The sequence below is a fragment of the Spea bombifrons genome, chromosome 5 (genome assembly GCF_027358695.1).
Source record: "Spea bombifrons isolate aSpeBom1 chromosome 5, aSpeBom1.2.pri, whole genome shotgun sequence".
NCBI classification, from domain to species: Eukaryota; Metazoa; Chordata; class Amphibia; order Anura; family Pelobatidae; genus Spea; species Spea bombifrons.
The window spans coordinates 70,878,007-70,946,342 of record NC_071091.1 but is presented as its reverse complement, the minus strand read 5'-3'; the positions used below and the strand labels follow the sequence as shown (position 1 = coordinate 70,946,342).

The 68,336-nt window shown below is 40.8% G+C and overlaps 1 protein-coding gene across 1 annotated transcript; it reads left to right on the top strand.

Annotated features, from left to right (window-relative positions):
- The first annotated feature begins 11,148 nt into the window (after window positions 1-11,148).
- LOC128497691 (1,25-dihydroxyvitamin D(3) 24-hydroxylase, mitochondrial-like) lies at window positions 11,149-30,239 on the top strand. Its single transcript, XM_053467852.1, has 11 exons — window positions 11,149-11,367; window positions 11,589-11,779; window positions 18,557-18,650; window positions 19,747-19,843; window positions 19,924-20,015; window positions 21,024-21,135; window positions 21,812-21,957; window positions 26,134-26,300; window positions 26,402-26,480; window positions 28,452-28,649; window positions 30,109-30,239. The coding sequence occupies exons 1-11, from the start codon at window positions 11,149-11,151 to the stop codon at window positions 30,217-30,219; spliced, it is 1,506 nt and encodes a 501-aa protein (XP_053323827.1). The 3' UTR covers window positions 30,220-30,239.
- The last annotated feature ends 38,097 nt before the right edge of the window (window positions 30,240-68,336 follow it).

Sequence of the window (68,336 nt, the reverse complement as noted above, 5' to 3'; positions counted from 1 at the left end):
CCATCAGACGCTTTTTCTTTAGATTAGCAAAAGATGCCTTAGACCTGGAAATGTGATTACAATCATATAATGTTACAATTTTTAGTGGATTTTGCAGAGTTCTCACACAAATATATCTCCCTGCAAAATTAGATACGTTTATTAAACAATTTAAAGGTAAATATCCGCTCATATCTAGCAAATTACCTTTTATTACATTTCTGCATATATTACAAAATTCCACCGTTGGACCAACACATTTACACTGCACATATCTCACACAGACACCCCTATATAATATGTTACAATATGGTGCATTTTTAATGTGGAAATTTAAAGATATAGCACCCCAAATACATGGGGTTAAAAAAAAATCCCCCATTGGACCAATACAGTTACACTGCAGATATCTCAAAGACATGCCCCTCTATTGTTTCTGAGAATATGGTGCATTTTTACTGTGGAAATTTAAAGCTATAGCGCCCCAAATATTAGCCCAATACATAGCAAATGGGATTTTTCTAAAATCTACAGGGGTTAAAAAAAATTCCTCCATTGGACCAATTCAGTTACACTGCAGGTATCTAAAACACATGCCCCTCTATTGTTTCTGAGAATATAGTGCATTTTTACTGTGGAAATTTAAAGATACAGTGCCCCAATTATCAGCCCAATATATAGCAAATGGGATTTTTCAACATTCTACAGGGGGTTAAAAAACATTCCCCCATTGGACCAATACAGTTATACTGCAGATATCTCAAACACATGCCCCTCTATTGTTTCTGAGAATATGGTGCATGTTTACTAGACTTGTGCATTCGTCTTCAGGCGAACATGAAAACGAATATGAAGACTGCGTTTTCGTGTTCGTTCCGAAGACACGCCGAAGAGAAGACAAACCAATTGTTTGATGCCAGAGGAAGACCCTGCAGGTGACCAATAGGCTCATCCCACTGGTCTCCCTCCCTGTTCAATTAGTTAAATGTCCGTACGAGCGACCAATAAAGTCGCTCGTACAGACATTTAACTAATTGAACAGGGAGGGAGACCAGTGGCATCTGCAGGGTAAGTTGCAGCATTGGGGTTTTAAAACCCCAATGCTGCAACTTACCCTGCAGATGCCACTGGTCTTTAACTAATTGAACAGGGAGGGAGACCAGTGGCATCTGCAGGGTAAGTTGCAGCATTGGGGTTTTAAAACCTCAATGCTGCAACTTACCCGGCACATCCCACTGGTCTCCCTCCCTGTTCAATTAGTTAGTCTGTGCCGGGTTAAATGTCCGTACGAGCGACCAATAAAGTCGCTCGTACGGACATTTAACTAATTGAACAGGGAGGGAGACCAGTGGCATCTGCAGGGTAAGTTGCAGCATTGGGGTTAAAGTTGCTCGTATGGACATTTAACTAATTGAACAGGGAGGGAGACCAGTGGGATGTGCCGGGTAAGTTGCAGCATTGAGGTTTTAAAAGCTTTCACAACCACAAGGGATTCTGGGTCACCACTCATGGACAGCTGTTTCGTCCTTCATGGGACTTGGTGTCTGTAGATGAGTGTTTAATAATACTTCTACTACCCCTTAAATTTAAGTGGAAGGGTTTCCATCACCTTTTACCCACCATAACTTATGTAATGGTATTTCTTAGCTACCCCAAGCCTCAACTATTAAGCCAGTATCACAACCTCATGCTGATGAGTCCCATGAAGGACGAAACAGCTGTCCATGAGTGGTGATCTGGCTATTGTACCTCTTCCCGAGTTTTGTATAAAGGCTGTCTTGTACAGCGGGCAATTACTTTCAAGGGATCCATGTATAAAGTGGATATAGAGGCAAAGGTGATAATTGTTAACTTTATTTGCATGCGCCTACCCAGAATCCCTTGTGGTTGTGAAAGCACCATGAGCTTTCTGAGGGAAAAACAAGCCTTCTGGCTTGTCTGGTGTCTGTAGATGAGTGTTTAATAATAGTTCTACTACCCCTTAGATATCTGCAGTGTAACTGTATTGGTCCAATGGAGGATTTTTTTTTAACCCTCTGTCGATTTTAGAAAAATCCTATTTGCTATGTATTGGGCTAATATTTGGGGCGCTATAGCTTTAAATTTCCACAGTAAAAATGCACCATATTCTGAGAAACAATAGAGGGGCATGTGTTTGAGATATCTGCAGTGTAACTGTATTGGTCCAATGGGGGAATTTGTTTTAACCCCATGTAGAATGTTGAAAAATCCCATTAGCTGTCCACTGGGCTGATATTTGGGGCGCCATAGCTTTAAATTTCCACTGTAAAAATGCACTATATTCTCAGAAATAATAGAGGATGGTTTGTTTGAGATATTTGCAGTGTAACTGTATTGGTCCAATGGGGGAATTTTTTTTAACCCCATGTAGAATGTTGAAAAATCCCATTTGCTATTTATTGGGCTGATATTTGGGGCACTGTATCTTTAAATTTCCACAGTAAAAATGCACTATATTCTCAGAAACAATAGAGGGGCATGTGTTTGAGATATCTGCAGTGTAACTGTATTGGTCCAATGGGGGAATTTTTTTCAACCCCCTGTAGAATGTTGAAAAATGGCAGTTGCTGTCTACCGGGATGATATTTGGGGCACTATAGCTTTAAATTTCCACTGTAAAAATGCACCATATTCTCAGAAATAATAGAGGGGGTTGTGTTTGAGATATGTGCAGTGTAACTGTATTGGTCCAATGGGGGAATTTTTTTTAACCCCACGTAGAATGTTGAAATATGACATTTATCAAGTACTGCACTGCTATTTGGGGTGCTATATCTTTAAATTTCCACAGTAAAAATGCACCATATTGTAACATATTATATAGGGGTGTGTGTGTGTGAGATATGTGCAGTGTAAATGTGTTGGTCCAACGGTGGAATTTTGTCATATATGCAGAAATGTAATAAAAGCGATATTTACCTTTAAATTGTTTAATAAACGTATCTAATTTTGCAGGGAGATAAACGTATCTAATTTTGCAGGGAGATATAAATCCACTAAATATTGTAACATTATATGATTATAATCACATTTCCAGGTCTAATGCACCTTTTGCTAATCTAAAGAAAAAGCGTCTGATGGCATGACCACTGATTTGAAAGTGTCTGATAGCTTGACTCCAGTTATAGCCTATAGGGAGGATGCTGACCCCCAGCCCTTTCCATATGGCAATGTAACAGAGGCTTCCTTTACAAGGTCAATTTATTATTAGAAACCATTGCTCTTGTGTTCCAATAGCAGGTTGTGTTAGCTAATCTAAGTTTATAATTTTAGAAGGTTTATTTTTTTGCAATTATGTTAGCGCAGCTAGAAATTCCTTGTTTTCCATGCAAATAGCTAAGTGGTCCCATACTTTTCAATGGAAGTGTAAATATCCCAAATTGGGATGATTGTCATTCAGTTTTAGATTGCAGATTATATATTATACTCTTTAATGTTCTAAAAATGAAAATAGGATTCAAATGTTAAAAATATGAATTACTGTATGAAATGCAGAACACAGACTAGTAAAAGTGTGTATAGACACTTATTTTATTTATTAAATGAAATACCTATCTGTAACTGCCCATTGTTTTTCTCGTCAAATTGATTTATTTTTAGGAACCTCTTAAAACTTTAAATAACAAGCCAATCATTCCTCATCTTACAGCAGTGTTGTAGGCCATTTTTAGAGTTTATAAACTGTGCTTATTTGTGAGAACTGAACTTGTTGGCTCCCCTGAGAATTAATTTCAGTTGTCTAAATTTAGAACTAATGAATATGTTGTTGTTACTGCATGTATAGAGTAGTTAGCATGTATTGAAACATCCTCTAGAGATTTTGAAGAAAAGAATACTTGAATAAGCACTTGTGAAGTCTTTTTCCCATGTCCTTTCATTACATCTGGGTTACACCAGCACAGTACTAGAGATCCAAAAATCCTTTTAGATTGTAGAACAATAAACAAAGAAACAAAAAAGGCCAATGGGTTTGGTAGTTTTAGGTTTCTAGTTGGGTTGTGGTTAACTCCTTGGGTACCATGTGTATTATATCTGCATGTTCCTAGTCCTCTGCTTCCTTCAGGTGCCCTTTTACCTGAGTATGTGACAGAATAAAAAAGATAGATATCCTCAGTGCCTCTTGTCGATAGATGGATGCCCTGGCATGACCAATTGGTAGTGACTTTTAGTGTGTCCATTTATATATAAAGCCTTTTAAATATTCCACGTTTTAGTGGCCATGTGCCAATATGATGGTGGAAACCATAATATTAGGGCTATACAGGGACAATATTTAAGAATACTCACTTTCCATTTTAAAGTATATATATATATATATATATATGTCAGATTACTATTAATAAGAATATAATTATATTATTACTTTTCATCAACAATATTACATAAGCTTAAATATAAGTATTTTTCTATCTATTTAACCTATTTATTTTGTAGTTGCATTTTTTTTAAAATATCATGATTATTTTACACACACAAGTTCTAAAAGGTAGTTGTTTTTTTCTCCCTCTTTGTATTAAATTGAATAATGTATTTCCAGTGGACATACAGCTGCTTTTAATTTGGCGTAATTTCAGCTATTTAGGGATTGCACAGGAGTTTCTTTTATTTCTGATTTAACACGTACACACTCCAGTATTTATGTTGCATGTGCAGGTCATTGAGTTTGTGTTCGCTTTCACATCACATTTCTGAGCATAAAGATGCCTAAAATTAGTATGCTGCAACAACATTCCCGTAGGATAAGGTTCTTATTGGTAAAAAGGTGCAGAGGCAATTTAGGTACATATCCAAAAAAAACCGAAAAACATTAAAACCACCATTCTATGGCCACTACCATTGGAATAATATTCAACCCTGTAGAGCTATTAAAGTAAGTTAACTAAAATGGAAGTGTAGCAAGCTTGTATGAGTGGAAGTAAAATCCAACCTGTGTATTCCCCACTGCCAAATCACATTTGCACCATTAAATTAATTTGTGTACTCTTGACGGCAAGATATTCGTGTTGATGCACGTTGAAAAAAACAACAAATCACAGATTAATTATGCCATATTCCTAGTGAATGCCCTCACTGAGATGGCCTGGGATAATAGGTATTTGAGGGTGTAGGGGACAGCTCACGCATGGGGCGGCAATGACAGTTTCACACAGGTTTCCAAAGTAAAAGCGCGTTTATTTAGATGTTGTAGTCACAGAGCACCTTGTAAACAAAACAAACTATAAGCCTGTCCGGCTCTAACTAAACAGCAGGATACCTCTCTAGCAGCCTAAGGTCTGACGCAAAGCAAAGTAACCAGTTTTGTATGGGGTAAAGCTTCATACCTGGTGGGCTGCAGCGCTGGCTGTAGCTGCTCCTTCATTCAGGTTCTCCCTTTCCCTGCAAACCTAACAGCCCTCTCTTATAAGGCTTCCTCCCCAGTAACGAGCTTAGGAAGCCTCACCTGAGAGCACCTGGGTTTGCTACCATGCCTGGCTGAGGTAACCAGGTGAGATATATATCCCATCAACCACACTCCCATACACTTTACCACATATCCCCCCCGTCGACTCCAGACCAGAGGTCTGGACAGCATCAGCAACCATACAGTACACCCTGGACAACGCATCCGCATTCCCATGTAACTTCCCTGGTCTATGCTCCACTGTAAATCTAAAATTTTGCAAGGAGAGAAACCATCTGGTCACTCTTGCATTCCTCTCCTTATTCTGTTTCATCCATGCCAGAGGAGCATGGTCAGTCACCAACACGAATTCCCTGCCCAGGAGATAATATCTCAGGGACTCCAACGCCCACTTGATGGCGAGACACTCCCTTTCCACTATGGCATAATTTTCCTCGGCTGGGGTCAGTTTCCTACTCAAGTACAGCACTGGGTGTTCTTCCCCATTAACCACTTGTGACAAAACTGCCCCCAAACCTCTAGCAGACGCGTCTGTCTGAACCAGAAACGGTTTCCTAAAATCAGGGGAAACGAGCACTGGCTGGTCACACAGGGCAGACTTCAGACTCTGAAAAGCCCTTTCTGCCTCGGGGTTCCACTTTACCATCACTGACTTACCACCCTTTGTTAAGTCTGTCAATGGTGTGGCCATGGAGGCAAAATTGGGCACAAACCGACGGTAGTACCCGGTTATGCCAAGGAAAGCCCTCACTTGTTTCTTTGTTACTGGCCTAGGCCAGTTCTGTATCGCCTCAATCTTATTGATCTGGGGTTTAACCAGCCCCCTACCAATGATATAACCCAGGTATCTTGCTTCCTCCAGACCCACTGCACATTTTTCAGGGTTTATGGTTAGGCCTGCATCACTAATGGAGTCTAACACGCCCTGTACCTTACCGAGGTGACTTTTCCAGTCAGACGAAAAAATTACCACATCGTCCAGGTAAGCAGCGGCATAATCACGATGTGGTCTCAAAATCAGATCCATCAGCCTCTGAAAGGTAGCAGGGGCCCCATGTAACCCAAATGGCATCACAACATACTGGAACAGGCCCTCTGGAGTGGAAAAGGCAGTCTTCTCTTTAGCCTCCTCAGTTAACGGTATCTGCCAATAGCCCTTTGTAAGGTCAAGTGTTGTAATGTACCTTGCCTTCCCAAGCCTCTCAACCAGTTCATCCACTCGGGGCATGGGGTACGCATCAAACTTTGAGACCTCATTTAATCTCCTGAAGTCATTACAGAACCTCCACGTCCCGTTGGGCTTTGGGATTAGCACTATGGGGCTTGACCATTCACTAGTAGATTCCTCAATAACACCTAATTCACGCATGCGCCTGACCTCCGTGGATACCGCCTCTCTACGGGCTTCTGGTATCCTGTATGGCTTCAGGTTCACTTTACTGTGAGGCTCAGTTTTAATATGGTGTTTTATGAGGTGGGTACGGCCAGGTTGGTCCGAAAACTTGCGTCTGTTTTCCTGCAGGAACTCCCTCACCTCCTGCTTCTGGGGCACTGACAGTGCCTCTCCTATTGTTACTGGGGGAACTGGTTGCCCCACTTCTTTGACCCCTGCCTGGGTCGCCCCCAAAGACTCCCGCTCTTTCCACGGCTTGATCAGGTTTACGTGGTAAACCTGGAAGGGTTTTCTCCTGCCCGGTTGATGGACCTTGTAGTTCACCTCACTCATCTTCTCTACAACCTCATAGGGACCCTGCCACTTGGCTAAAAACTTACTTTCGACGGTGGGCACTAAAACCAAGACCCTGTCCCCAGGATTAAAGGCCCTCAACCTGGCAGATCTGTTATAAATTCTGCTCTGGGCCTCCTGCGCTCTTTGCAGATGCGTTTTAACTATAGGCATCACCGTCGCTATTCGCTCCTGCATCTGAGCCACATGTTCAATAACACTCTTATATGGGGTGGCCTCGGTCTCCCAAGTTTCTTTGGCAATATCTAACAAACCCCGTGGATGTCGGCCATAGACTAACTCAAAGGGGGAAAACCCTGTAGACGCTTGGGGCACCTCCCGGATAGAGAACATGAGGTAGGGTAATAGACAGTCCCAATCCCGACCATCCCTTTCTACCACCTTTTTTAGCATATGCTTTAGGGTTTTGTTAAACCTCTCCACTAACCCGTCTGTTTGAGGGTGGTACACTGAGGTACGGAGGTGAGTGATTTTAAACAACTTACACAGGTCTTTCATGACCCGTGACATAAAGGGCGTACCCTGGTCAGTAAGAATTTCTTTAGGGATCCCCGTGCGAGAGAACATGTAAAACAACTCCCTAGCAATATTTTTGGAGGCCATGTTTCTTAAGGGTACCGCCTCTGGGTACCGGGTAGCATAATCCAAGACAACCAAAATGTATTGGTGTCCCCTAGCAGATTTGACAATGGGCCCTACCAAATCCATGGCAACTCTCTCAAATGGTACTTCAATGATGGGAAGTGGCACCAAGGGGCTACGGAAGTGTGGTGTTGGGGCACTCTTCTGGCATGTGGGGCATGACTCACAATACCTTTTTACTTCTTCATATACCCCAGGCCAATAAAACCTTTGGAGGACCCTCTCTTGTGTTTTATTAGTCCCCAAGTGCCCCCCAAACACATGGTTATGGGCTATGTCCAGCACCAGGTGTCGGTATGGTTTTGGCACCAGAAGCTGTTCCACAATTTCCTTGTTAACTTTGGTGACCCGGTAAACTAGATCCCCATTCATGGCAAAATGCGGAAATTTCTGGTCAGCTTCGGGTTCCTGTGGTACCCCATTTACTACCGTGACATTTGCCCGTGCAGTTCCCAGAGTGGGGTCTCTCACTTGCTCGGTCCCGAAGTTACCCCGAGACATTTCTAAATCTAAGACCTGTTGGCCGGGTAGGGAAGTTTCTTCTTCTTCCTCCCCAGCTAACACCTGCAAGGGGAAATAATCTTCACTATACATTTCAGGTGGGCCTAGATCCTTTTCATCATGCCCCTTACTGGTATCATTGTTCCCAATGGCCGTCTCACCTGACCCATTATTTACAGGGAGGGTTACAGACTCTGCCGGAGTTTGTTCCCCAGCTGCAGAAACGTTCCCCCTTCTCCACAACTCCCAGAACAAGGGGAAATCGCGGCCTAAAATAACCGCATGCATAAGTCTTTTTACAACTCCGACTTCGTAGGTCACAGTTCCAGATGGGGTCACCAACTTAATGGGGGCCACAGGGTAAGCTACAATATCCCCGTGGATGCATAGCACTCTTATGTGCTTGTTCGGCACGTAGTCCATAGTCACAAGGCCAGCCCGAACCAAAGTCACCAGGCTACCCGAGTCCAAAAGTGCCTTCACGGAGCAGTCACCTATCTTCACCATACAAAAATGCGGCTCAGTCTCTGATTCTGGAATGGCTGCACAAACAGGTTCTGCAAACAGGGACTGACGCCGACTAGCGTCACACACCATGGGCTCTGAGTTAAGAGGGCAATAGGCGGCTATGTGTCCCCACTCATGGCACCTCCAGCACTGGGGGGTCCCTGGCCTCCTTAGTAGGGAGCCCTTTCTAGGATTGTGGGGTCCCAGGGGTTCAGGATCAGTCTTTTGCCCTTGCCCAAACTCTAGAGCCCTGCTCTCTCTCACATTTTTCCATACACCTCCAGCTGGAACTCTCTTACCCAAAGATGTCGCAGGTCTGACAGTCTTGGAAGGTGTTGGTGCCGCAGGGACCTCACGGAGGAAGTCCTCGGTTGCTATGAACCTTTCCACCATGTTGACAAGCTGCTCAGCAGTTCTGGGGTCTCCATGCCCAACCCACCGTTGTAGCTCCGCCGGGAGGGCGCGGAGGTAGTGGTCCACTACCACCTTTTCCACAATCTGGGCTGGTGTAGTGGATTCTGGTTCCAGCCACTTGCGTACAAGATGAATCAGATCATACATCTGGGACCTGGCAGGCTTGTCCATGGTGTATTTCCAACAGTGGACTCTCTTGGCCCGAACAGCGGGCGTAACACCCAGGCGAGCAAGGATCTCCATTTTTAGTTTTGTAAAGTCCCGGACATCCTGCTCCCCGAGGTCATAGTAGGCCTTTTGCGGTTCACCAGTCAGGAAGGGTGCAATCACTTCTGCCCACTCTGCAACTGGCAGTCTCTCTCTCTCCGCCACTCTCTCAAATACGGTGAGGTATGCCTCAACGTCGTCGTCGGGTGTCATTTTTTGTAAGCCCCGCTGAACGGCCCTCCTCACGTTAACAGTCTCAAGGGGGCTTGCCTCCACTTGTTGGGACTGAGCCACAACAGTCTCTCTGAGCGCAGCAATCTGCTCCATTAACAGGCGATTCGTTTCCTGTTGTTGGGCCATAGTCTGCTGTTGCGCATGTTGCTGGGCGTGAAAAGCCTCTGCATGAAACTTCCGTTGCTGTTCCAAGGCCTGCTCATGTCTCAGGTTAGCCTGTATCAGCTGCTTTATCACTTCCTCCATTGTGCCGGATGGGCCTTACAGTGCTGCAGCCTTCACTCAGGACATATGCTTCCGGCCCTTTAAATGTCCACAAAATTCAGATGCTGTGTTTTGTCCTGCCGTTGCTCCTAGCACCACTGTGCCCGCATTCTCCACCAATTGTAGGGGACAGCTCACGCATGGGGCGGCAATGACAGTTTCACACAGGTTTCCAAAGTAAAAGCGCGTTTATTTAGATGTTGTAGTCACAGAGCACCTTGTAAACAAAACAAACTATAAGCCTGTCCGGCTCTAACTAAACAGCAGGATACCTCTCTAGCAGCCTAAGGTCTGACGCAAAGCAAAGTAACCAGTTTTGTATGGGGTAAAGCTTCATACCTGGTGGGCTGCAGCGCTGGCTGTAGCTGCTCCTTCATTCAGGTTCTCCCTTTCCCTGCAAACCTAACAGCCCTCTCTTATAAGGCTTCCTCCCCAGTAACGAGCTTAGGAAGCCTCACCTGAGAGCACCTGGGTTTGCTACCATGCCTGGCTGAGGTAACCAGGTGAGATATATATCCCATCAACCACACTCCCATACACTTTACCACAAGGGGTATAGAAAGTATAGTGTATAGAACCCACATTTTTCCCTCTAAACCCTATCTCTGGGTAAGGCTAATTTAATACATCATGTGGCAACCAAATGGCAGCTCCCACAAACAGTATAATGTAAATAACTAAGACTTTTTTTGCATATGTTTTGTACACTGTAATGTAACAAAAATAAGAAATATGTTTAAACAATAAATATGTATTATCCATTAACATGTTATACAAGAGCTGTTTTATAACAGTTGTGTTTCCCTATTACATGCTTAACAGCAGTTTGCTTTCTATAACTGGAGCTCAGAATACTGTAAAGGAGTGTACTTGAAAGAGAGTCTGTTGAATCAGTTCATCTTCCTAATTAGGAAACCTTACACCAATCCTCTATTGTGATGATATAAATAAGCAATCTTTGATTAGCATTTTGATTGTACGGTCACAGTCCCACCCATGTTCTCTCCACTAAACGTTTAGCCAATGATATTGAAGTATATGTTCTATTATGAAAATATTATATATATAAAGGACCAATCAATTTGAGAGATCTTGGTCAATCTTTTTGCAATGCTAGAATACCTACCCTAATTCTACAAACATAAATATTTGTACTAAGAAAATAGAGACTGACAGAACATAACATCTTGATTTGCATTTAGCAGTATCATAAATATAAGCAATATCTGCGATGAAGATTCCATCATCACCATTATTGCGCAGCATTTCAAATTTAAGAAATATTGTTTTAAATTGTGCCGGAAGTTATCACACTTCAACAGATTGCTTACCTTTACCAAGAAGACCTCTGCCTTTTTCCTCTCTACCAGGTCCTCTTGATTGTCCTGGAATAGGAAGTCTCTTAAGTGTTCTTTGGAATGGAGGGTTAAAAAATCAACATGAAATCATGGTAAGTTACTAGGTCCCACACAAAATGTCTTTCTATAGAAAAAAATATTAGACCAAGGTAAATTATATATATGCATAATAATATATATACACATTGTGCATATGTAAAGCTGTATTTTATGTTAAACCTGTGTATATGTAAAGTTTTATTTTTTATGTTAAAATGTGTATAATTGCATTATTTTATTGTTTGACTTAATAAAGTAATATGTTTATGTTTAGTACAAATACCATCAAAAATATGGAAGAATATTTAAGATGAATCTTGGAATTTTTAAGTCAGTACAAATTGGAGATCCGATTCTTTTGGAAACTTTTCACAGAACAGAAAATGTTTACCCTAAAAGAATGGAGATTAAACCCTGGAAGCTGTACAGAGATTACACAGGAGAAGCTTGTGGTTTGCTTACACTGTAAGTAAATGCATTGTTTACAAGAATATGGAAAGTCTACAGTTACAAAATGTTTTGACTGTGTGCAGAATTTTCATTAATATGTAGAATTATGATTTACATTAACATGATTTGTTATTATACAGCGCTCTTAAATGTTTTACAAAAAGTCCAATATGTTATAAGAAAATAGAAACAAGATAAAATCATAATTTCATATTAAAAGTAATTTTTTAAACGTTAAGCCACTATATAATTTGTTTATTTTATTTTCTATTGTAAAAGGTTGAATATAAAACATTATGCATGCCACATTGCATTATACGTGCAAATAAAACTCAGCTAATCTTCTTCCTAAAACAGTGAAACTTGGTTTACATAAAAGTTCATACATGTATCTGTTCCCATACTGCCTGCCTATAGAAATATTGTTATTATATCATGTCTAGATGTAATTATAATGAACTTAGTTATTGTGTCATAACATAGACCTGTTTATGGTGTCCAGATAAGTGTATCATATATATACCCTCATTACATCATAATCCATCTCTTTCTCATAAACATTAAGAATGATATGACTATTTGTTAATTAACAAAGTGTTTAATCTGAGATTACTATTAGTTTGAATTAAGGACACTATGCATGGCATAGCTTTACATCTTCTAGGAATTATTTTCTCTAAGCAACACCATACATCTAGCTTGCAACCTTCTGGTTCACCTACGTTATTTTTTTATAATTTCTCTCAAAGGCTAACTTTAGACCCCTTATGACATAATTTCCTTGTTATAAATCTTGGCAACCTTAATGTTTCTCTTTTTGCCATACATACTGTCATCTACCTCCATAATACAGGACATAATATATTTTCAGTCATATGAGTTCTTTAATGATGAAGTAGCCTGACCCTTTCATATTTTTCTCTCTTTTTTTCCTCTCACTGATAATGGCCATTATTGTCTTAGTACATCTGTCCCCAACTTTAAAAAACTAAAACGTTTTTGCCGCTTCTATCCATACAACTCTATAGTTCCAAAACTCTTGAATTTATAGTTGTATGAGGTGTACAGGACCTAATAATGCAGTTGCACCCATTGCAAACACAAAATACCATCAATCATCCACTTGGGACAGGGGTTGTTCCTGAAAGCTTCACCATTTTGCAGAAGTTCACCCAGAGGTAATTTTCTTGTCTTGCTGTCCATGGAGAAGTAGTGGATGAAGAAGTAAGAAATAAAACAGAAGATAGATAAACAAGAAGATGCAAGATAAGAAGTGGCGCTGTGCAGTATTGAGGCAGGGACAAGGAAGCTGTCAGGTTCGGGATGTGGAACCCGGTATGCAGGATACCTCACAGCAGGTGAGGGCAGATAGCAAAACACAGAAATAAATAGCCAAGGGGTCCAAATTGGAGAAAACAGCGTAAACGGTATTTAAAAGTCAAGGGTTCGGGATCAGAGAAATCAGCGTAAACAGTATTCAATAGCCAGGTTACAGCAACACAATAGAGCTCCGTTAGGCACAATAACTGAGCACTGAGTGATACTCAGTGCTGATTTTTAAAGCTACCACCAGGGGTCGCCGCATTCCCCACCTTCTCCAATCAGGAATCTACAAAGAGAGGTGTGGGCGTGCGCGCTCCTAAACACAGACTGCGAAGCAGCTGATGCAGCAGAAACGAGGACCGCGGCAGCGTGTGAGCTGGTACCCACCATTGGCGGCTACTCTGGTGAGTCGCTTAGTTGGGGTCTTTGCTGGGGACCCTGACAGAAGCGGAGAAGGCAATGATACATTCAAAAGGAATGTGAGAGAGTGTGAATGAGATTGTGAGAAAACGTGAAGGAGCATGAGAGAGTGAATGAGGGTGAAGGACAGCACATTTTGTTTTCAAATGTAGGATGAATAAAACTAGTTGAGGAGCAGCCAAACTCAGCAACAAGACACAAGGTATTAGACCTACTTTGCGGATCAACAAAAACAATTCAAATTATTAATTTTGTTTTTTGTCCATTCATGTTTGGTTCATTTGCACGTGTCTAGTGCAACCTCACCTTGTTAGAAAGTTTGGCTGTTCCTCTTCCAGTTTTATTCATACTGCACAGTTTGTTTTTCCTTCATTTAATGAAATATCTGCAGTCAGAGCAGTGATTGTGTTGTTGGTAGCCGCCAAACGAGCAAATAGTGAAATGTGATGTTATCACGTTATGACAGTATGTGTTCCATCGAGGAAACCATGCACTCTAACACGTGTGTGCGATAGTGATACTGATTAAATTAATGGCTTAACAGAAACTATGTGCTTATCACAACGTATCAGCACTTGTTTTGAAACAATAAAGTGGCAAGGATACCATTAAGGTTGTATTACAGAATAACAGTACAGCATTATTACCGTATTTGCTCCATAAAAGACAAAGGTTTTTAGAGCAAATGCTCTGAAAAATAACCCTCGTCTTATATTCGAGGTTGTCTTCTAATCAGACCTCAAATAGAGGTCTGACTATAAGACTAAGATCTAGATCCCCTCCAGCTCTGCAGGGGACCTGGATCTTCTCTGGTAACCTCTGCTGCTGCCAACACTTCTATGACTGAACGCCGGCGTGACCTGACCTTCCAGTGCTCCATCATAGAAGCCCCGTAGTGCTGGCAGCAGGGGAGGTTGTCCAGCTGCCAGAGAGGAGGATCCCTCGCAGCGCTGCAGTAGACCTGGAGACTCCTCTCTGGCAGCCAGTGAACGTCTGCGCGATGCGCACAGACAACCTCCGCTGGTGCCGGCACTTCGACAGGGGGTTCTATGACTGAGCATGGGCGTGACACGATATTCCGGTGTTCAGTCATAGAAGCCCTAGCGGAACTAACTGGCAGCAGAGGTTGTCTATGTGCATTGCACAGATGTCCACCAGGGAGGGACAGAGTGGCATATGGGAGTCTGAAGTACAGGGGACGAGTCTGGGGAGGCACTGGTAAGTCGGGGGGGGCAGAGTGGCATATGGGGGTTATAAGGCATTCTGTAGACAGAGTGGCATATAGGGGGTTAAAAGACATATCTGGGAGGCAGAGTGGCACATAAGGGGTATAAGGCGTATCTGGGGGCAGAGTGGCATATAGGCAGGTATAATGGTGATCAAAATTGCTTTAGATAAAATTTGTATTTGTTTTTTCCGGGCAACACATATTGGTTACCGACTGTTTGGCTAGGCAAAATTTGCGGGGCCTTTTTTTATTCAGAGCAGCATTTGGGATGGGGGGTTCTTTCCAACTGGGGGAGGTACCTGACACCAGATGAAATGGGGGGTAGGGAGAGGGTAGATAGTGAGAAGGGGGTAGGGAGAGGGTAGATAGTGAGAAGGGGGTAGGGAGAAGGTAGATAGTGAGAAGGGGTAGGGAGAGGGTAGATAGTGAGGAGGGGGATAGGGAAGATATCAAGAAATGGGTAGAGAGGGTAGATAGCGAGAAGGGGGGTATGGAGAGGGTAGATAGTGAGAAGGGGGTAGGGAGAGGGTAGATAGTGAGAAGGGGTAGGGAGAGGATAGATAGTGAGAAGGGGGTAGGGAGAGGGTAGATAGCGAGAAGGGGGGTAAGGAGAGGGTAGATAGTGAGAAGGGGGTAGGGAGAGGGTAGATAGTGAGAAGGGGTAGGGAGAGGATAGATAGTGAGAAGTGGGTAGGGAGAGGGTAGATAGCGAGAAGGGGGTAGGGAGAGGGTAGATATCAAGAAAGGGGTAGAGAGGGTAGATATCAAGAAAGGGGTAGAGAGGGTAGATAGCGAGAAGGGGGTAAGGAGAGGGTAGATAGTGAGAAGGGGGATAGGAAGAGGATAGATAGTGAGAAGGGGGGTAGGGAGAGGGTAGATAGTGAGAAGGGATAGGGAGAGGATAGATAGTGAGAAGGGGGTAGGGAGAGGGTAGATATTGAGAAGGGGGTAGGGAGAGGGTAGATATTGAGAAGTGGGGTAGGGAGAGGGTAGATATTGAAAAGTGGGATTAGGGAGAGGATAGATAGTGAGAAGGGGTAGGGAGAGGGTAGATAGCGAGAAGGGGGTAGGGAGAGGGTAGATAATGAGAAGGGGGTAGAGAGAGGGTAGATAGTGAGAAGGAGGTAGCGAGAGGATAGATAGTGAGAAAGGGGGTAGGGAGAGGGTAGATATTGAGAAGGGGGTTGGGAGAGGGTAGATAGTGAGAAGGGGGTCAGGGAGAGGATACATAGTGAGAATGGGGGTAGGGAGAGGATAGATAGCGAGGAGGGGGTAGGGAGAGGGTAGATATTGAGAAGGGGTAGGGAGAGAATAGATATTGAGAAGGGGGATAGGGAGAGGGTAGATAGTGAGAAGGGGGTAGGGAGATGATAGATAGTGAGAAGGGGTAGGGAGAGGGTAGATATTGAGAAGTGGGGTAGGGAGAGGGTAGATATTGAAAAGTGGGGTTAGGGAGAGGGTAGATAGTGAGAAGGGGGTAGGGAGAGGGTAGATAGTGAGAAGGGGGATAGGGAGAGGGTAGATAGTGAGAAGGAGGTAGGGAGAGGATTGATAGTGAGAAAGGGGGTAGGGAGAGGGTAGATATTGAGAAGGGGGTAGGGAGACGGTAGATAGTGAGAAGGGGGTCAGGGAGAGGGTACATAGTGAGAAGGGGGATAGGGAGAGGGTAGATAGCGAGAAGGGGGTAGGGAGAGGGTAGATATTGAGAAGGGGGTAGGGAGAGGATAGATATTGAGAAGGGGGATAGGGAGAGGGTAGATAGTAAGAAGGGGGGGTCAGGGAGAGGGTACATAGTGAGAAGGGGGTAGGGAGAGGGTAGATAGCGAGAAGGGGGTAGGGAGAGGGTAGATATTGAGAAGGGGTAGGGAGAGGATAGATATTGAGAAGGGGGATAGGGAGAGGGTAGATAATGAGAAGGGGGGTAGGGAGAGGGTAGATAGTGAGAAGCGGGGTAGGGAGAGGGTAGATAGTGAGAAGGGGTAGGGAGAGGGTAGATAGTGAGAAGGGGGATATTGGGATGGGGGGCCCTTAACAGATTCTCACACGGGTCCCTGAGGCTTCTAGTTACGTCCCTGGTTGCCTCAGAAGTAATAGAGCACTGGGTCTGGGCTGGCAGATTTCTGCAGGACTGAATTTCTGCAATATTAAAACATGTTTTAAGAAAAAGGATCCCCCAGTGTAAAGACGGTCAAAGAGGTGCAGCAGCAGTAGTAGTAGGACAATATATTATATTTACAGTATATCATACAAATTATATTGTCATCAATATTTAGTCACCAATATTTTTTTATCAATGAAGAATATTAGATAATGATAGAAAGATTATTAAAAAGTTACTTGTCCACAAATGACATGTTTGGCCAGTAGGATAAATTGTCTTAATCAACTAAACACCACAAAATATCTATCGCTGTCCCTGTAATACACTACAGTAGTATGATACAGCTTCTCCAATCCACCCTACACCCTACATTTTCTACACCAAAGTAAAATATTAAGTAATTTACAATGAGCATCAATCTCAGCCTCTGCGAAGCTAACTGTCACTGTCTCACAATCCAACTCTCATCAGTCTGTAAATGCTGCTAACGACAAGTTAAAATGGCGTCACACTTATATGTATAATGCCTGTCCCTTCCCCTTGTAAGTGCTGATTGGCCAGAGTGGAAAAAAAGTAAGGGAATACTCCCACAGGTTGTTAGACTCAATTTACCATCAATAAAAGCACTCCCCATTTGTTTTGGTTACTTCTACGTATCAGTCATTGATATGTTACCTCGTATACAAAGTCCCTCCCACTTTACCTCATCAACGAGTGCCAAAACAGCTTGCAATGGCAGCGGCTACACGTAGCAAAGAATGGATGAATCATGATGCATTTAAGGCACTTTTAAAGTAAATTTTTTTAAAGCTAATTCAAGTATGATATAATGTCATTAGCACTTAGAGTGAAAGGGACATGTTATTGCAGTTTGGTTTTATGAAGCACCAAAGTATATAAAGTTATTACTAGACATTTGGATTCAGAGAAGTTAAAATTTTAATGGAATTTGCCAATTTCATCAATTCATATGAATGTTAAAAAATGAGGAGGGAGCCCAACAAAACAAATGAAAATAAAGCAGAGACATCCAAATTTTTGTTTGCATTTTGTTGGCTTTTTCACACTCTCTCAAGGTATCCCTACCTTCTCCGGTGACATTTTCCGTGTCCCTGTCTCCTTTCTTGCAGCATCACTTCTTCTCTTGCCTCTTCTAGTTCTTCAGTTTTCTTTCTTAGTTTGTTTCTCCTCGTGACTTTTTTCGTCTGCTTCTCCATGAACCTGACTCCAGGGGCACTTCCAGAAAATGGCGGAGCCTCCAGGCGCACCCTCTCCCCTGATTGGATTGGAGTTGTTAAGAAGTGCTTCTCTTTCTCCATGTGTTCGTCTTCATTATTCTGGCCTCTCAGAGTACTTCCACAACAGGGGCAGAGCCATGGAGATAACCTAACCTCTGTTACTTCACTGGGGAGAGAGGATGTGCCTGGAAGCTCTGCTCTTGTGAAAGAACGCACAGGGAGAAGCGGGTGAAGAAAGAAGACAGAAGAACAATAGAGGTATGTAAGCTGATCATTGTATATCACAAGTCAAGCCAGATGAACTTGAAGGATATAAAAAGTCAAGGACTGGAATCCCAGGGTGGAGTTTGAGCCAACTTGGCTCAAGCTTCTATTAGCTTTCTTCAAAAGTTAGAGCTCAGCTAGGCATTGAGCTCAACTCTGGCCCAACCAGTTATATATGTGCATCACTTTTGTTTTATTTCTATATTTTCTTTGCACAGTGATGGACAAGAATGGCTTGCAATGAGACAAGCAGTTCAAGCAAAACTTCTGAAACCGAAAGAAATATTCAAAATGGATTTGAAAATCAATGAGGTTAGTTTGAAGTTATTCTGATATTTTTATGTTTGTCTATTGCTGGTGCTTCTCTTCTCTTATATAGTAAGAAACAATAAATCAATATCAAGAGCCATTAGTCCTACTTAGTCTATCCTGTGTTTCTACCAGCTGTAATTTTAAAATAAAAAATTACTTGGCTTTGTCCTTAACTTTAGTTTTACGATAGCCCAATGCTTTTTCTTGCATGCTTAAATTCCCTCACTATAATCCCCTTTTTATATAATTTTTTTCTAAAATTCCATATTAGAATACAGATCACAAAAAACAAAACTTTGTATAAACAGAATCCTATAACTAAAATAGAATTGGCCTGGAGGGGACATACAAAGAGGGCCAACATGACAGGGTTGGCCATCAGTGACCCAATGTATCACTTTGTCTGTGGTGTAAGCCTAATGGAGGACCTTAGTGGGGGCTGTATGCTAATGTTGATGTCACCCATCCCCGGGGTAAGTATTTCTGCACAGAGTAGATCCCCCTCACTTTACACTTTACTCTACAGAAGTTCCTGCCCTCCCTTGGTTTTGGCTTTTGGTATGGCAGGGGGTCCCTTGGGGTCTGGTGTCAGTGCGGCAGTTGGCTGTCTGAGGTATGGCAACCCGGCAAGCATAAGCCCAATGGCTACATGCAGCACTCCCCACGGAATGGCCCTGGGGAGTAAGTATTGGCTTCGCTATCTTGCAGGACGGTAAGAGGTCTTATTATCGACTACGCCTGCGTCAGCATTCCTGGGGGACTCCTAGTAAGCTAGGACGTTCAGTGTTGGTTGGTATTAGCTAATGCTAATTGGAGGTCTATGCAAAGCTTGAATGGATGTTTACATGTTTCAATTTATGTTTACAATTATGTATGTTACACGTATTTAATAAATCTGTGAACTTTAACCCCTTAATGACAAAGCCCGTACATGTACGGGCACAAAATGCATTGTGTTCAATGGGTTTTGGGACCGCCCATTGTCCTTAAGGGGTTAAAATGACACAGGTCTCTCGTGTGTTTTCTGTGTGATTAATAATCGGCCATGCCCCTGTCATATACTTTATTAATTCCTTTGTTATTATATTTTTCATAGGTCTTGGCTGAGTTTATGGTATACCTCAATAGAATAATTGATCAAAACGGATGTATTGATGACTTATATTTTGAACTTAACAAGTGGTCATATGAAAGTAAGTTCAATAAAGCTGTTACTGTGTTAGTACCTCTGTTTACTTTTAATTTTTCAATTAACTTGATACTTTCTCTACAGCAATTTGTTCAGTCTTATATAATGAGAGATGTGGGCTTCTACAGAAAGATTGTAATGAAGATGCCTTTCTTTTTATTCAATCAGTAAAAAAGGTAATACAAGTTTTTAACATCAGAAAATATATATTTGGACCAAAATGTAGATAAAGTATATTGATGTAATCAATGAGCCTTTGCTAATGATGAATTAACGTATGGCTGTTTAGAGCACACAACAGTTTAAAGTATGACTGTTTTCTCCCAATGTACACAATATAAATTAGAATATATCATAACCATGGTTTGTTTTAGCATACTTTTCTGGATCAATGCAATCAGGGATATTTTGAAGTTAAAGTGCTTATGAAAATCAGACCTTACATTTCTGGAAGGGTGAAACTTGAGTCAAGGTCCAGTGGATCTGAAATGTCCCTAGACCCTGAAAAGCCACCCTTTGTAGGTACGATAGGGGCCAAACAAACAAATCAATGCTGAGTAGAGTAGAATTTATTAATAAGACTGTGTTACAACTGTGTTATCATTTGCGAGGTCTTTAAAAGCTCTTATAAATTCCTGTTCTTGGTTCAAAATGTGCGCTAAGAAGGGAAGGCCTATCTGGGTGTAGTAGAGAAACCTTATGTTGTATTTCTGCCATATATAATTTGATAGTGTTAGGGGAAAGTTTGAGATTAGTGTGGCAAAAGGTGACAAAAGGTAGAACCGAATTTAGGGAGAAAGCTTCTGAGCAGCCCTGGATAGATTCCTCTAAACGAGCACCACCACTCCCTGCACACGAAACAAGCAGAGCAGCTCAAGATATATAAAATATGGCGACGGACGGTGTCACTGAAATGCCTCGTTAGCAATATGACGTAAATTGACGTGACTCCTCTCGGTTCCTGCTTCCCCTGGGCGGTATATATATATATATGGAAGAGGAGAAGCAGAGCTGGGTGTCAACAAGATGGTGACACGAAAGCGACTGGCGGAGAGGGTAGGGGTACAGTCTGAGAGAACGTGAGTGAGACTGTGGGAGAGTGTGAAAGAGCATAAAAGAGTGAATGAAAGTAGTACAATATTCAACGCAGTACCAGAATAAACAAAACAATTTTTATTTTACAGATGATGCAGTATTTAGGTCCACTGATGGTGACCTCAGCTGAACTTCACAAAAAATTCAATACATCTCAGTGGAAAAACCACACTCAAGCCTGGGATAATATATTCCTAACAGGTAGGTAATGGAATGTGCATTTTAGTTTAAATGGAATAAATTAAGGTTCTAAATACAATTTAATGTGCTGTTTCTTAATGTTATTATTACGTTTCACACAGTCATTGAAACACGCCATGTAACTGCAAAGAAACAAAATGTTGGACAGGAAAAATGAACCAGATCATGTACTGGAATGTCCCTTCCAGGATAAGGATAATGAGGGTTTTAATAACTAATGTCTTAAATGCAGAAACTAAGCAATTCTTCCAAGGACATTATGCAAACATCCTTTACAGTGTGTGGGGTATATAACTGGATTCCTTTCCATGATACTCTAGGACAACATTTTACATGTGCCAGTCAACAATACATGAAATGTATGGTAAAAATGGCCTATGTAGTCACCGTAGGATGTCCATCTTGGTTGCAATAGGATTTAACTAAATCAAAATTGCATGGTTTTCCATTGAGTTCCAATAATGTTTACTCCCTTACATAATAATGTTCTCCCTTACCTAATAGACCAATAGGCCAGACCACCAAAAACTAATTTTAAAAATATTACATTTTAATAGAAATGCCCTGATTTAATTAATTTTAATTAACAATGCAGTTGTTTAATTGTTCATGTAATCTACATTTAGGCAGTGCTTCATTGTAATTTTTGTAATTTTTTGATTCTCCTGTTTTTTAGTGAAGCAATGCATAGAGAAATGCCTTAAAAACACCTCCACTGACAAAAATGATGACTTACTCACTACAATTTATTCTGAAAAGCTTCTCACAATAAGACAACTCTCTGGCCTTTTTGCTGAACTTCAGATTGGTGGTGTAGAAACTGTAAGCTTTTGTCTTTTATTTGCATACTATATCGTTTTAGAGTTACTTTACTCTTGTAAAGTGATAACATACTGGTTACTTTCATCACTAACAAGTATCACTGTAAATTAGGGATTAATCTAGCCTTGGTGTAGAATTAATCTAAATTTTATTAAAGACAGGAGGCAAGTATTTTGCATTTCCTTCTTTACTGATTAACTTCCAGCAGCAAAACAGTTAACATGAAACAAGAAAAACAACCAATCAGGATAAAGCAAAACACCCTATATCAGTCCATGAGCCCAGCCACTCCTGCTCTTTCTTTGCAGAAAAGCCAAACAGGAACCAAACAGCAATAAAACGACTTCAACTACAGGACACACAGCACAACATAGACTGGCCCGGAACCGGACAGTTTCATGCAGCAGGACGAAAATAAAAGATCCGAACACGCCAATAAGAAATACGGCATGAGCGCAACCTTCACGGACAACGGTCATTATCTGGCCATCTCTCTATGAAGCTAAGAACCTTAGAGACGTCCCAATAGGAAGCGTGCAGCCAGTGGTCTAGCAGCAGATGACAAACCGATGGATCTTTCGCTACGCCAAGGCCCTCCACTGGAACATGGACTGCCAAAATGGCCGAACAAAACACATTGATGGTATGGTATGACTTACCCTGGGAAAAAAGATGTGCAAAAAAGTTAAGGACAGCTACTATAGGGGCTGTAAAGGGATCAAAATGGTGTTCCAAACACCAGTGATGCCAGACTCCCCAAGCCTGGAGGTAGGAAGTCATGAGCTGTAGCCGATAGGCCTGACACATCCCAGGATCCCCTGAAACAGTCCAAGCCACCATCGACAGACAGTCCTGAAGAATGAGAGGGTGCAGGTTACCCTCTGGATCCAGTAGTAAGTCTCACGATGACGGTAGGACCAAAGGATCCTCGCATGACATCTTCAGCAGCGGTAACCACGGCTGAGCCCTCCAAAGGAGCCGATGGAGGCTGATCCGCTGGCGGCATGACCCCTATAACGACCAGCTCTGTGAGAAAAACGTACTGGCTAGATCTGTGGCCGGTGTGGTGTCAGATTCCGGAATGGCAGGAAGGGAGACACTCTTAGATCTCTTGCGCGGATGAGTGGAGGAATGTGAGACACTTGCATCCGAACCTTCACCACTAACCGGGGAAGCAAAAGGTTGGATAGGACGGGCGAATTGGGCCTCTGCCAGTGCGGCCGGTAGGGATGCAGGCAGTGCTTGGAAGGAGGCGGGAATAGGAGGCTCAGAATCTTCAGCCATGGTACTCCAATGTGTTTCCAAAAACACAGACGGAGAAGAAACCGCGAGACAAAAAACGGGGGTCACCTGAATGCACCTGTGGGGGTCACCCACTAATGAAACTGCCAAATTAGAAAAAGAGCCAGCACAGGGTTAGTTACAGGGGGCAGCCTGTGTAAATCTAGTGGGCCTAGGCCCTAAATCAAGAAAGAGGGGTCATCCCAGCCCATGGACTCCCATGGGTCCCAGTTATAATCGGCTCTAATTTGCAGGTAGCAATAAAAGCCTAAAGTGGAGAGGCTCAAAGTGGTGGGGGGTCACCCCAAACTAGGGTCCAGCAATCTGCTTGGTTAAGTTTATAGTACAGAGGGAAACTGAAATTAAAACTTCTTAGGCCATTAAAGGTGAAAGGGACACACAGGTGATGAGCTAGGCCTGAGCAAAAATAAATATTATACCCATATTCTTATCAGAAACAGGTCAAATATGTTACTTAGCATGTGTATCCATAATATTCTACCCATAATCCCCATGTAGGAAAACAGTTATACCCATTTTCTTATTAGAAACGGGTCAAATGTGTTACTTAGCATGTGTAAATATAATATTCTACCCATAATCCCCATGTAAAAAAATGTTATACACATATTCTTATCAGAAACAGGTCAAATGTGTTACTTAGTGTCAGGAAACTAGGTCCATACAGACGACTGTAAAGACCCAGCGTGCCCAAAGATGGAGTTCAGGAGGTATTGAGCAGTAGTGGAGTTGGACAGGGCCTGGTGCAGGGTGACCACACTCACTCGGGTGTTGAGCACCTAGGGTTGTGCAGCCACATACCAGCACCCTGACATAGCAGCTGATGTAGTCCAGAACAGAGCAGAACGAAACTTGGCTGGATGTGGAAATCTCAACAAAACTTGGATCTGACAAAACGAACAGAACTTGGAGATATACTGCAGGCACCCTGGAGCAGGCATGAAACGTAGCACTGGAATCATGTGCAGGATGCTGCAGGCAGGGCGTATGGAAGCTAAGCAGAGTATCAACAGAAAGGTAGCATGCAAGGACAGAGCAAGGAGCAAGGAGGACAGAACAAGGAACAGGGAGACCGAGCAAGGAACATAACCATACAAGACATACATGATACAGGGCACAACAAAGGACAGGGAACAAGGCAAGGAACACAGGGGAAGGAGTGAGGAGCCAGAATCCTTGGACGCTTCTCCTTTAAGCAAGGATAGGACATATTTACTGGGACATGGGGAGAGGAGAGAGGAACCAGAATCCTCAGATGATTCAGGGAAGAAAGGCAAAGGTACATAAGAGACAGACGCACATGGATACAGGAACTAGCCTAGGACTATGTGATAACAATTGGAGATTCCGTCACATCATATGGCCATAGTATGCTTAGCCCACCACTACGCCAAAGTACTCCAATGACGGTGGGTCCTAACGCTAAGCCCTGCATACGAAAGTACTGATGAACTTAACATTGAATCCAAACAGAACCGAGAAGGACATACCTTTAGACTGCAGACTGAGACAAACGGAACAAACGGGTGGGACACACCTTATAAAGGAAACAGGAGCTGAAGCAAAGAGCAGACTAGAATCCAGGAATCAGAGGTAAAGAACAGAGCATATGGAAATCCAGGAATGGATCCCTGCAAAACATGGGAACTGAGGCAAGGCAGGGAAAAACAGAGATATGCAGCTCCACAGCCTGGATGGACCCTAACACTTAGCATGTGTAACCATAATATTCCATCCATAATCCTCATATATGAAAATATTTATAACCATATTCTTATCAGAAACAGGTCAAACATGTTCCTTGGCATGTGCATGATATTGCACCCATAATCCCCATGTTTAAAAAATATGATGATAATCGAAATAGGTAAAATCTGGTGTTAGCACATACATGTACCATATTAAATCAATAATCTAGCCCTACAAATGTTTTGACTAATTTTTCTATTATTTCTATAGAATTTACCATGATTCCGTTATAAAACTGTATATATTTCAACAAGTAAATAGTTACATGTGCAACTTCTTTTTGAAACTTAGTTGCAATTTAGTATCAAGAACTACAGAAAAGAGCATATTTTGATTTACCATGTATGAGTGTAAAAAGTGTACTGACACCTAGTGATAGTGATGCGCATTGCAGCCAATCATCGCATCATCCCATCTTCCCAATATGCTGTTTAGTATGTCCCTAAAATAATATAGATAATAATAATAACCATAAAAGTAATCAATCATAAACTGGAAGGTTCTCACCTGGAGGCTAAGCAGCAAAGAAAGAGGAGGAGTGGCTGGGCTCTTGGACTGATATAGGGTGTTTTGCTTTATCCCGATTGGTTGTTTTTCTTGTTTCATGTTAACTGTTTTGCTGCTGGAAGTTAATCAGTAAAGAAGGAAATGCAAAATATAAAGCCTCCTGTCTTGCTATAAAATTCACACTGATTCACCCCTGATTTGCTGAAAATAATATTTTCCTAGTTTTATGGATTTCTTGTGATTATGTGTTATGGTTTGCAGGTAAGTGATATGTATAAAACATAGTATAAGTAGTGTTGTACCTTTGTTAATGCATTAATAAAAATAATTCCTAAATAAAAGATATGAAACAGAAATGCTAAAAAGTAATTCACTGGCATTTAGAAAGAGAAAGTAAATTATATAATGTATATGGGGAATAAATATGAATTATGCAAAAACATGCAAAATATATATTTTATGTACAGTATTTAATATGGAAAAGTTCTGTTGAACATAAAATAAAAACAACATGTCATTTCATGAAATGTAATATATTCATTAAACTCTTGAATGTCTCTCTCCATATTCGAATATGCCAGCTCCCTGATTATGTGCTTTTTTGTTTTTCATTTATAGACTGCAAATTCATTAATGTGGCTGATACATAATATTTCAAGAAACAACCATGTACAAGAAAAACTTCTACAGGAAATTCAAAATGTGTTGCCAGAAGGACAATCGCCAACTGCTGACACCCTACAAAAGATGCCTTATTTAAAGTCTTGTATAAAAGAATCAATGAGGTATTCTGATATCAAGAAAGGACATTATTATCACAATAATAATCATTAATATCACAACTCTGAAATAAATAATTTTATCATATTTTATGCCATTGTTATAGGCTAACACCTACAATACCATTTACAAGTCGGACACTTGAGGAAGACACAAACCTTGGTGGATTTTTGATTCCTCGTGGTGTGAGTATTGAACCTGCTAACCTGTAAATTCAGAACTATTAGACTTGTGCAGTTAGATTAATATAAAAAAAATTTTGGGAATAAATAATTTTTAGAAATTTTGTTGAATCTGTGGATTCATACGAATGTTAAAAAACAAAGAGGGAGCCACAACAAAACAAACGAAAACAAGGGAGAAAACTCAGAATTTAAATTTGAGAATCATTGGTTAATTTATGGATTGCAAGTAGTTTATTGTGTTTTTTGTGTTATGTGTAAGTTGTATTGCTGTGGTAGTGAAGGAGCTAGAAGTGTGGGGTAGAGTGGTGGAGGCATTTGTGAAAGTATTTACGATAAAGGTATGGTTTGCGTGTTTGGGGGAAAAAACTCTCTCACTCCCAACTTCCCCGACAACTGCCTTTGTGTCTACCCTTCACTGCTTCCTGTCTGCACCATAGACTTTTCCGGTGCACTGGTGTCAGGTATTATGAAACAGAAACTATTTGCACAACAGGGTGGATCCCCCATGCACAAAAGACGGGACAACCTCTTCCCCCATTACGCTAATCACATAGGAGGGAGGAAAACAATCAGCAATGTGGGAAATGTTTGGAAGGTGTTACGTCGAATCAGGCACCACAGGTGATGGACCCACAATGCAGGAATGGCGAGAATATCCGATAAACAAGCCGGGATCGGGGCAGGCAGCACAGGAGCGAAGTCAAAGAACAATAGCCGAGGTCGGGATGGGCAGCGCAGGATCAAGGCCAGAAGAACGAAAGCCGAGGTCTGGTACACGTGAAAATCAATTAGAAGGCACAAGAGAAACAAACACCCTGAGAACCAATATATGGACTCGTTGAACGGGCACGGAAACACAGGACCAGGAAGTTTAAATAGAGCCAATGGCGGGAGAGCAGGTAAGATGACGTCATCGCGACCGGCGCAATAATAGCATCGTCGCGATGGCAACCAAACAACAAAACCTCCTGCCTGTGTTACCTCCGCGAATGACGCGGAAGCGCCACACAGGCAGAAGAGGTACTGGTCGGGCGCCGCGAGCATGTAGCGGCGGATCGTCTCTCCGATCGCCACTGATATGCTGCGGCAGCCCGATCAAGGCTGTCAGTGGCTGGGAGGCGTGCCTGCTCGATACGCACGCCCCCTCGTGTGCGTGCCGAGCGCACGTCAGTACATGAGGAGGACGTGCGCGAGGAACGCCGTGGGACCCCGGCCGGACACGTAGGTATAACAGAGGGAGGGGATTGGAGCAATACAGCTATGGATCTGCAGACTTGCTCAAGATAAGAAGTGATAGCAATTGGAAATCAGTATACGTGCTTTACGCTATGAATAATACGTTTACACATTAAGCCACCAATGGATATAAACCTGCAATGCCTTTTTCTTTGTTGCCCTTTGTTTATATAAGATATATTTAGTAATAAGTAATAAGCAACATATACAAAATATATACATATACAGGAAGGTGGTCTGGGGAGCAATTGATTCCTAGGCCAGTTCAAATTCTTCACTTAGGGGCAAATTTATCAGGCAGGGCTAGCCCAATGTGACCCTTAACACTGGGCCAGACTGCTCAGGCGTGTTGGTGCTTAGCAGGGTCATGTAGAGTGACATTATGTGAATTATGTGTAGTAGAAGGCAGCTCATATCATATACCAGCAGATGCAAACCCGGGCTGTAGATAAGTTAAGGTAAGCTCTAATTAAAAGAGTTTGGGTGTCAGTATAAGCTAAAAGATTGTATGGGGTTGATATAGAGTGATGGCGGGCCGGGGGGCCCACTTAGCTGTGCTTGCACTGACCTGTACCTAAATAAGTGCAATGAAAGTTACAGTTGTGTTACAAAAAATAAACCTAATGAAAATGTATCATAAATAGGGAAGATGGACATGGAGAATTACAATTTGGAATGGAATTTCTTTCAGGGTTATTGTTAATGAATCATTTTTATTTTTTATTTTGAAAATAGACCATTGCAATGATTAACTTTCATGCAATGACTTGGAATGATGACTTCTTTCCCAATGCACGAGAATACAAACCTGAGAGATGGGAGAAGGAAAAGAGGTCACTCAACCCATTTGCAAACACTCCATTTGGAACTGGCAAAAGAATGTGCATTGGAAGGCGTTTGGCTGAATTACAGCTTCAGTTGGCCCTGTGTTGGGTAAACTTGTGTACTTTTATATCAAGTATAAAACTACCAATGTTAGAAGTTTCACTTACTCTGTCTAGTGTGCAAATGAAGTTATCTTCCCTTCACACCAAACATCTGTTTGATTTGTGTTAAATATATATGAGAAAATATCAGGAAGAAAAATGGTTCACTACAGCAGAGCTGTAGCTAGCTCCTTTTGGGCCTGAGGTAAGAAGAGTATATTTAACCCCTTAATATATTTTTAAACAGGCTATTTTGTGACCCCTTTCTAATTATCTCTCTTTTCTTCGTTATCTCATTTCTCAAACTTTTCTTTATCTCTCCTTCTATTTCACTTCAAATCGCCCCTTTATCTTATCTCTCTCCTTTCTTTCTCTCTCCCCTTTCTCCATATCTCCCCTTTCTCTCCTTTCTTCTCATCTCTCATTATCTCTCTCCCTTCTCCCCACATCTCCCCTTATTCTTTATATCTCCCTTTTCTTATTATCTCTCACTCTTTTTCTCCATCTCTCCCTTTTTCCCCTTCTTTGTTTTTTCTCATTATCTTCCACTTCCCAATATATTTCTTCATCTCTCCTCTTTCTCATTACCTCCTCCTTCTCTATATCCTTGCCTTTTCTCCCTCCTCCTTATTATCTCTCCCTTATATTTTTCTCTCCATTTTCTTACTATCGCTCCTCTTTCTCACCATCTATATCTTCCCTTTCTCTATTACCTTTCTGAAGTCCTGTAGTGGGAGCAGGAGTTCTGTTCCTACAGACGTCTGTTTCACCACTACATCGTGCTGTGCATGGCTTCAGTGCTTTGCGACGGGATATGACATCATATCCTGGTGCTCAGCATTAATAGCCAGCATGCTTCACAAGGTAGCAGTGAAACAGAGGTCCATATGGACGGACCTCATGCTCCCTCTGTTTTGGGCTGGTTAGAAGGAGATCCATGAATTCCCCAAACAACCCTGCTCCTACAGCAGCAGTCGCACACACCAAAGGCCGACTGCCTCAGGTCTGTAGGCCTGCTGCACCTGAAGTATGTGTCTCACTTGCCTCACTTTTCTTATGACTCTGTACTGCAGAAATGAAGTAGTGACTTGAAAAGGTTATGGTTTTGTCAAAGGTCAGTTAGTTGCAGTGCAGAGAAGAAAGAGCTGTGCTTCATAGTATCTTGTCACAATGTTCCTGGCAATGTACTGGAAAATAGATTGTACCCCTATTGTAACATAATTTTGTATAACTACACCATAGTGTGGGGTTCAACCAAGCCTAGCACAATTGCAGTGTCTCCACAATTTCTAATTGTTGAGATTCCTGGAGCACAGGTTCACAAAACAACCAGATGCCATGACAATTACTATGATTAACCAGAAGGAAAAGAAAAGAGAGATACAAGTACTATATATTTTTTTAAAGAAATTAATTTAAATATGATGATAGTTTTAGCGATAACAATATATGTTTTCATTTTGCAGTTAATAAAGAATTTTCAATTTAATGCAACTGATGAAGAACCAGTAAAGGCTATTGTCTCTGGATTGATGATACCAACACGGAAATTGCCAGTATCATTGAAAAAGCGATAAGTAGGCTTAATTAACATTAACATTTTTTTTCTTATGAACTTTTATGCTTTCCCAATTATTTACAAAATAGAGATGCAAAAAAGACACACAACCCCTTAATATATTTCTGTATCTAGGCATAATTTAGATATTATTCATTTCATTTCTACTATCCTTCACTCTTTTTATCATCTTTATATATCTTTTGTTGGACCATTTATAAACAAAATTCCAAAATTCCAAAAATGTAAAAGGCTGCAAAAGAGAAACAAGAACACATCATATACACTTACACTACATGGACAAAAGTTTTGGAACACTTCACCATTGCACCAACAGAGACTTTAGATGGGACTTTTAGAGTGTTTATGTGGCATTTTTTTGCCTATTCATCCAGTAGAGCATTTGTGAGGTCAGGCATTGATCTTGGACAATAAGGCCTGGCTCGCAATCTCTGTTCCAGTTCATCCCAAATGTGTTTGATGGGGTTGAGGTCAGGCTCTGTGTGGAGCAGTCAAGTTCCTTCACAACAAACTCATCCAACCATGTCTTTATGGACCTTGCTTTATGCACTGAGGTACAGTCATGCTGGAATAGAAAAGGGCCTTCCTCAAACTGTTCCTACAAGGTTGGAAGCATAGCATTGTCCAATATGTCATGGTATGCGGAAGCATTAAGATTTCCCTTCACTGGAAGTAAGGGACCAGCCCAACCCTTTAAAAACAGCCCTGTACCATTACCCCTCCTCCACCAAATTTCACACTTGGCACAATGCAGTAAGGCAGGTAACGTTGTCCTGGCATCCGCCAACAAACTTCCTGGCTCTCAAACTGCCAAACAGAGAAGCGTGATTCGTCACTCCACAGAACATGTTTCCACTGCTCACCAGTCAAGTGGTGGTGTGCTTTACACCACCTGATCCGACATTTGGCATTGTACTTGGTGACGTAAGACTTGCATGCAGCTGCTTGGTCATGGAAACCCATTCCATGAAGCTCCCTCCGCACAAGTTTTGTGCTGATATTAATGCCAGTAGAAGTTTGGAACTCTTTAGCTATGGAAGCAGCAGAGTGTTGAAGACTTTTACACCCCATGAGCCCCAGCCCTCTGTGACCCAGCTCTGTGATTTTATGTGGTCTTCTGCTTCATGGCTAAGTTGCTGCTTTTCCTAAATGCATCCACTTTCCAATAATACCACTTATAGTTGACCGTGGAATATCTAGCACGGATGAAATTTCACAAACTGAGTTGCACAGGTGGCATCCTATCACAGTACCATGCTCTTCAGAATGGCACTGAGCTCTTCAGAATGGCCCATTTTTTTCCCAAATGTTTGTAAATACAGACTGCATGGCTAGGTGCTTGATTTCATACACCTGTGGCAACGGGTTTGATTGCAACACCTGAATTCAGGAATTAAAAATAAATATAGGATTGAAGGGACATTTTACTAGAAGTGTTATAAGTGTAGATATTAATTTAAAGCGTCAAGTAAGCACATCATAACATATGGGATATCATTTTTTAATTATGGGGAAACAGCTTCTTGATCCAAGGACAGATCTGCTGGGGTCAAGAAGGAATTTTGTTTCCTAGTTTGTTGCAAAATTGTAAATAGCTACAAACTGCCCTTATTTTGGATCAACAGCAATTAACAGATGTGGGAAAGGCTGAACTTGATAGACGCATGTCTTTTTTCAAACTATGTAACTATGTAACATGCTTTCAAACAGCTTTTGGCCGCATCCTCCACCCCGATCCTCAAGCTCTGCCATTTTTGCGTTCATGGGAGGGTGCCTGCCTTACTTGATCCTCCGATCAAGGGAGAGCATGTCAAGTATGCTCCACCATTTTTGCAGAAGTTCACCGGTAGGTCAGAGATGCGGACGAAGAAAGAAGACAGAATACAGAAAATAGAGGAACAACAAGAGGAGAAGATGCTAGAGAAGTGGAACCGCGATACACGGAAGTGGAAGCTGTTAATTGAGAAGTTAGGGAGACATACAGAGAGCATGACAGAGAGAGTGAATAAAAGTGAAAATGAAAGTCAAAGAACGTGAAGGAGTGTGAGAGACTGGGAGTAAATGAGCCCAAAATATGTCTGATTCTGAGCTTTTTGGTTCATTTTGTGGGTAGACTTGCCTCGTTTTTGGAGATTTGTACGAATTCATGATAAATGCTAATTTCATAAACTTTGCGATTTGTTTGAATCTGATTGCACAAGTCTCTTTAAAAATAAATATAGGATTGAAGGGACATTTTAATAGAAGTGTTATAAGTGTAGATAAAGCATCAAGTAAGCACATCATAACATATGGGATATATTTTTTAAATTATGGGGAAACCGCTTGAGGACGCATGTCTTTTTTCAGCTTGTAACTATGTAACATTTGTAGCATCACTTAAGGTGAGATACTAAAAAGAAAAAAAACATGCTTTCAATACTTTCAGATATATGAATGTAATTAATGCAAAATCCACTAGAGGTCAATGTTTCACCAATATTGAAAGACCATCTAAAACATTTACAATTTGATGTCATATAATACATTTTAACTACATTATTTTACTGTTTGTATTGTATGTATTAATGTACATACTTTAACCAAACCGGTGCACTACTACTATTATTAACATTACATTAACCCTATAACTATAAGTCTAAGCTTATTTTGAGTTTTTGACCCACTTTCTTCCATCCACATACCTGCCAACAGTCCTGAATTCCCTGGGACAGTATTTTTTCCAGTCCCGTCAAATTCGGGTTGTTGGTAAGTATGCTATTGTAGGTAAGTTACAAATGTTAGGCAAGTATGTAAAATTAGTCTCAAATTCCCTATTCAACTTATTCTACACATTCATTTATTGAAATCATCACCATTTCATGGCATTTCCATTGCAACCAGCAGAAAACGAAGAAAAAAATATGAAGAATGTATACGAATATTCGCTCGAAGCGAACACAGCAGAGGACGAATAATCGTAGAATACGAAGACTTTTTTCCCGAAGACGAACACGAAGACTTTGCGGGACCCAAGTCTAATATTTACCTCAAATAATAATTAATTATATGTAAATTAACATACACAATACATACAGTACATTCATGTTTCATAAGGAAAAACATAAATATTTGCAACACTTGTATAGGTTCTCCCTAAATCTACTCATGCAGTCCGAGAGACCAACAGCCCTAAGAAACATTATTCTATCAACAAAGCATGCTTAACCATGTAAAAACTACTGGTTCTCCCAAATGCAGGTCCCACTGTATTATGGTGACAGGGTACTTCCATCCAACTGTATCCAGGGCTGATGCAAGGAGTTTTGCCATTTTAGGCAAAACCTCATTTTGCTGCACCTTGGCTCAGCCCCTTGTATCCAGCCTTTGGGAGCAGAGTCATGTGAGCGCATTATACAAACTCACTCCCCCTGTGTTGATGGCACCTATGTTTTAAGATGGAGACACACTAGCTGCACAGCAGGAGGCTTTCTGAGAACTTGCTCATTTAGAGGAAGCTCTCTTTCTCCTACGTGTTGGGATACAGCCACTGAGAACACTGGTCTTAGTTGTTCAGATGCCCCCCAACCGTCATCACCCCCAGAGTCCCGTTTTCCCCTCTGTGCTACACCTCCCTTTTCCTCTTCAATGCGGTTCAGGAATAAATCAAATAAACAACCCATGGAAACACAGCATTACAAATACAGATAAACCAAAAAACAACAAGCAAACTCAGCATTGTAGGTATATATCAAATACATAATGTATGGAATGCCTAAATTGAAGGCATAGATGACAGGTCACACACCCCAAAGGCCAGCCCTGGCACCCGGATTGCACACATAGGTTTTGCCCATCACCCAGATTGCACAAATTTCCTGGATTTCCTTTTGCTCTGCCATTTACTTCTGATTCTTGGATTCCAGTCCTTCTCTTAGCTTCAGCTTCTGTTTCCTTTATAAGTTGTGCCCCACCCATTTGTTATGTTTGTCTCATTCAGTAGTCTATAGGTATGTCTTTATCTCTGTTCTGTGTTTAGCCTAGGGTTTAGCACTAGTACCCACCGAATATTTGAGTACTTTGGCGTAGTGGTGGGATAAGCATACTATGGCCATGGGATGTGACTAAATCTCCAATTGTTATCATATAGTCCTAGGCTAGTCCTGTATGTATGTGTGTCAGTATTTTATGTTATGTTTGCCCTCTCTTCCCTTAATCAACTGAGAATCTCGGTTCCTCTTAAATGTCCTAGTAAAAATTCCTACCCTTGCTTAAAGGAGAAGCGTTGGAGGAGCTCAGCTCCTCACTCCATCCCTTGTGTTCCATGCCTTGTTCCCTGTCCTTTGTGGTGACCTGTACCATGTATGTCTTGTCTGGCTAAATTTCTTGCTTTGCCTCCCTGTTCCTTGCTAAGTTCTACATATATTTCACAATATGTGTATTGCTCTGTATTTAATTTATTATATATTAATACGAAGTTGCACACAATACTATGATATCCACAGTTAAGTGCTAAGAAAATGTTAAAATAATCTATTCCAAACATGTAACATTCCTTGTTTTAAATCCTAACAGGTTCAGGAAGCTTCAAAGAAGCATGCGACATGAAAGAAAATGCTGAATTTGTTTTCAGAATGGCAAAAATCCGTGGAAATCCTATGGAATAAACATCTTTCATAGCATGATTACAGGAAGGAAATATATGATTTTCCAATGTAAACCTGTAATGCTGTTTGGTGTGTGAATAAATTAAACCAGACAAGGACTTGTAAAAGTCTAGCCATATTTCCTTTAAACTTTAACAACATAAAGAAACCAGTCTTAGGCTGTGTTCTAATGTGAGGGTCCTTATGCAGTATACTTGTGCATTTCAGTCTGTATGCATTTTAAATTTAATGACATTTGCCAATTTCATTAATTCTTGTGAATTTCCAAAAACAAGGAAGGGCGACAACGAAACAAACAAAAGCGAAGCTGAAAGCTCAGAATTTTTATTTGAATTTGGTTTTCCTCACCCCCTTTCTGTCTCCCTGTCAAGCTCTCTCTCACATCAAAACTCCCTACCTTCTCAATTTTCCTTTCTAAAGCTCTGCTTATTTTCGTTCTTCATGTTCTCCTCATCTTCTTTCTCCTCCAAAATGCTTCTTTTTCTTTTATGAATCCATCTGCATTATTTTGGCATCCAGGAACACTTCCACATCAGGGCAGAGCCTTAGCACACACACACAACGGGGACAACCTCTAACCCATTACTCCAATTAGGGGAGAGGTTGTCCCCGTGGTGCACGTAGAGGCTCTGTCCTGATGCAGAAATGCTCCAGGAGGCCACAGCAATGCAGCAGATCACTGGTATGAAGAAGCGTAGGAAAACAAATAGCTGTGACACAGAGAAGTTATGCAAACATTGAGAGAGAGGGTGTGAGAGAGAGTGAGGAGTGTGATGGAGCATGACAGAGAATGAGTGAGGGTGAGTGACAATTTATTATGACCAAAACAAAAGACAGACAATAAATTAGTTGGCTAAAAATGTATGGCCCGAAAACGAAATAAAAAACAAAAAAAAATTTGGTCCAAGTGCACAAGCCTATTATGTATAGCTTGGAGGAAAAGAAGGGAGAAGGAAGGTGTGATAAAAACATTTAAAAGTGATATAGGCTAATACAGTGAGGAACTGTAAACATGCATGGAATAGGCATAAAGCTATTCTGAACCTAAGACCAAGGAGACATTGAAAGAGAGTGTGACAGAGAATGTGAATGAGAGAGTGTGAGAGAACGTGACACAGGGCAACAGAGAGTGAGTGGGGAAACAAAATACAAATGAAAATGAATCTTCCTTTTCGGTTGTTTAGTTGTGGCCCTTTGGACATTCGTATGAATTCATGAAATTGTCAACTTTTGTTAAATTTAAAATTTGTACTTATCAGAATGCACATTTTGAATTTAAATAAAAAAACAAACACTTCTTTATGAATATGCCAAACACTACTTCAAAAATCATCACCCATTATCCAGTCAATTTGTTTTTATGCCCAAAATAATTATGACCTAAACTTAACTATATATCTAATTATGTTTAAATAATATGACTACATTTAGTTGCACATATGGTTAATGAATCAAGATTAACATGAAATAGTGTTGAGCATAATTACCTTACGCTGAAAAATGGCATCTCATTACTGTGTACATTTATAGTATTATGAAATAATTCTATCAACACATACATTTCTATTTAACCTTTATTTCCACCCATTAATCAAGGAAGCTCATTTTTCAGTCTGGTCTAATAGAATTCAATTAAGGTTGAAGTTTGCAACAGTGAACCTAATTATTTATGGATTCCTTTATTAAATTATTAATGCACTTATTTGCATAGTGACTATATTAAAAGCTTAAAAACAACTAGAAATGTATGATTTATACTAAAATCAGTTCTTAAACGAAAGTTGTATACATCTTGATGATACAAAAGTTACTTAATATTGTAAACTAAAAGAGATATTTTTCAAAAAGTTTGAGGAAGATGTATAAATAATGTTTTTTTCTCCCAAAATGATTTGTATGAGGTAGTCTGCAAGGAACGTTACATACAAAAAAAAAAACACAAAAAAACAACTCCAACTTTATTATTTTGATTTTTGCAATGGTTTATTTCACAGTGTGAATTTTACATTCACATGACACATAGCATCAGACTAAGAACTCTATTCACTAAAGCTGTTTGGCTATGGAGTTAAAAGAGCTAAAGCAATTAGCAGAACACTACATACAGTATGTCACAAAAGTGAGTACACCCCTCACAACAGAAATTACACTCTGCTACAATGTAAAGTAGTGAGTGTACAGCCTGTATAACTCAAAATAATGAAACACACAGCCATTCATGTCTAAACCTTGGCAACAAAAGTGAGTACACCCCTAAGTGGAAATGTCCAAATTGAGCCCAAAGTGTCAATATTTCGTGTGGCCACCATTATTTTCTAGCACTGCCTTAACCAACCCTCTTGGGCATGGAGTTTACCAGAGCTTCACAGGTTGCCAATGGAGTCCTCTTCCACTCCTCCATGACCACATCACAGAGCTGGTGGATGTTAGAGACCCCCCACCTTTCGTTTGAGGATGCCCCACAGATGCTCAATAGGGTTTAGGTCTGAAGACATGCTTGGCCAGTCCATCACCTTTACCTGCAGCTTATTTAGCAAGGCAGTGATCGTCTTGGAGGTGTGTTTGGGGTCGTTATCATGTTGGAATACTGCCCTGCGGCCCAGTCTCCAAAGGTAGGGGATCATGCTCTACTTCAGTATGTCACAGTGCATGTTGGCATTCATGGTTCCGTCAATGAACTGTAGCTCCCCAGTGCCGGCAGCACTCATGCAGGCCCAGACCATGACACTCCCACCACCATGCTTGACTGTAGGCAAGACACACTTGTCTTTGTACTCCTCACCTGGTTGCCGCCACACACGCTTGACACCATCTGAACCAAATAAGTTTATCTTGGTCTCATCGAACCACAGGACATGGTTGCAGTAATCCATGTGCTTAGTCGGCTTCCTTCTGGGATGACCAGGCCTTGCAGACCAATTTGATGCAGTGTGCGGTGTATGGTCTGAGCACTGACAGGCTGACCCCCCACCCCTTCAACCTCTGCAGCAATGCTGGCAGCACTCATACATCTATGTCCCAAAGACAACCTCTAGATATGACGCTGAGGACGTGCACTCAACTTCTTTGGTCGACTATGGCGAGGCCTGTTCTGACTGGAACCTGTCTTGTGAAGCTCAGTTTCAGGGTCTTGGCAATCTTCTTTTAGCCTAGGACATCTTTATGTAGAGCAACAATTCTTTTTTTCGGATCCTCAGAGAGTTCTTTGCCATGAGGTGCCATGTTGAACTTCCAGTGACCAGTATGAGAGAGTGTGAGAGCGATAACACCAAATTAACACACCTGCTCCCCATTCACACCTGTGTTGAGTTATTTTGAGGGGACAGCAAATCTACACTGTTATACAGGCTGTACACTCACAACTTTACATTGTAGCAGAGTGTTATTTCTTCAGTGTTATACCAATGAATAAACAGCAGAACATCACTCCAATATATCTGGTGCTTGAACTGGGCTTCACCAGCACCCCAAAATATCACAAATAAAGTCGCTCAGCACTCCAGTAGTTCAGTGAGGTATATTTAATTCAGCACCACAGGCAACGTTTCAACCTTACGGTCTTTATCGAGCCATTTCTTCAGTGTTGTCACATGAAAAAGATATAATAAAATATTTACAAAAATGTGAGGGATGTACTCACTAGTGAGATACTGTATGTCATATAATTATGTATATATTAATTAATATTTGAGTTGCTCTTAAGTCCATGTGAGTAGGTTACAGTGGAGTTTAAGAAAGTACCTGGGTTGCTTAGTCAACACCCAGTGGACAATGTCTTTGCAGAAGTGACTGTGAGAGAAAAACCCTACTTTACTGTATTCCCTTTAAAAATGAATACGCCAGGCCACAAAGTATGGGATAAAAGCTACTCATACTTTATCTTTTGTGGTGATAAGTTGAAAAAAGGGTGTCTTCCTATATTCTTCCTCTGTGGCACCTTTACAGTGGCATATTGTGGCTTACCCCAGTATATCTGGGGGGGGGTAGCCACCATTCACTTTGGGTCAATTACCCTTTTGGCCTCCCTAGTGTACCTTAGCTGTTAATAAGCTGGTTGTGGAGGATCAAAGATCTCCTTTAAAATGGTCCAGCTGTACTACAGAGGTTTCTGAGGATCTCAGAATCTTATTTACAACTAATGCAGGCCACCGGGGTATTATGTTATTTCTTGGCACTCTATGAGAAGAAGATCCAGAAGATCTGAAGCAGACTGAGGTGCTAATGGAGGCACTGCCCTCTGCCAAACCTAGTACAGTGACCCCATATATAAATGCCTGTAGTTAATATATACAGTGTATCAATGCAAATCTACAGTTTATGAGCGCAAAAACATTTTTTATAATTTTGGGGGGTATATTTAATGTTTTTACTTAGATTTAATGTGTTAATATAGACTTGAGCAAAACCTTTAAAAACATTTTACATCATTTTTCTTGTTCATATCTATTATCAAGCTAACTAGACCATTAGTTGGTAAGTAAATGTCTGGCCTTTTGCCACTGAGAATATCTAGTTCTGTGGTTATTATCCCCACAAACCACAGTACTAATATATGCCAAGCTTTACCATAGGTCAAGGTCAGGCTATTGCTATGATTATTTGGATTGAGCAGCACGGCCCTGTCTGTCTTAAATTTCCAAAAAGTATTAAGATTAGTTTATTATGTTTAATTTAAAACCAGTTTGTGAAAAACCGACATACATAAAATGTATTATTTAAAGCACATACATTAGAAGAGACAAAAGCAAAAGAATAATAATAAACCATCATGAAAATATTAAAAATCTATTTATATCTAAATTAAGAAACATATGAATTTGCTCATAATTTGTTTCTTATCATCTCAGATGGAGTGTCTGGGTGGCAGTTGAATTTGTGCACATAAGCCAAATACATTATGGAACGCTAGTAATTATTTCAAGTGTATACTTATTGGTTTTACAATTACAATTTACAATTATCAAAGCCAATGTTTTTATATTTTGCTTATGGGATAAAACCAGTGACATTCATATTCCTTTTCTCTATACCTTCCTATTTTTTAGATCAATTATATCAACAAAATGTGATACAAAAATAATTAATGTTTTCCCCTTTGTTCATCAACACAAATTCCTTCTATGTTATATTAAATATATTTTTGATTTTCTAATTGATTAAGCTACCATTTACATCGATGTAAACTTGCCTCCTTTGTGTGTAGTGGTTAAGCAAGGTTTAAGAGACACAGAGGAAATGCTTTAGGTGTTCTCATCTACAATACAAGTAATGGAAGTAATAATTGCTCCCTTATTAAGTAACAAAATATGTGTGTTTGTATGTATGCCTTATTGCAAACACTCTACATGTACTTTTTTAAGTCTTGCAGATTGCTGAGCATTACATTACACTTATTTATATATTGCCAAACAATAACAAACAGTAGGTACAAAGGTAGACGAGGGCCCTGCTCTTGCTTACAATCTAGTCAGTTAAGAGGAAGCGAAACAGTATTAGACTGCTTGGATGAGTTGGTCAAGTCAGGATGAGCTATTGATGTTGTTGGTTGTTCAGATGGCTTAGACAGGATGCTGGCTGAGATGTTATGGGCTCAGCAATATTGGGTCGCATGTACAAAAAACAATACAAAATAGTGTGATAAAGTTAAAAAAATAATGTGGAAAAATTATGTAGTGTAGTTACACTCACAAATGGAGCCGATATAAGGAGCTCATCAAGGGTTAAAGTAGACAACAGTTCTTTATTTCTTCTTTAAAATTTATACATATTTTTTCCCACATGTACATGCGCCCCAATATTGCCGAGTCTGTATTTTGAACATTTTGAGGAGTGTTGATTGGGTAGCGGCAGCACTGTTTTTGTATTTATCGATGATTCTATTTTACGCGTGATTGGTGTTTTTCTTTTTTCTTTGAGATGTTATGGGGAAAGATTGTATGCTTCTTGAAAGAGGTGGATTTTCAGAGCGCTTTCGAAATTTGCATATGAGGGAGAAAATCTGACAGAATGGGAAAGGGAATTCCAGAGAAGGGGTACAGCACATGTGAAATAAACACCAACAGATAGTGGTAGGGAAGAGGAACAAGTTCCAGTGAAGGAGACACTGAAGGTACTAAAAGAGGGAGGAGATTAATGAAATGAAATAGGCTTGTTTGGTGAGGTGGAGGGCCGATGTATGGGAACAGAGCTGTGCAAGACTACCTCCATAGGTACTCAGCGGTACGTGAACACTCTTGGAGGAGATGGGTCTGTGTGGAATGCCATGGCTGTGGTGGGGGTGGGACACAGTTACAGGATAGACCATATCTAGGATTGAGCCTAGGGTATGGTTATACTGAGCCATGACAACAGCAGGACTGGAGGAGGTAGAGATGCATGAGAGGAGTGGCAGAAGTGTGTTAATGAGCTGTGGGTTGTTAATGTCACGGAGGATTCGGTAGCTCTGTGGTGGGTTTTTAGGTACAGCAGGTGTGGGAGGTATGGTAAGGTTGAATGTTAGCCAGATTGTGGTCAGACAGAGAGATGGGAGAGTGGGAGAATTGAGATATTGAGCATAGATAGAAGTTAATTTGATGACCATCACAATGTGTGGGAGAGTTGGTCCATTGTGAGAGACTGAGAGAGGTGGAGAGTGACAACAGTTTGAAGGCAGCCTGCGAGGATGGGTCGTCAATTGGTATATTGAAGTCACCCAAAGATTAGTATAGAGATGGTGGATACAATCAAGAGGCCTTTCTCTCCTGGATCCTGCAATGGTCTGCATCAGGTCCAGATAGAGGAGTTGACCATTCCTTCTTGGATGAAATTTAGTTTTCATGCCTAAACACTCTCATGCTCTTACCTAAAATTTGCAGACCTTTGCAAATGGCTCTTTTCTTTAATTTGTATTAGCATATGAGCCTGGTCAGTCAAGTTAACCCTTAAATCGACTCATCACTTAACTTCTTAGTGTTACCAGACCTTAGATTGACTGTAATTGGATGTATGCTTGTATCTTAAGTATGATCTGAAAAACAAAGTTATAAAATATTGAAATAAAGAATTAAAAGGACAAGTGTGAGACTGTTTATGCCATATTAACGGATATCAGAAAAAAATATATCTCTCTGTTTTGTATTTGTCTTCTTTTTGTTGTTGTTATTATTATTATTATTACTAGTTGTTTAATTTATCCTCCGACATGACCAGTGTCTCCTCTGACCTTGTCTCCAAATAGCAACCATGGAGAGAGAGAGAGAGAGTGAGAGGGAAAAAGCACATAATTCCATTGTATGGCAAAATGCCATAACAGTCTAATCTTGTAAATGTTTGTGGAACCACAAGAAACTTTAGCCGGTGTACTGGCTTTTACAAAGCGACATTCAGTAAATGACTTGTTAAAAATTTATTTCTAAGAATGAGTCATGTACGTTTTACACAGCTTTTGAATCAACCACTTTCTCAATATACCATAGCTTATAGTAGTGCATGTCTATGTTTTTAGCGTGACAAAAACATACTCTGTTTTAGTAAATGGAAATGCTACAGGCTATGCCAGAATTTCCTTAATGTAGTATAATTCCCTTATCTATCATGATTATTTCAAATCTTCATAGATCATCTTTGTTAACATATGTCTATACGCATGCCTTTAATATATGTATATGTGTTATATTGTTTATATTATCATTCCTGTGAAGGTGCTAGTAATATATTGAGATCTTCAAGAGGTACTTTGTACAGAATGGTGTCTTATGGTGAGCACTCTGTTGGTAACAATACCATGTTACATTTCTAACCACCTCGTGTGGAATAAGAATAACATATTTATAAAGAAAACCCATGATTTGCTCTGTATCTGAAGACTTTTACACCATTCTTGAAGTCTGAAGGTGACTAGGCAAATTATCACATTCATATATTTGTAGCTAACCCCACATTCTATCCTGATTTAATGAGCTTTCAGCCTCTCAGCTGGTGCTTTTCTCGCTAAAATTTCAAAGCTGAAATCCATGCATAAATACAGGTGACACATCAAAATATCTTTAACGTTTGCTAAGCATGGTCTTCTGGAGGGTGGGGGTGCAAGATGAGGCACTTGCCGCTCCCCCTGAAAATTCAAAGAGGCCCACTGAAGAAGCAGCAGGGGCGGCCCACGTGTAGCCCATGTGAGCAGGGCTGGACTGGCCCCCGGGATATTTCCCGGTGGGCTGTCAGACCATCATTCAAAGCAGCCGCACGACGGCTGCTTTGAACTTCGTGTCCGGGTGGCCGCTTTCAAAGCAGCCGTCGCGCGGCTGTAAAACCGATGTTAAAGCGGCCGCCATGCACACACAGTGCCACCCAGTGGCAGCAGTGTCTCAGCTCTTCGTCCCGCCCCTTTTAAGACATGATGTTCAAGGGGACGGGCTCACAAAAGAGTTCCTCAGGGAGAGGATCGTCACGTTGGAGGATAGCAGGGAAAAAAACACAAAAATGTTTTACAAAAAATATTTACAAGATGAAGAATATTCAAAGAGTCAGTCTGTAACTTGTCTCTCAAATATGTCAACTTGCACTGCATATGGATAGTTAGCTGTTATCCGCAAAAAATAATAAAATCATATTGTCATGCAATTAACCTTAGTGGAAATGTTCTATGGATTCTATGAAATTGTAGTAAAAACAGAGAAACCTGCATAGCTTCTATTTGAACAGATCACCGCAATCACCACTAGTATCAGTATATTAAAATAATGACATTTATTATCTGTATTTCTTTTCATGTTTTATTTCAATCTGTACACTCAATAAACACTCAAATATCATTAGTTTTACTTAGTGATTAACTTATATTGTAAATTTCATACATTGGAAATTAATCTTTTTAGTGATTGGTGTCATTTATAATGTTCAATTTACCATAGTACCTATCTTCCAAATGTAATTCAATTTAAACATATCTTTTTAAAGTCATTAATATTGTGTAGCACAAATATTTTATAAATCACTAATCTTGACAAAAAAGCAATGCCTTTCTAATCAAATATGCATGAAGAGTAATGGCTTCCTATTAATAACTTATTAGGTCAGATCACACAGTTTGTAGTATCTCTTACACCTCATTTTTTATTTCTCCCACAAAAGTCATAATTTATTTGTTGATATATGGGTGGTCAAATTATTGGACCAAACCTTGAAAAACTGGTCCATAGTAAACTTTATTGGGTAGTGCAAGTCATTAACAGCACATTTTTTTTGAGATTCTATTATATAAAATATGTATATGTTGCAAGCAGTATCACTAACCACTTATCACTGAACAAAACCAAATAGATTTACAGATGTCAGAATAAGCTGATATTACACATTGTTCTGAATTGAGAAAGATTGAATGCTGCTTGTCAAACATCCTGCATGTATAGGAATTTCAAACAAAAAATGATTTGTGACTTCTCTCAACTTTTATACCATTCAACATCTAAAATACGTCAGAAGGGTTAATTAGCATCAAACTCGCCAAACACCCCTACTGAGTCATGAACATGTTTATTGGTGAGTGTATCATTACTGATTGACACGCAAAACCAAAGTATACCAGATATGTCATTTTTTTTTTATTAAAAATGGCAGTAAAATTTTAAAAAAAGAATCTAGAGCCTTATCTGGGAAATTATAGAGATGGAAAATTATATTATTTAATATATTACAGAAACGATGTACTGGTTTGTATGTAGAAACCAAAGCATTGCAAATTTGAAAACATATTTTTTTTTAAAAGCCTACATAACACTCTACTCAGTTCATTCATATACTTGGAGTACTTTTAATATGTCCAGTGATGTGATATGATCTTGATCATATGGCATGCTTAGCCACTATAAATAGGTCCACATTTATTTGTATTTTTACTAGGTATATATTTAAAGTCTGTGTTTCTTTCTCGCTTTTGTTTGTTTCCCATGTTGTGTTATTTTTAAATTAGTAAACTGTTGTATATTAAGATTTTTTTTTGGTAAATGTAATTAATTTAGAGAATTATTATAACAAGACATTGGAAAACTCATGTTTTAAACTAAAACCCTAAACAGGTTTGCACAACAAGATAGATAGAATATGACAAACCATAACACAGAAGTAAACAATGCTCTACTAATATGGATACCAATGCACACGACAGGTTATACGATGTCTTTATCTTAATCTTTTACTGATAAGTGTGCTCTGGTTATTATGTCAGCACAACAGAGTGCTGAAATGTCACAGGGAATATTCACCACTTACGATACCTCCAAAGAAAAGCATACAGTTTTGGTCTGTGTTGTTTTGGGGCCTATGGATCCTGAAGGCTTATTATAGTGTAAGTGAAGCAAACTTTGTTGGTGATTGTGATGTCAACATTTTTTATGAAAACTTTGACTGCTAAATTGCACCAATGTGCTTTGAAATCAGTATTTTCAATGTTTAACATGGGTCATTTTTATGTGCAGTTTTAAACTTTTTAAATCCTTCCCTGTTCTTTAGTATCAACATCGGTCAGCCACTAGGTGGCAATAATACATTGCGTAAAGGAAAAGAGAAGGAAAACAACGGCAAGTTTCATTTTCAATTTAGAGGGCTCTACACAAAGTAAACTAGATTAGTATGATAGATTCAGTCTTCTGAAATGTCTGTGCGAACAAATTTCTAAGCTAATATAATAGGTTACATAATGTATAAAAAAAAGGGCTTTAATCATCGAAGCCAACTGCACTCAAATGATTTTTATAAAATAATACATTTTAACAATGTAATAGTTATTCTTTACATAAACGATCAACATGAACAAAACATTAATATATACTAAACATGCAAATGGGCTGAAAATGATATAAACACATTTTTCTGTTCATTTTTGGACCATTCGTTTTAGGGCAACAAATTTAATTCTCTCCTCATTCGATTAGGCCAAAAATTCAGGGGCATTTTTAATTGAGTACCTAAATTTGTTACCTGATGTATCCCTACCTTCTCTACCGACCACTTCAGCTTCTGCCAACCACTTCCACATCTTCCTTATCTTTTATCTTTCTCTTCTCGCCATTTTAACACCATGAAAGGGCTGTTGTTTTACCCTAACTTGAACTCGTGGCAATACGGCAGCACATCCAGTGCCCTCAGCTCCCCAATCTTCCAATCAGAGAGAGGACGTCACCTCAAGCGTTTCAGGGATTCTTACAAATTACCCAATTTACAAAAATTTGGTAAATTTGCAGTTTGTACAAATCCAAATACACAAGTCTAATACATACATTTATAAATTGTTTGTACTGTAAATCATTATTACCTCAAGGTAATTGTTTATTTCAACATGCTTAGACAAAACTACAAACATTAATATAAAGTAACCATTTTTCATGATTTACTCAGAAGTGTATAATTCTAGGAAAATCATAAATTGGTTTCATTAGACTTTATATGTACTATATATGTACCTGTTTTATTTAAAATATCAGATAGATAGATAGATAGATATATTAATGTATATTACTCAAAAATGCTTGTATACTATTCATGTAAAGTAGCATGAATAGTGTTTTGAAAAGTAAAATTTTCATCAATATCATAATGACTTTATGACTGCTAGTGATAATATTTTAGATAGCTGGATATTATTAGCTGACCAAGTTCCTCCTTTTTTTTGGCAAGTCTCACTTCCTCTCAAGATCCCATGCAACATAATAGCATTAAGCTACTTTGCCTCTAAATGGTTGCTTAATTCTCTGGAATTTTTCAATGGTTGCTAAAATCTTAAAAAAAACATGATCATGGAAAAAAAAAAAGGTTAACAAATCATTTACTGCAAGCCAAATCAAACTGCATAAGGCAAAACCAGCTAGGGAAAGAATGGGTAGAGAATTTGCTAAGGGGCAATGCAGAAAGATTTTGGTAAGTAAGGAGGGCCTTCGATAAGAAGAATGCATTCAACAAGCAGTCTTCTAAACATTTTATGTGCATTTTACAATAATTTTCATTTAGTTCGATCAGATCAAATTCCACAATTAATAACTTATGTTACAGAAGACACATTGGATGATTGAACCTCTAGCCTGACAGAAATAGTAGGTTTAATCTTGGTCATTTTATTCAGAGGAGAAAAAGGCTCCAGGCACTCAAGGTTTCCATCAGGCAGATTTATTGAAGGAGAAGGACAACAACGTTTCGACCTCACGATGAGGTCTTTATCAAGTTGATCCCTGTCCACTGCCAAAACCATCTACAATAGGCACATGAGTATAAAAACTGGACCACAGAGCTATTGAAGAATGTGGCCTGGTCTGATGAATCACATTTTCTTTTACATTATGTGGATGGCCAGGTGCACACCTGGAGAACACATGACATCGGAAGAAGGCAAGCTGGCCGAGGCAGTGTGATGCTTTGGTCGATGTTCTGCTTGAAAACCTTGGGTCCTGCGATTCACGTGGATGTTACTGTGACACATACCACCTACCTAAACACTGTTGCAGAACATGTAAACCGTTTTATGGACATGGTTTTCCCTGATTGCATTGGCATGAATTATGAATTATCCTGCTGAAAGAGGCCAATGCAATCAGGGAAAACCATGAATTACCCTGCAACAAAGCAAAACTGGTTCAGGAATGGTTTGAGGAACACAAAGAGTTCAAGGTTTTGACTTGGCCTCCAAATTCCCCAGATCTCAATACAATCTAATATCTGTGGGGTGTTCTGAATGTGTTCTGAAAGTCGGAGCCATGGAGCCCCCACCCCACAACTTAAAGAACTTAAAGGATCTGCTGCTAACGTTTTGGTGCCAGATACCACAGCACACATTCAGAGGTCTAGTGGAGTCCATGCTTCAACATATCAGGGCTGTTTGGGACCTACACAATATTAGGCAGGTGGTCATAATGGTATGGCTAATTGATTGGTGTATATAAACACCAGAGGCGTATCTACTGAAAATAGCGCCTATGGCAAGCACTGAAATTGCGCCCCTGTCCAAATATCTAAAACCCTAACCCCTCTAACCCCTCTCCCCCTTTGTAGTTCTCTCACCTTGAGGTCCAGCGACGGGAGCACAAGGCTTCTGTCTTCCTGCACTGCCCGCTGCTTCACTGCTGAGCGCCGTAATATGACGTCGTATTTCGGCGCTCAGCAGTGAAGCAGCGGGCACCAGCGAGCGGCTTTTAAACACTATCTTTTTTTTTTTTGATGCGGGGGAGAACGAGGGGCGCCGAGCGGTTGCTAGGCACCCCTCTCTCTCCTCCGCATCAAAAAAAAAGACAGCGTTTAAAAGCTCGCTGGTGCCCGCTGCTTCACTGCTAAGCGCAGAAATATGATGTCATATTACGGCGCTCAGCATGAAATGCCGGCACCGGGACGGAGGTAGAGGCCTCGTGGAGGAGAATGAGGGGCGCAGAGCGGTTGCTAGGCACCCCTCTCTCTCCTCCGCATCAAAAAAAAAAAAAAAAGACGGCGTTTGAAAGCCGCTCACTGGCGCCCCTTTCAAATGGAGCATATGGCACGAGCCATAGGTGCCATACCCTAGATACGCCTCTGATAAACACACATTATATGTAAATAAGTACAGGGTAAGAGTTTAAATTGACTTCTTGCTTCTGGGGAATGATATAGCTACATGGCATTGCACGATCATTATTTTCACCCAGAATCTTTAGGTGAAACCCAGCTTTCACAGTTCTTCAGGTCAGTTTCTTCTTTTTGGTGTGCATGTTCTGCCTGCTCCCTGCCCACTTTCCCCTCTTCCTCACCAGTTTCTCTCCAACTAAAGGGTCTCTAGAGCTGGGCTTGTCTCAACATGTAGCTAGCTTACCCCATGCAAAGCCACCACCTCCCAGAAGAGGGAGCATTTTGGGGAGCCTACCCTGTTGCCAGGTATGATCATGGGAACAGTTTGTAAAGTGAGTTTGTGGTTGGGTGCAGGCAAGGTACAAGGTCAATTAACATGTTTGTTGAATGTATGAGGTGTTTAGTGAAATGTACTAATTCTGGGTGTTGCCAATATTGAGTGCAGCTGTGCAATATAAAGCAAAAATATTAATAACAGAATGTAGCATGTGCACAATAAAACTGTAAATACATCAGAAATATTTGTATAATCAGTGGCTGTTCCTGACCTAGACCAACTAGGCTTAAGGGGCAAGGTTTGGGTTTGGCAGCCTTAATTAACTCTTGCCTTAATTAATAGATCGTTGAGCCTCACATCCAAAAAATGGTATTGTTACATCAGATTAGGAGTTGCTTTTTATCATTAGGACTGTGTATTAAAGAATAACATAATAATCATGAATATAAAATATTAATATTTCTAAATAACTTTTAGTAATACCAATATAGTACGTTCTAAACCACATAATAAATGAATGTATATTCCTGGTATGTCCTAAATGGCATCCGATCACCTTTTTTGTAGATGTACTTGGATGTCCATAGGGGAGTAAAGGGATTGAAAAGGTGAAGCAAATTTTGTTTTACTTTCTAATGATTGAATGTGGGATCATAGTAAATAATTTATTATTATTATTGTAATGTAGTTTGTATATTCTCCATGAGCATGGCAAAAAGTTAACCCTACCACCCACACCTCATTCTGCTGATGCCTAAAAACTGCTATGGGTGGGGGCTATTAGTGCTATCCAAATGCCTGTCCATGCTGGGCCTCACTCTACATGTGCCCTGTCCAGGGCTATAACCCAGTGTCCTACGGTAAGGCCATGCTTACCTTGGGTGTTTTGTTGCATGGACATATAGATGATTTCAGCAGCACCCTAAAATGCTGGTTAGGTATGTGCTTCCCTTTTTGAATGTTTTGTGCAAGCCTCTTTCACTCTGCTAAGCATGTACAGCACAAAAAAACCCAAAAACATAAATTTTCACAGATGGGCACAAGAAAGAATCTCTGTACACGAGATCTTACAATCTAAAAGAAATAGTACATTTTAAAAGATAGTAAGGTAAATAAATAAAAACATAGTAGGGTAAAGAAAGAAACATTACCAAGAACTTCTTTAAAGTCAGTAACAAACAGAACAAAATGCATAAAAGGAAAGAACATTGAAGGTTTCTCATTCCAGTAAACAAATAATTTCAGAGCAACCTGTACTCAGACCACAAGAATTAAATGCGCCCCTAGCTGACCAGCATATACATATATCATTGGTCTTGTGTAATGAAGATTACCTGATAAAGATCACAATATGACAGTTTTCCTTTTGCATTGGCTGCTGAACAGCCAGAAACTGTTTTCTGCGGCCGACCAACTATTGATCCAGTTCTCTCCTGTCAGTGATGCAGTTAATGGGAATTCCACGGGCAAATAAAAGCTACATTTTGTCTTCATTTTCATCTGAAATATGAGCTGGTCTTTTGTACTCTAGACAGTCATTTATTACTCATTTTCTTTTATTGATGTTTATGAGCTGAAACATAAAATGATTCTCAAATGCAGTTTAATTGAGGCAGCAGTTGACACTTTGACCATGATTACTGATGCACCATAAACTGCATTAAGTCTACAAAACAAGGTTGAGTTCCATTTGTTGTTCTGGCATTTTTTAACTGTATTTAACATTTAACTGTACCTCAGATTAAGAAATATGCCTGCATGGCTTAATATGCAATTTACTGAAGAAAATCAGTGATAAATAATGTAATATACAAGCAGAGAAGTCAGATGTACCGTATTTGCTCGATTATAAGACGACCCCGATTATAAGACGACCCCCCAAAATCTGAATATTAATTTAGGAAAAAAAGAAAAAGCCTGATTATAAGACGACCCCATAGGAAAAAAGTTTTACTAGTAAATAAATAATAATTCATGTAAACTATTTGTTTGTTTTTAATTTCCTTTTATTTACCAACCTGCCCTCCAGTTATGCACATCTGCCCCCAGGCATGCCTTATACCCTCCTATATGCCACTCTGTCCCATGATATGCCTTTTAACCCCCTATATGCCACTCTGGCATATAGGGGGTTAAAAGGCATATCATGGGACAGAGTGGCATATAGGGGGACACTTACATACTCAGACACTACCCACCCAGACACTTACCTACCCACCCAGACACTTACCTACCCACTGAGACACTTACACTTCCCTACCCACCCAGACACTTACCTACCCACTGAGACACTTACACTTCCCTACCCACCCAGACACTTACCTACCCACCCAGACACTTACACTTCCCTACCCACCCAGACACTTACCTACCCACCCAGACACTTACACTTACCTACCCACCCAGACACTTACCTACCCACCCAGACACTTACACTTACCTACCCACCCAGACACTTACCTACTCACTCAGGCACTTCACTCACTGCGATGCCTCAGCGCTTGCTGCAGCTCCCGCGGGATTACAGCATGACGCTGTGTGACCCCGCTAGGCCCCGCCTCCTCCAGAAAATTGAAGAGGTCTGTGCAGGGACAGCGCAGTACCGCCGGGTTCCGGTCTTCTGGATGAATCTCCCCAACCGGCTCTGCTTCCCCACAGTGGACGGGCTATCCCGGGAAGGTATGCGCTTATGCAACCTCGGCTGCTGCCGGCACTTTCGCCGGCGCTCGGTGATAGACGCCGGCAGCAGCTGAGGTTACCGCACAGGAGGATCCAGGTCCCCTGCAGCGATGCGGGGGATCTGGATCTTAGTCTAATAGTCAGACCTCATTTGAGGTCTGATTAGAAGACGACCCCGATTACAAGACGAGGGTTATTTTTCAGAGCATTTGCTCTGAAAAAAACCTCGTCTTATAATCGAGCAAATACGGTATTTTATTTATTAGTGCTGTCCTGGGGGGCCTGGTCGGAGAGAAAAGTTTGCCCACTGATTTTTTTTAAAAAAATGTAAAAAATAAAAATGCAGCAGTTGTGACGGGTACCCGGTACACAGCTATCGTTTTTCCTTCTTCATATGTGACTGCCTCCCAATCGATCTTTTGAGTAGGTCTGTGACTCATACAATACATACCTTCTCTCACTTTGGTTGTACATTAAATGGATGCAAAATTTGCAAATTAAATGGATATGAATGCAGCACTACACATGGCATCGATCAGAAAATTGGGAGCAGGTCTGTGCGAAGCAATAGATCCCAACTCACCTGCAATGTATTGAGCCACCAAGGAAGCATGCATCAGCCCCTAAACTTTGTTTTAATATTGGCCAAACAGCTTGTCAGTGCCCCCCATGTTTGTCCGTGTGATTTTTGTCCTCAAACAGCTTATCTGTGCCATTTTTGTCTTCAAATAGCTTTCATGTGCCCCAAACAGCTTGTCTGTGCCACCATTATCCCCAAAAGTTTGTCTGTGCCCCTAAACAGCCCATCTGTGGCATTTTTGTCCCCAAACAGCTTGTCATTGTCATCTATTTTCCCCAAACTTATTGTCAGGATTGGGTTTGGCGCGTAAGACAATGTCAGGAACAGCCCAATAGGTCAGGGGCCGGCGGCGAACAGAGAAAGCGGTAGTCCAAGCTAGGGTCAGGAAATAGACAAGCAGGATAGTCCAATAGGAGAGCCAAAGGTCAAATACCGGAGAATCCAAAAAAGGGTCTGTAGCAAGGCGAACAGAGAAGAACAGGAATCTGGAGTCCAAGGACATACAGGAACCAAAATTCTGGGACACTGGAGTAAAGTGGTCACAGTCTGAGGGTTTTTTATAGTGCTGCAGGTATCTCCTCCTCCCCTGTGTTGAGCAAGCTCCTCACTGGATTGGTTCTCAGAGAAGAGTGATTCCACAGCACCTGGTTCACTGTTTATGTGTGTGAACACTATTGGTGGATAGTTGATGGTGGAGGCAGACTTCAGGTGTGCAACATTATGCTGATGTCTGGGCAACACCTGGAACTTTAGGCCACGGTTTTGGCCTAACGCACTACAGCGATCGCGGGTAGACGCTGCTACTACAGACCACAGCTTCAGCCTACTCAAGGAGCTTTTGGAAGACCTGCAGTGACGGAGGACAGCAGGGGAGAGCAGGTAAGGGTGAGAGGGACATGACACTTCTCGTCTGTGCCACATTTGACCCCAAACAGCTTGTTGATGCCCCACACAGCTTATCTGTGCCACCTTTGTCCCCGAACAGCTTGTCTGTGCTATCTTTGTCCCCAAAAAGCTTGTCAGTGCCATATTTGTGCCCAAACAGTTTGTCTGTACCATTTAGTCCCCAGCAATCTTACCAGTGTCCCAAACAGCTTATCTGTGCCCCCAAACATCTTGTCTGGGCCATCTTTGTGTCAAAACAGCCTGTCAGTGCCCTCAAACAGCATACCTGTGTGAACTTTATCCTCAATCAGCTTGTTAGTGCCACACACAGATTGTTTGTGTCATCTTTGCCAGCAAACAGTTCTCCAGTACCCCCAAAAAGCCTGCCTGTGCCATCTTTTCCCCCAAATAGCCTGTGTTTGGCACCAAAAAAGATGAGTAGAAGAGAAAATCCTGATAGTGTGGGTCTTCTGTAAGAGGGCCCACAATTTTTTATGATAGCCCTTGTACTGATACTTGTAAGAGTTGCTACAGTATAAGCCATTGTAGCAGCTCTTAAAGGCTACAATTTACATACTAGGAATACCTAAAAATGTAGGGGACAACACATACATACATATACTATATATAACAACAGTCTCTCTTTTTCTAGGATAGTGCTAGCAACTATACTGGCTGTTCACTGTCCTGGTAAGGGACTGTCAGCAGCATTTTCATACATGATGGCTTTATTGGATATGCTGGGTGCATTCCATGGACCCTGTGACATCATGGGTTTACTCACATAACAGCATGCGAGTGTGCATGTCCATGGGATCACCAAATGCTGGTAAGTATGACATACTTTTCAGATGAACATATTAAAATATATTACGATAAAAATGAAAATGTAACAAATGTGTTACATTTGTGTAGGATCAATTCTGTATAGGTATATGCTAACATACCAAATTACACTCTAACTGCCTGAATATTTATCATATTTATTATATGAATAATTAAAATGTTTTTTGTAAGTCAAGGTACCTTTAGTTTAAAATCCATCAATATCCTTCTTCCATTTGAGCGATATCCCTACCCAAACTTTTTTGCTGGGTGCTATTGAAATCTAGAATTGTTCCTGATGGCTTTTTATTTTTATTTGCACTGATAGGTGCTAAAATATGCAGTGGCTTTTCAAAATATTTTCCATAGTAGGCTAAATTTTAATTAGCTTGTGCAATTGTCTGAGGAACAGTTTCTATAAACAGCAAGAAGGGAGGCCCAGGGTAATCAATTCATTTGTAAAATTGTAAGTACAATCAATACTGCAAGGAAGTATTTTTATAAGCAGTTATTAACTCATAAGCTACAGTATATCTCATCTCATTTTCACAACAGCTGAGGTCTCCATTTTTCTCTAGAGACTCCTGCAGGTCCTATTATGAGAATCATAAATAATATGTGCTAATGAGATATGAATTGATTATGTTGGAAAAGCTGACATTTTCATCCATCATTCTAAATGATGTTTAACAATGGATTACCAGCCAGTAATTCCTCTGATATGAGATTAAATAAAATAGCAGGCTGTTTCAGAAGGCTAGCTCTAGGAGATGGCAATAAATCTGTTCAATTACTGTATTACCAATTCGTTTTTCACTGCTAAGGATATTATTATTTCATTTAGACTTGTTCATGCATCATAGATTATTTTATATCAGTCAATGAAGGAAACAGCAGTATTTTATTCACTGAGCCACACAGAACTGTGGGTTGAGAATATACAGTAAATGATGCTTGGAAGAACCCAGTCGTACGTAAGAGAAGGTTATTAGGGCAGTTCTATTATAATAGTTATATCAACTGTATGTTTTAGAGAGAAACATTTTGTCCTTGTCCTTATTTACCTTCATTATTACAAAACATCACTAGGGAAGATTGCTTAAGGAGTCAATCAATTGAAACCAAGTTTGGGATCATATGAGATTTTTAGGATGTCCTAAAGACACGCATTATTTTATATAGTACATTTATTTATGTGTTTTTTTCTTTTCTGCTGTTTTTTTCAGTTTCATAATGAAGGTAATTTTGTGTTGAATTTCATTCTATTTGTAAAAATACATGATTTGTTATGAAAACAGACATCACTTTTGTGTGGGTGGTTTCAGTGGTGTACCTAGAGTATTTGCACCCGGGCAGATCTTGTATGTGGCACGCTCCCACACACATATAATATAAAATATATAAAATATTGGCAAGATTATTTATTTCACAAATTTGTAAACTGTCAACTAGAAAAAAAAGTTATTTTATAAATAAATTAAATAAGTTTAATTAAACAACCATTACTGAACAGATATGGTACAGCATAACTCCTATCACTGTATACTGAGCTAAACATTGATGGTGGTACAGCTTAACTCCCATCACGATACACTGAGCCAGACATTGACGGTAGTGCAGCATAACTCCTATCACTATACGCTAATCCAGACAATGATGTGGTAGGCTGCTGCCTCTGCTATCGGTGCCTCTTTGGCAGCCTTCTTGTGCTACCTCTACCCCTGAAACAGCCTGCCTGTGCCACCTCTACCTCTTTAGCAACCTGCCTGTGCCACCTCTGCCCCTTTAGCAACCTTCCTGAACCTTCTCTGCCCCTGAAGCAGTCTGCCAGTGCCAACTCTGCCCCTGATGCAGCCTGCCTGTGCTAAATCTTCCCCTTTAGACACCTGCCTGTGCCCCCTTAAACAGCCTGCTATGCTACCTCTGCCCCCTTAGTAACCCGCCTGTGCCAGTTCTGCCCCAAAACAGTCTGCCTGTCCCATTTCAGCCCCTAAACACTCACTTACTTTATTCATTCATGCATTCACTCATTCACTCTCCCGCACCCCCTTACCTCTCTTGGAATTTTCACTGGTTAGGGGAAGAAACCATTGATTACCTTTATGCTCCTCCTAAAGAAGCCACATTTTCCTTTGGTGAAATGCATTTAGGACTGAGTACTTGGGAAAAACATTTTGGGACTTTTCCTTAGTTTATATTTTTTTTAAACTTTTATATTTATTATTTTATTTATTTATAATATTTATTATATTTATTGTTCTTTAATCACTGGATGGGGAGTCTCTCCTATTAAATATATTTCAGTTGGATATCCTCCGTTTCCTTCCAGCGCTTTTCAAGAACAAGTACTTAAATAGAGACACAGCACTTTATGAGCACCACAGCACCTCAAGGAAATGTTCAGAGTCAGATAACCAATGTATCAAGATATAACTCTCTCTGCAGCTCATTAGCACATTCTGGATAGTGTGCTCACCTTTTGTGCATTGGACTTTATTTCATCATTTTATTTGAGATACTGTGCAATTGTTTCCTCTCCTTCTGTTGCTTCTTTTAGAGTCAATGGAATTGAGAATAGTCTGATTTTTATAGGAACTTGAGAGTAATACCCATATTTTTGACACATTTATAGTTTTTGAAATATTGGCTACACTTTTTTTTTTCTTTTTCTTTTTTTCCCTATAATACGGGCGCCCCTAAGTGGAGTTATATATTTGTTAACATCAACTAGACACTAGAGAACAGTATGTTCAGGACAAGCCACGTTAGGGCACCAGAGAACAGTGCAATAGGATACCAGACAGCAGTTTGGTCAAGCCAAACTTTATCAGGATACTAGAGAGCAGATTGGTCAAGATAAATTAGGTCAAATTCAAGAAAACCACTACAGTTTTTTTTTTTGAGGGGGGGTCAAATCACTACTAAAGCAAATATAATGTCCAGTCTTGCCTTTATATTTGCTGTATATCAATATATACTATGGATTGAAAGATTTGTTTTATTGGCAGTTGTGAATTTACTAAACCTAGAGACAAGAGAGACGTTAAATATTTAAAAGAACAGTTTTTCTGCACACGGACATCCTTGTCTTTAGTAGTCTTCTGACTTTTATAGTGTTTCAATGGGTTGCTCTACCTGAAATCTGTCCCCTAACATTGTACTTCTTGGTCGATTTTATTCATATGCCTTCATCTTCTCATTGACAGTGTAGGTGTGAGATTACATCCACAGATTGATCTTTAGCCTGAGGAAAGCCCTAAGAGGGAAGGCAGTTAGTATACAAATTAAAATAAAAGAAGAGAAAGGGGGTGTGGTTAAATGTTATGTGTCCATTGGTCCATCACTAGATAGGCCCAAGATGGAGAAAGTTTCGGACCAAGCGAGTGGGGACGTCGACAGCAACTCGTCTCCTCTAACCATGGTTCCCATAGGGCCAGGAACTTATTTACTGATTTTGGGCATTATAGAAGGCCCTCTAAACCTGGCATATATGGTCTATACTTATAAGACCTCCTTTAAAATATACCTGTATTCAGGGGCGTACCTAGAGTATTTGGCACCTGGGATGGATCCTGTATGTGGCACCCCCCCACACACACACTTTAAAACTGGCTGGTGTCTAGTGGGGCAGCCGGTGGAGGTCTGTACAATGCAGACTTCTGCTGCTGCTGGCCAGTACTTCCACCGGGGCTTCTATGACTGAGCGCCGGCATCACATGACCTTCCAGTGCTCCACCATAGAATCCCCGGCGGAAGTACTGGCCAGCAGCAGCAGAGGTTGTCTGTGTGCATCCCGCAAACCTTCTCCGACTGCGATTTTGTGTTACTTACTTTTAATGAAAGTGTGGGTTTCTTTTTCCTGGGAGTCGCGATGCAGGCACTCATCCTGGGAGTCGCGATGCAGGCACTCATCCTGGGAGTCGTGATGCAGGGCACTCAACTTAGGAGTCCACTAGTGGGATGCTGGCCGCACTTCAGGAACAATACAGGAACCAAAACAGGAGCAGATCAGGAACCAAAACAAGAGCCGATAAGGAACCAAAACAAGAGCGGATAAGGAACCAAAACAGGAGCAGATATGGAACCAAAACAGGAGCAGATCAGGAACCAAAACAGGAGCAGACCAGGAACCAAAACAGGAGCAGATCCTATAACGTCAATGTCAAGGCCCAGACTGAAGGGCTGGGCAGGTTTATAAAGGCTGGCTAAATCAGGTAATAAGGTACAGCTGGACGTGATAATCAGTCTGAGTGGTTCAGAGTGACAAGGCCACTAGTGGTTGGAAACGGAAATGAGTAACAAAGTTTGAACAAGTCCAGCCAGCGAAGGGTGAAACGTTACAGCCAGACACTGAAGTGGTAGGCCTGCACCACATCAATGTTTGGCTTAGTATATAGTGATAGGGGTAATGCTGCATTATTGTGATTGTCTGACTCAATGTATAGTGATAGGAATTACGCTGTACCCCTGTCAATGTCTGCCTCAGTATATAATGATAACAGTTATGCTGTACCACGTCAATGTCTGAAGCATGGGTCACAAGTAAAGGGATGCACTGGTAAGTGGGGGGGTGGTGTTCAATGGTTTTCTGGAGGCAGAGTGGCATAAAGGGGGTTAAAAGGCATATCAGGGAGGCGGAGTTGAATAAAGGGGGTTAAAAGGCATATCAGGGAGGCAGAGTGGCATATATGGGTGTATAAGGCATATCTGGGGGGAGTGGCAAACAGCTGGCATAGCTGGGAGCAGAGTGGCTTATTAGGGAGGCATAGTGGCATATAGGGGGCAGAGGCATACAAGGGGGTATAATGCATATCTGGGGGCAGATGTGCAAAACTGGGGCAGAGTGGCAGTTAAAAGGAAATAAAAACAAAGACATCATTTTTTTCAATCATAGTTTTTATTAAGTGTGAAAAAGTAGTTTTACATGTGAATTAATATTTACTAGTAAAACATTTTTTCTTATAGGGTAGTCTTATAGTCAGGCTTTTTCTTTTTTTCCTAAATTAATATTCAAATTTATAGTCAGGGTCCTCTTATAATTGAGCAAATATGGTATATATGATTGTTAACAGCAATCACACTCCTATCATGCCCAGGTTCTAGTATGTACTGGTTGTCTGGGCATGATAGGAGTGTGATTTCTGTTAGTAATTATATATATTAAAATGGTTATAGAATTGTTTTTGTCCTGTTACTTTGTTAGTTACTTTTAATAATACCCCTTATACCCCCTATATGCCACTGTGCCCCATGATATGTCTTTTAACCCTCTAAATGCCACTGTGCCACTCTAAATGCCCTATATGCCACTCATGCATTTAGAGGGTTAAAAGGCATATTATGGCGAAGAGTGGCATATAGGGAGGTTTAAGGCATTCAGGAGCCAGAGTGGCGTATAGAGGGTTAAAAAGGCATTTCTGGAGGCAGAGTGGCATTAAGGGGGTTAAAAGGCATTTCACAGAGCACTCTGCCTCCAGAAATGCCTTATGCCCCCCATTTAACACTCCCCCGCCCCCCCCAAACTTACCGGTGCTTCTGACTTCCCTGTCATGTAGCCGGGGCAGCGTGTAGATCCCACGCACCGGTGCGGGGAACTCTGATCTCTGACAGCCTGAGAAAGGTCTGCGCGATGGATGCAGACAACCCCCGCTGCTAGCCACACCTCCTTCCTGCTACAGCGGAAGTTGTCTACGCGAATCGCGTAGACATATACACGCTGCCCCAGCTACACACCGGGGACTCAGAAGTACCGGTAAGTGGGGCGGGGGTGGGGACAGGAGGATCCAGGTCCCCTGCAGCTGCGGGGGATCTGGATCTTAGTCGTCTCATAATCAGACCTATTTGATTTCTGATTATAAGATGACCCCGATTATAAGACGAGGGGTATTTTTCAGAGCATTTGCTCTGAAAAAAACCCTCGTCTTATAATCGAGCAAATACGGTACTGAAATCGTTTGCTATTAGGTTTAGTCCAAGAGTTCAAATTCTCAGGCTGGTACAGAGTATAGCTCTGTGTTTAAAGTATAGGAATAGGTACTTGAAAAAACCTAATTCTGTGCTACTTCTACTTATTAAGCCTCAAGTGCTCAATGTCTGCCTCAGTATATAATGATAACAGTTATGCTGTACCACGTCAATGTCTGAAGCATGGGTCACAAGTAAAGGGATGCACTGGTAAGTGGGGGGTGGTGTTCAATGGTTTTCTGGAGGCAGAGTGGCATAAAGGGGGTTAAAAGGCATATCAGGGAGGCGGAGTTGAATAAAGGGGGTTAAAAGGCATATCAGGGAGGCAGAGTGGCATATATGGGTGTATAAGGCATATCTGGGGGGGGAGTGGCAAACAGGGGGTTAAAAGGCATAGCTGGGAGCAGAGTGGCTTATTAGGGAGGCATAGTGGCATACAGGGGGCAGAGGCATACAAGGGGGTATAATGCATATCTGGGGGCAGATGTGCAAAACTGGGGCAGAGTGGCAGTTAAAAGGAAATAAAAACAAAGACATCATTTTTTTCAATCATAGTTTTTATTAAGTGTGAAAAAGTAGTTTTACATGTGAATTAATATTTACTAGTAAAACATTTTTTCTTATAGGGTAGTCTTATAGTCAGGCTTTTTCTTTTTTTCCTAAATTAATATTCAAATTTATAGTCAGGGTCCTCTTATAATTGAGCAAATATGGTATATATGATTGTTAACAGCAATCACACTCCTATCATGCCCAGGTTCTAGTATGTACTGGTTGTCTGGGCATGATAGGAGTGTGATTGCTGTTAGTAATTATATATATTAAAATGGTTATAGAATTGTTTTTGTCCTGTTACTTTGTTAGTTACTTTTAATAATAGTGTGGTTAACACACCAAAATGGGACAAAAAAAAGAAAAAATAATATATATATATATATATATATATATATATATATATAATTGCTAACAGCAATCACACTCCTATCATCCCCAGGCAGCTAGTAGATGCTGGAACCTGGGCATGATAGGAGTGTGATTACAGCCTCTCTAACCCCCCCACACTTACACATCCATGCTATCACACACACACTCATTGACAAACATTAATTCACAAACTTTCATTCACTCATTCATATACTCATATTCATGTAATGTCTGGTATAGTATATAGTGATGGGAGTTATGATGTACTTTAGAGCATAACTCCCATAATTATATAATGAACAAGGCATTGCCAATGGTACAGGCTACATCATAATACCCATCACACTCACACACTAATTCACATTTACTAATCCACTCTCACTGAATGTTTTCCTACCTTTCCTCTGTCACTTTTCTTGACTGACTTTAAGCCGGTTTGAGGGGAATCCTTGATCTCCCCAACTGAGCCTGCCCCTCTAGCGGCGGACATTACTGTCCGTCTCTGGATGAGCAGCACCCGGGGCGGACCGCCCCCCACTAGGTACGCTACTGCTTGTATTTTTTTAAACTCCTTTATGTATTTCAATGATTCTATTATAACATGTTTTCTTTCTCAATAATTTTTAGTACACCTTTGCTGAACTCTCTCAACAATATGTTAGGCAGCCGGCGGAGGCGGCCTTACAGCTCACGCGGGGCGCATTTGGCCCGTGGGCTGCACGTTGGATGCCCCTGCTCTAGGTGATGTTTGAACATGCATAACCACCTCCCTCCTTCTGCTCCAAATACCTCTAGCTATACAGCCACGCACCTTGTATGGATTTTCTGCCACTTTGTTGCCACTATCTGCCTTTACATCCTTTACAATAATTACCGTATTTGCTCGATTATAAGATGACCCTGATTATAAGACAACCCCCCAAATCTGAATATTAATTTAGGAAAAAAAGAAAAAGCCTAAATATAAGACGACCCTATAGGAAAAAAGTTTTACCAGTAAATATTAATTCATCTAAACTATTTTTTTTTAATAAGAGCTATGATTGAGAAAAATATTTTGATTTTATTTCCTTCTATTTTCCAACCTGCCCCCCAGTTATGCACATCTGCCCCAGAAATGTCTTATACCCCCTATATGCCACTGTGCCCCATGATATGTCTTTTAACCCTCTAAATGCCACTGTGCCACTCTAAATGCCCTATATGCCACTCATGCATTTAGAGGGTTAAAAGGCATATTATGGCGAAGAGTGGCATATAGGGAGGTTTAAGGCATTCAGGAGCCAGAGTGGCGTATAGAGGGTTAAAAAGGCATTTCTGGAGGCAGAGTGGCATTAAGGGGGTTAAAAGGCATTTCACAGAGCACTCTGCCTCCAGAAATGCCTTATGCCCCCCATTTAACACTCCCCCGCCCCCCCCAAACTTACCGGTGCTTCTGACTTCCCTGTCATGTAGCCGGGGCAGCGTGTAGATCCCACGCACCGGTGCGGGGAACTCTGATCTCTGACAGCCTGAGAAAGGTCTGCGCGATGGACGCAGACAACCCCCGCTGCTAGCCACACCTCCTTCCTGCTACAGCGGAAGTTGTCTACGCGAATCGCGTAGACATATACACGCTGCCCCAGCTACACACCGGGGACTCAGAAGTACCGGTAAGTGGGGCGGGGGTGGGGACAGGAGGATCCAGGTCCCCTGCAGCTGCGGGGGATCTGGATCTTAGTCGTCTCATAATCAGACCTATTTGATTTCTGATTATAAGATGACCCCGATTATAAGACGAGGGGTATTTTTCAGAGCATTTGCTCTGAAAAAAACCCTCGTCTTATAATCGAGCAAATACGGTACTGAAATCGTTTGCTATTAGGTTTAGTCCAAGAGTTCAAATTCTCAGGCTGGTACAGAGTATAGCTCTGTGTTTAAAGTATAGGAATAGGTACTTGAAAAAACCTAATTCTGTGCTACTTCTACTTATTAAGCCTCAAGTGCTCTATGAATTCAGCTATGACCAGGCACTAATGTGTTTGTATGAGATATCCCGTGCTCAGCACCTATCAATTCCAGGTGTAAATAGTTCCTGAAATGCCTTAGGCTTCTTCCCAGCTGGATTGTAATAAAAAGGGAGAGCGAATACTCACAAGGAAAGTCCAATGCCTCACGAGTTGCAGTGTGTAACAGATATCAACGCTGCTTATCTGTTGTACAACAATCCAAATACCAAGAATAAAAAGGCATTACACACTCCTTAAAGGGACACTGCTTCAAGCAGTCAATCGGTGACAAGAACCGTCAGACCACAGAGTAGGAGGGCAGCTGCAGCTTGTACCTCGGGTAAGCTATTTATTTTTCTATTTTTTTGTTGTAAAAAATGCATATTAAACTTGTCATAAAGTACTTGAATATGCATTCTTCTTTACTGGGATTTTCAGGTACTTTAAACCATCACATAATTTTATTAACTGATGCACCCACCTTACAGGATTGTTTGATGAATCTTATAATAAAACGCAATTATCCATTATGTTTTATACAAGAATATAATGGTCAATGGGATGATTTTCAACCACCAAAAAATATCCTAATTCTACAACATAAGTCGATATATTTATGTATACTTTCCCATCTCGTTTTCCCCAAATGTATCATATGTCCCTAATCTTTGCCTGTTTTTCTTCTACTCAGAGACCTCTTGTGCTGCTTTCTTATGCCTTCCTAATGTACAGTCTCTCACTTCTTCAAATATGTTTTGAAAAAAACACACCTATTACAGACCTCTGCCCATCTAGCATCACTTAGCAATCTTCAAGAAGCAGCAGATTGATTCATTATCAACCCAATGCTGCAAATGTATTCTAACTACCTTTAGGCCACAAGCACCACAATGGGGATATTATGGTGGGTAAACACAATTGTATTGTATAGAGAGTGCTTTGGTACTCAAAATAATAAATTATTAAGCAATGAAACACCACTGAATATGTAACACTAAAAGATAAATTTCACAAGCAAAATGGGAAATTCCTTACTGAGAATCATTGAGTTTGTGTTGCAAGTTTTTTGACGGATGCCGTGATGAAATAGAAAAAAAAAAAAATCAATGAATTCCCTTGGGGATGATTGATTGAAGCAAAGTCCAAATGACATGATGTTTGTCTATTTGCCTAATTGCAAACTGAAATAGAATAGATAATAAGTGGTTTGTACTACCTAAATTGCTTGTCATCTACAGGATAAAATAGAATAAAATAAAAAGTATAAAGTACTGTTAACATAAATTGTCAATAAAATGTCATAGTCCCAAATTATCCCATTAGTTTTGGCCGAAAAATGGGGCGGGGCATTTTGGATTTGGGAATTACATTAATTGCCCGGTGCCCACATTCACTCTCACTCTCTCACACTTGTTCACTCTCTTTCACGCTCTCTAAATGTTTCTCTACTGTCAAGCTCCCGGTCCCACTCCTTACCTCCCAGAGCTGTCCCCGCTTCCTCCATGACCCATCGGGGGTCGGCGCCATTGCATCCTAGGCCACATGCCTGGCCACGAGTACCTCACATAACGCGAGATGCAAGTTGCTCTGTGGTGCAGCCAGCAGGGGGGGTGGGCATCCGCTGTGGTGTCTTCATTGGAGGGGGCTGGGGAGGGGGCCTGGGAGGTGGAGCCATAGGATGGCATTAGCCTTGCTAGTGCCATAGCAGTCTATATGAAGGGGAGGGGCTAGATGATGCCATGGGGCGGGGCTGGGATCTTCAACCCCATAAAACCTGTGCACCTACTGCAGTAGGTGCTTGTATATTAAGCTGCTAAGGTCTTTCATTTCTTTAGTGTATATCTTCTCTAGTGTTTATTTTTGGTATTGCATGCTGTCCTGGTTTTTCATCTCAGCTTGTATACTGGATTCTCCTACTCTCTTTTGACCTGACCTCAGCTTGGTTTCTCGTATTGCTCCTCTGCTGCCTGACCCGACCTTCTGGATTGCCCTCGACTATGCTTTTGCCTGAGCTATTTTTTGCCTATCCACCCTGCTATTGGTCTCTAGCGCATCCCAGCCAAGACCCTACACCTACCTTCTCTGCCAACCACTTCCGCTTCTGCTGACCACTTCTGCTTTCCCACCTTCTTCTGCATCTTCTTCTGTATTTTCCTCTCTCTTCGCTCTTTTCTATCTCCAATCTTCAATCTGATATCTTCTTTCTTCTTCCACATCTCTGCGGACATAACCCAGTGGGAACTTTCGCCAAAATCGCAGTGCTGAGGTGATAATCCTCCAATCAGGAAATAGTACGTCACCGAAAGTATCAACTGAAGGAAATATGGCAGTGATTGCGGTTACGTGCTCTCCCAGTTCTCCAATCGAAAACTATACCACTGATTTAACTGCATTAAGAATGGCTAGCTCTGCTGTTATCCAGGAGATTGTTACTGGGGTTGGGCCTTCATCATGCATAGAAAAGTTAAGGAAATGAAATGTTCGATTCCCCTGAAAATTCCTGAGGACACCATGGCTGCACACATTACACTGAAAGGCTGTCAGACAAAAGCATTGATATCCAAATGTATTTTTAGGTGCTTATGAGAGATTGTAGTACTGCTAGAGAAAAGTGTCAAGGATTTTTATAATTATTTTATAGTATAAGTCCTCGATAAGGACACTGATGGAACAGAACATCAATATATATAAATGGGTAGTAGCAGAGCCACTGTCAAAAGAACTTGAAAGAATTGACTAACAAGACAGCTATGGCTAATTGTCTCACTCCTATTCACCCGTTAATTGCCAGGTTCAGTAGCTACACAAAGGAAAATGAGTATAGATGTTGGCAACAGGGAAACTATTTTTGGCTTTAGTGTCCTTGTAGACATTTGTGTTATCCTTATACATTCTGGTGATCAGATGACTACTTAAACCAAACATGTTAAAAATGCATCAGAAACCAAAGAGATGATCATGCAGATAGGTAGTATGCATTTGATTTATCCTAGTAAAGGGAATTCCATTTACCATATGCAATATAGCTACTACAATGCTTTTCAGCTATTGCATCTTGATTCATAATTTATCATTTGGTTGTCTGAGAATCGTGTGAGTTATAGTTTCACAGTTTTTGGTACTTATTCGCTTCCCACTGCTTGAAACACGTTCAAGCACCATTGAGCCACCGGAAGTGTCTAATTGTTTTTTGTTTGTTTTGTTTTGCTTTTAGGTTTTAACTAGTGCTGGGCACATGGGTCATGCTTTCCATTGTTGTTTCTCCTCTTTCATATAAGCAGTTAATGAATAATTGTATCAGAGCGCAAGCTCCACTTTTTACAGAGAGTAGGTTGGTTTGAATTGAGTCCAAATATGTATACACACTTTAGCATACAGGGAACATGCTCATCCCTATACTGTCCTGCACTTCAACAACCTATCAATTAACAAGAATCTCTCAGTTCTCAAAATGGAAAATGATATATGCCAGAAGGAATATCAATAAATAAAAGTTTTTACCCCATCATTTTATATTGTCAAACATGTAAAATGTAGCTTTTCTGAAAACAAAAAGAAAAGTACAAAATTTGTGTAGGTGTAAAAACAGAAAAAAAGGAAAAAGCTTAAAACTAAACTTAAATGAACATTCGATAAATATGAAACCTTTCTCTTGTTGACTGTTCTTACTGAATCATATATTGCAGGATACATTAGACTCCTGTTGGTTGGTGGCTGTCAGAGTGGCTGATTAATGACCCCAGTGAAACATGTCCAGCCACATTAGAGTTCCATGTATCTACTATAGTCCATATGGACCAGCTTTGTTCTAAGAGGAAATGGTGTCAGCAGCCACTGGCGTTTACCCATAAAAAGATAAAGATTTACTGTCATCAGAAGCAAGATTAAAGTGCACAATGCTGACATTGATTTTTACCAAAAATTCACATTTTGGGAAAACTCATTCCAGGGACGAGCGAGATATGATCAGCTTATTTGGAGAGGGATAATATGGAATCTTCTTTCGAATGAACTTTGAAAGAAGTAAATTGTAAATATTGATTTCTGAAATGAACTGTCAATCTCAGTTGGTAAGATTATTCCTATCATCTTGTTGCAACGATGAATTCAAAACTGCTGACAAAGTGGAGTGTATAGGATTTCTGTTAAGAGCAGTCAAGGGGCTTTACTCAGCAGAGCCTGGTAATAGTTGTTCAATTTTATCAGATAACAACTGAGATCTCATCGGCACAGAAAAATGAAATGAACTGTGACTCTGACTCAGGATCTCTACTCTTATCCAAGACAAAAATCATCAAACAGCAGTCAAGGGTTTTTTATTATTTCAGGTCACTTCATTGTTAGTTACAAAAGAAGCTGAATTGCTGTGAACAGGGCTGATTTTCCGGTTTCACCTCAGGGTTAACCCTGAGGAGCAGCTTGATAGGCTACCAACATGTTAAAGGGTTATCCTATTACCAGTTAGGAGGTGTATTAAAAGGTAAAAATCCCAAATTGTTTGGTAGACCATATTGATACAAAACATATATACATATACACAGATATTTACAGATTATTTATCTATCTATCTATCTATCTATCTATCTATATATATATATATATATATATATATATTATAGTGCCCTCCACAAATATTGGTACCCTTAGTAAATATGAGCAAAGAAGGCTGTTGAAAATTGATCTTATTGACCTTTTCTTGAAAAAACAACAATTGCAAACATAACACGTGTTTATCCAAAAAAATTGTGAAGTATATGTTTGCCACAGTTATTGGCACCCCTCTAAATTCATATGAGAATAATATATTTGAAGTATATTTCCATTGATATTTTAGTACACCTGGATGAAGAGAAATAGAAAATTGTTCAACTATGATCTCTTGTTTCACAGAGGTATACATATTAGGTAACACATAGGTCAAATTCCCTCACAATGGGTTATCATAGACCGAGGAATATAGCTGTGATGTGTGGTGAAAGGTTGTTATGCTTCACAAAATGGGATGTGGCTATAAGAAATAGCAGTTGCAGGCAGTGGCGGAACTACCGGGGTCGCAGGGGTCGCGACTGCGACCGGGCCATGGAGTTCTGCCAGTCAGGGGGACCCAAGGGGTGCCGAGCGGTTGCTGAAAACGACCGCTCGGCAACTCTTCGCCCCCCCTGACTGACAGAAATCCAGGATGCCTCCGCTCCCCGTCGCCGCTGCCGCCGTCGCCGCTGCCGCCGCCGCCTGCCTCAGCGTCATATGCCGGCACACAGCAGTGAAACGCCGGCACCCGAGACAAACGCCTCACGCTCCCAACACAGCACTCTGGGCAGCGCTGAGGCAGGCGGCGGCGGTGGCTGTGGCTGCGGCTGCGGCAGCGGCAGCGGCAGCAGCAGCAGCGGCGACCGCGGCAGCGGCGACGGTAAGTGACCTACAAAGGGGGGGTAGGGAGGGTGTGGGTAGATTGTGAGAAGGGGGGGTAAGGAGGGAGTGGGTAGATCGTGAGAAGGGGGAGTAGGGAGGGAGTGGGTAGATCGTGAGAAGGGGGGATAGGGAGGGAGTGGGTAGATGGTGAGAAGGGGGGATAGGGAGGGAGAGGGTAGATCATGAGAAGGGGGGTAGGGAGGGAGAGGGTAGATCGTGGTAGGGAGGGTAGAGGATAGATGGGGTGGGGGGGCCCTTAACAGATTCTCGCACCGAGGCCCTGAGGTTTCTAGTTACGCCCCTGGTTGCAGGGCCATTAAGCAGAAGTCTGGCCAAATAACAACTAGAGGATCTAGTAGTAACCTAGAGGATCAGTAGTAGGAA

Coding starts and splice junctions, on each gene's coding strand:
- LOC128497691 (XM_053467852.1), top strand. CDS start 11,149: ATGAAGATTCCATCATCACCATTATTGCGCAGCATTTCAAATTTAAGA. Junction 20,016..21,023: donor TTATTCAATCAGTAAAAAAG/GTAATACAAGTT, acceptor TTTATTTTACAG/ATGATGCAGTATTTAGGTCC. Junction 26,481..28,451: donor GATTTTTGATTCCTCGTGGT/GTGAGTATTGAA, acceptor TTTTGAAAATAG/ACCATTGCAATGATTAACTT.